This window comes from Vicia villosa, linkage group LG7, assembly GCF_029867415.1.
Source record: "Vicia villosa cultivar HV-30 ecotype Madison, WI linkage group LG7, Vvil1.0, whole genome shotgun sequence".
In the NCBI taxonomy this organism is placed as follows: Eukaryota; Viridiplantae; Streptophyta; class Magnoliopsida; order Fabales; family Fabaceae; genus Vicia; species Vicia villosa.
This window is the reverse complement of record NC_081186.1, coordinates 135,715,520-135,787,608: the sequence shown is the minus strand read 5'-3', so window position 1 is coordinate 135,787,608 and position 72,089 is coordinate 135,715,520. Positions and strand designations below refer to the sequence as shown.

Genomic DNA, 72,089 nt, shown 5'->3' with positions numbered 1-72,089 from the left:
CAGGCAACAAGAAAGGTTACCATAAAAGGTGTGTGGGTGCACAATCACGTGATTAATTCAGAAAATTATCTTGTAAATAGTTATTCTAAATTTAGTTCGAGGTTACACTCCCTAAATTACTAACCACGCAGTAATAATATAATGCAGTGTTAAGTGCCTTCAAGGCCACACAATACAACCAGGAGCAGTTACATAATAAGCCATGGGGAAGGGGAGAAAAAGCAATAAAACAAAACCCCAACAGAGCAAATAGGTTTGACATAAGTAATAATTAAAAAGAAGAAATTAAAACAGAATGAGTTTTAGGGTTACCGAACGTTCGAGCTTTGACCAGTTGGTTAACCCTGAAAATTAATAAAGGCATGGAAAAAAGAGGGTAAGTGTAGGAGGAGTTCATTAACAGGCGAAGGCAAAACCTAATGTATATTTTATAAGGCAAAAATAAATATTTAAATCAATAAAGAAATCAGGACTTAGCTTCTTGATTGGCGTGGCGCATAATCGGAAGAACTTTGAGGGTAGCCCTGAAAATTAGGCACAAAAAAGAGAAAAGTTAGTGCATTACAAATCTACAAACCCTAATTGATTAAAGATCTACAAACCCTAAAAAGTTTACAACCCTAATCCCGAACCTAAAAGGTTTATTTAAGAAAACTTATTGTGACCCAAAAGGTTTATAAGGCTTAAAAATGCGTTAGTGGATAACACCTACCTGAGGATTCTAAGGTTACCTAAGGTTTAAAATCGAGGCTGAGTGATCCTAAAATTAATTAATGGTTATAAACCTAATTAATTTATAAAATAATCTTAATAATTAATTAAATTAAATTATCTAATTACTAACTTAATTATAAAAAAATCAACTAATTACCCTAAATAATTTTCTAAAATCAAACCCCAATTAATAAATATTTGAATAAAATTAACACCTTAATCAAATATTTAACTAAAACTATTTTTATTTAAATAGATTTTGAAAAGAGAGTTGGCTTAAACGAGGGAAAAATAATTTTGACAAAAAAACTTTTAGTATATAAAAAAAAACATTTAAAAAAAACCACTTAGAAATAAATAAAAAGAATTAAATTAGAAATCTTAGCGTAAAATATCTGGTGCGGTTGGCTTCTGAAGGTCCATGGTAGTCCTGCATCCTGAGGCGCGTTGGATGAATCTGGAAATTGATCTGACCGCCAGGTGCTGAGGATGCGTGATACGTGCATAGTCTAGCGTGTACCGGATCTACCTGCAAGTCATAACATACAAATAACCAAAATAATAGCGTGGAGGGTAGGGTTCGAACCCAGGACCTCACGCATATCATAAGAGTGCTCTTACCAACCAAGCAAGTTATGTTTGCTGTCATAAAACCGGGGCACTAACAACATAAACAAACAAACTTCATTAAGAATTTTAAAAAAACGCGCCCATTACTGTTCTTCGTCTTCTTCGCTGATTTTTCAGAAAACCATGACTTTTAGGCCACGGTTTACACGCGTGGTCCTAGCCCTTCAATCTCAAAAACTGCAAAACAATATCAATTAATGCAAACAAATGAACCAGATTGAGTAAACCGATCCCTACGAACACAGTGGTGACATTATTTCAGTCTGATTTTGCCTGTATCAGAAAAGCCTAAAAACAAAACCCTAGCAATCAACAATGGTGGTTTGCGAAATATGTGCGCAAACAATAAAATAACTACACAGAAAGCTTCAAAACTTCACAACAATTGATGATATGCAATCAAAATGCATCCATACATGATGAATCAATGAAAATGACAAAGTTTAAAAACTTGCAAACCGTTGCTTCACGAACGTAATTCTGGGCGTGTGGACAGAAGGTGATGGTCTGGAATCACTTAGAGAACCACGAGGAAGCGATTGGAAGCCTTGAAATCACTTGAATTGCTTGAGGTCTCTGTTTCCTACTCTCTTGAAGGTCACGGTTTCTTGAGCTTTCTTTAGGGTTCCTTGTTGCCAAAAATCCGTCCTTTGCATCAGAACCAATTAGGTACTTATAATAGGTGGATTTAGGTTAACAAATTTGTGAAGAATCCTCCTTGAATCCAAGATTGGGGAATGATTGAAAATATGGTTTAAAAGCTTCCATAATTGGTCAATTTGCATATTTCTTCACCAATCTCAATCTCCATGGATTTGAATTCAATATGTGACTTAAATGGTGATTGGATATACTTAAAATAACTTGCTAAAATCAAATATTTGATTTCTTCTTTGGTTTACATGAATTATATTACTTTTTTAAATGAATAAAATCCATAAATAATCAAATAAAACTCAATAATTCGTGGCAATTGGATTGGGTCTTCTAGATAACTTGAAGAACAAGATTAGGCCTAAAAAGATTGGGTCTCTTTGCAAGAAAATCCATTTTGAGGCCTTTTGCTTCACTTTTTTCCTTCAAAATTGCCCAACTTTGACAAGGCATATCTCCCTCAATTTTTAAGATATGGAGGAGTTCTAGGACTTTTTGGAAACCTCAAGATGTGTAAGTATCAGATATGCCTAAGAGGGGGGGTGAATTAGGTACTTTATAACTTTTTCGGTTTTATGGTGTAAAGTGATTATTTTTCTGGTTTATGGTGATGTTACTAAAAGATGTAAAGTGCAGAAAAATAAATGACACAAGGATATATCCTGGTTCCCCTCACAAACCGAGAGTACTCCAGTCCCCTTACGCAGTAAGAGATTTCAATATAATTGGTATCTTGTACAAGCCTAACCAAACACCAAGAACAATCCTCTTGGACCAAGAACAATCCTCTTGGATTTTTCACTAAGACCACTTATGAGAACAATCCTCTCAAAGTGTCTAACTTGTTTCCAACAATCCTGGATAACAAGAATACAACAAGTATTTGATTTTGTATAAGAGTTTGAATAATAGAACAATGTATCAATCACTTGATTGATCTTCCCTTCCAATGATAATAATTCACAATTCTTTAAAGTAATAGATTGCTCAAAATATTTTCTAGTTTGGATGATATGAAAGTGTGTAGAAAATATCTTGAAAAAGATTGAAGAATAACAATGTGAATTTCTGAAAATTTCTAAGAGTTTTTGATTGGAAGAGGTGAAGAATGAATTTGAAATTTTGAGTATATATAGATGTTCATAACAAGAAAATGTGGGTACCTAAGGATAAGATTATTCCTATTGCAGATATCCTTGACTGCAAAAAGGACAAAGCACAACATGTCATGGTACCTGGAGTCTGGATGCTCACGACACATGACAGGAAGAAGGTCTATGTTCCAAGACCTGGTGCTTAAGTCTGGAGGGGAAGTCAAGTTCGGAGGAGATCAGAAGGGCAAGATAATTGGCTCTGGAACTATAAAGTCTGGTAACTCTCCTTCCATTTCTAATGTACTTCTTGTAGAAGGATTAACACATAACCTCTTATCTATCAGTCAATTGAGTGACAATGGTTATGATATAATCTTTAATCAAGAGTCTTGCAAGGCTGTAAATCAGAAGGATGGCTCAATCCTATTTACAGGCAAGAGGAAGAACAACATTTATAAGACAGATCTGCAAGATCTTATGAGTCAGAAGGTGACTTGTCTTATGTCTGTTTCTGAAGAGCAGTGGGTCTGGCACAGAAGATTAGGTCATGCTAGTTTGAGAAAGATTTCTCAGATTAACAAACTGGATCTGGTCAGAGGACTCCCTAATCTGAAATTCAAATCAGATGCTCTTTGTGAAGCATGTCAGAAGGGCAAGTTCTCCAAACCTGCATTCAAGTCCAAGAATGTTGTTTCTACCTCAAGGCCATTAGAACTCTTGCACATTGATCTGTTTGGCCCAGTCAAAACAGCATCTGTCAGAGGGAAGAAATATGGATTAGTCATCGTAGATGATTATAGCCGCTGGACATGGGTAAAATTCTTGAAACACAAGGATGAGACTCATTCAGTGTTCTTTGATTTCTGCATTCAGATTCAATCTGAAAAAGAGTGTAAAATCATAAAGGTCAGAAGTGATCATGGTGGTGAATTTGAGAACAGATCCTTTGAAGAATTCTTCAAAGAAAATGGTATTGCCCATGATTTCTCTTGTCCTAGAACTCCACAGCAAAATGGGGTTGTAGAACGAAAGAATAGGACTCTGCAAGAAATGGCAAGAACCATGATCAATGAAACCAATATGGCTAAGCATTTCTGGGCAGAAGCAATAAACACTGCATGCTATATTCAGAATAGAATCTCTATCAGACCTATTCTAAATAAGACTCCTTATGAATTGTGGAAGAATAGAAAGCCCAACATTTCATATTTCCATCCTTTTGGATGTGTATGCTTTATTCTGAACACTAAAGATCATCTTGGTAAGTTTGATTCCAAAGCTCAAAAATGTTTCCTTCTTGGATATTCTGAACGCTCAAAAGGCTACAGAGTATACAATACTGAAACATTGATTGTAGAAGAATCAATCAATATCAGGTTTGATGATAAGCTTGGTTCTGAAAAACCAAAGCAGTTTGATAATTTTGCAGATTGTGATATTGATATATCAGAAGTTGTTGAGCCAAGAAGCAACGCATCAGAAGCAGAGCTTCTCAGAAGCAAAGAATCTGAAGATCAAGTATCAGCTTCTCTGGAGGATCTAAGCATTTCTGAAGAACCATCTGTCAGAAGATCATCCAGACTCATCTCTGGTCATTCAGAAGATGTCATTCTTGGAAAGAAGGATGATCCAATCAGAACAAGAGCATTCCTTAAGAACAATGCAGATTGTCAATTAGGTCTTGTATCTTTGATCGAGCCAACTTCTGTTGATCATGCTCTAGAAGATCCAGACTGGATAATTGCTATGCAAGAAGAACTGAATCAGTTTACAAGGAATGATGTTTGGGATCTTGTTCCTAGACCAGATGGATTCAATATAATTGGTACAAAATGGGTCTTCAGAAACAAGCTCAGTGAGAAAGGTGAAGTGGTAAGGAACAAAGCCAGACTGGTGGCTCAGGGTTATAGTCAGCAAGAAGGGATTGATTATACAGAAACCTTTGCACCAGTGGCCAGGTTAGAATCTATTCGTCTATTAATTTCATTTGCCACTCAACATAACATCACTCTTTATCAGATGGATGTTAAGAGTGCCTTCTTAAATGGTTATATAGATGAAGAAGTTTATGTCCATCAACCTCCTGGTTTTGAAGACTCTATGTCTCCTAATCATGTTTTTAAACTTAAGAAATCATTGTATGGATTGAAACAGGCTCCCAGAGCTTGGTATGAACGCTTAAGTTCTTTCCTTCTGGATAATGGTTTCACTAGAGGAAAAGTGGACACTACTCTCTTTTGTAAAACCTTTAAAAGGGATATTTTAATTTGTCAAATATATGTAGATGATATTATTTTTGGAACATCTAATGCTACACTTGGAAAGGAGTTTGCTGAGTCTATGCAGGCTGAGTTTGAAATGAGCATGATGGGAGAACTCAAGTATTTCCTTGGAATACAAATAAATCAAACATCAGAAGGAACGTATGTTCACCAAACCAAGTATGTGAAGGAACTTCTGAAGAAGTTTAATCTTCTAGACTGCAAAGAAGCCAAAACTCCTATGCATCCAACATGCATTCTAGGTAAGGATGAGGTAAGTAAGAAGGTAGATCAGAAGTTATACAGAGGTATGATTGGATCTCTTCTATATTTGACTGCTTCTAGACCTGACATTCTGTTCAGTGTTTGTTTGTGTGCTAGATTCCAATCAGATCCTAGAGAATCTCATTGAACTGCTGTTAAGAGAATTCTAAGGTATCTGAAAGGTACTACTAATGTTGGCTTAGTTTACAGAAAATCTAAAGAATACAACTTAGTAGGATTCTGCGATGCTGACTATGCTGGAGACAGAATTGAAAGAAAAAGTACTTCAGGAAGTTGCCAATTTCTTGGAAGTCATTTGATCTCTTGGTATAGCAAGAAGCAAGCAACTATTGCTCTATCAACAACAGAAGCAGAATATGTCGCTGCTGCTGGTTGTAGTACACAGATGCTCTGGATGAAGAGTCAGTTAGAAGATTATCAGATATTTGAGAGTAACATTCCTATATTCTGTGATAATACTTCTGCTATATGTTTATCTAAGAATCCTATTCTTCATTCAAAAGCTAAACATATTGAGATTAAACATCATTTCATAAGGGACTATGTTCAGAAGGGTGTTATATCTTTAAACTTTGTTGATACAGACCATCAATGGGCTGATATCTTTACAAAACCCCTGGCTGAAGATAGGTTTAAGTTCATTCTGAAGAACATCAGTATGGATTTATGCCCAGAATGAGAAGATGAGAAGTTATTATGTATGAGTATCTTCTGAAATGAAAATGGATTATTTTTTTTATATCAGAAGTTCTGATTGAAATCTTTTAGAAATTATGATTCGGTTATTACTAACGTTTCATTGTCTAAGTTGATTCAGAATCTATTTTAAAGCAAAACAGCTGTTACGTTTTTATCTCGGGATGGTAAACCTGTCGTTACTATTCATGGATAAACGTGCGTGCAGTTGAAGGGACGCCGACCATAGGTAACTGTGCTAGTCACCTCATTTGTCTTTATTATCTCTCCTCACGTCACGTAACATTAAATGCTATTCATCATTCGTTTCATTTTTTTTCTTTAAAAATACTCTTCAAACACTTCTCCTTCCCTCTCATATTCTCTCTATTCACTCTATCTTTTTGCATTCATATCAAATCCTACCTGTTCATTTTCTGAAAATCCATCATGAACTCCTCATCAAGCCCAGGAAATCATGAAAATGATCAAAACAACAAGAGAAAAGCTGTTGAAACATCACCTTCCAAACCCAAAAAGATAAAAATCACCTATGATCCTCTCAAGGTGAATCCATTCGAAGCAATGTTATCTGGAAACTATTCTAGACGTGTGTTTCATCCCCCTGGTGAAAGCCCTCCATCATCTCCATCTTCTTCCTCATCTTGTTTCCTTCTAGACTCAACTTCCTCTTCATCTAACTTTTCCTCTCCCTTAACCCATTCCGAAGAAATCTCTTCATCTTCACCCGCTGAGAATGTTGTCTCTGATAAAGACTGTGGAAGATCTGCATCAGAACCAAGTCTCCCTGACCCCTCGCCTGGAAGCCCAAGAAGCAGTCAATGAGGCGTTTCACTCCTTCATGGCATGCTGGCACAGACTTTGTCTTAGCTAGGGTCTTAGTTTTTGGTCTTTGTAGTTTTCTTTTCCTTGTTGCATCTGCTTGTTAAACATCTTCATGTAATATCTTTTGATTATCAATGAAAAGTTTCTTTGCTTTTACATTCCAGTGTTTTTATTTGTCGTTTTATGCATCTGAATCTTTTGAAATATTCTTTTTGATGTTATGACAAAAAGGGGGAGAAGATAAATGATAAATGATTTGATTAATCTATCAGTTGCTGGGTAAAGCTCCCACACATTTACTAACAAGAACTGCAAGTTCTATAAATGATTTGATTAATCTATCAGTTGCTGGGTAAAGCTCCCACACATTTACTAACAAGAACTGCAAGTTCTATATGGTTTAAGTGTTTTGCAGGTATAAAGAAGTGAAGAAAATCTTCAAAACAAACACAAGAAGCAAAACCATGGAAACTGAAGCAAGCTGAGTGCTGTCAAGCTTCAGAAATCAGAAGCAAGAAAGAAGAATGAATCAGAAGCACTGATAATAGAATTTGATCCATTTTTTGTCTATTTGATCTGACAAAATTCTATTTGCTCTGATACATTATTTTAGCCTATATGGCTCTGATACATATAATGTGTTCAAATATACATTTTATGTTCTAACTCGTTCATGCTGACTTTTGTCGTTTAGTTTTTGTTCTGTAACATTTCAGGATGTAGAGATGCTCTGATGATGCTCTGGTACATTCAACAATGTTCTGATACAAATCTAGCATGAAGTGATGTTGGTAGAAATTCAAGCTCTGAAGCTATCCGAGGGAAGCAGAAATCAGAAGCTGTGAATGTTCTAAAGATCCAGAAAACTCAAGTTCTGAAGCTGTCCTAAATGGAAGCAGAAATCAGAAGCTGTGAATGTTCAGAAGATCAAAGAAATTCAAGTTCTGAAGCTGTCCTGAATGGAAGCAGAAATCAGAAGCTGTGAATGTTCAGAAGATCAAAGAAATTCAAGTTCTGAAGCTGTCCTAGATGGAAGCAGGAATCAGAAGCTGTGAGTGTTCTAGGGATCTAAGGAAATTCTAGTTCTGAAGCTGTCCTATGGAAGCAGAAGTCAGAAGCTATGAATTCCCTAAAGACAGAAGCTTATATGATCGTCTCTACCGAAATAATCAGGGAAGTCTTTTATTAAAGTTCTTCGAGTATTTATTTCAGGGGGAGATTATTTATCTCAGGGGGAGATTGTTAATCTCAGGGGGAGACATATTCATATGCTTATGCTATAGCTGTGTAATTTGTCTTTTGCCGTCTGTTCTTTCTGATCGCAAATTCATATCATTTATATATGTTTTTGTCATCATCAAAAAGGGGGAGATTGTTAGAACAAGATTTGTTCTGATCAATTATCTTAGTTTTGATGATAACAATAATATGAATTTTGCTTAAGATTATATGGTACTCTAATCCAATGCAATTTCCTTTTCAGGAAATATATAAAGAGTACGCATAATTCAGCGCTCAGAAGCTTTGTCTCAAAGGGTTCAGCATGCAACATCAGAACATGGTCTGGCAAGACATCAGAAGATGGTCGAAGCAGAATCAGAACATGGGTCTATGGAAGCATCAGAAGAACTAGAGAACAGAAGCACTGAAGTTCTGATGGTATCACGCTCAGAAGCACTTCAAGGTCAGAAGATCAGAAGATGCTATGCACCAAGCTGTTTGACTCTGATGATATTCAAACGTTGTATTCACAAACATCAGATCAGAAGGAAGTATAAGTGGCAAGCTACGCTGACTGACAAAAGGAACGTTAAAAGCTATTCTAGGCTACGTCAGTAGACACAGCGTGAACAAGGCTCGAGGTAGTTGACAAAAGCGTATAACATTAAATGCGATGCTGTACGGAACACGCAAAGCATTAAATGCATTCAACGGTCATCTTCTCCAACGCCTATAAATATGAAGTTCTGATGAGAAGCAAGGTTAACGATCCTGAACAAAACAACGCTTATTAACTTGCTGAAACTCTGTTCAAATCCAAAAGCTCAGAATCTTCATCTTCATCAAAGCTCACTACATTGCTTTTGTAATATATTAGTGAGATTAAGCTTAAACGATTAAGAGAAATATCACAGTTTGTGATTATCGCTTTTAAGAAGCATTTGTAATACTCTTAGATTGATTACATTAAGTTGTAAGGAACTAGAGTGATCGTGTGGATCAGAATACTCTAGGAAGTCTTAGAAGTGATCTAAGCAGGTTGTAACTAGAGTGATCGTGTGGATCAGTATACTCTAGAAAAGTCTTAGAGGGTATCTAAGCAGTTGTTCCTGGAGTGATCAGTGTGTGATCAGTAGACTCTGGAAGACTTAGTTGCTGACTAAGTGGAGAACCATTGTAATCCGTGCGATTAGTGGATTAAATCCTCAGTTGAGGTAAATCATCTCTGCGGGGGTGGACTGGAGTAGTTTAGTTAACAACGAACCAGGATAAAAATAACTGTGCAATTTATTTTTATCTGTCAAGTTTTTAAAGCTACACTTATTCAAACCCCCCCCCTTTCTAAGTGTTTTTCTATCCTTCAGGGGGTAGGTTATACAAAGGGAAGGTGTTAGCACCCTTTGTATCCATGGTTATCCATGGGCTCTTAAGTTTGCTTAGCTCACTTGTTTTTCGATTACTTTTCAATTGCTTTAGAACGCTCATATGTGGTTTCAAATACCTTTGTAAATTGAATTTGTAATGATCCTTGTGCAGATGTATACAAAAATGTTTGTTTATCTTTCGAAAGATGTTTTGAAAAGAACGTTAACTTTGTAATGATCCGTGTTTGGATGTATACAAAGTATTGTCTTTTTGGAAAGTTTTTGTTTTGAAAAACAACAGTGTATGAGAATTTTGTTTGTTTTGATTTGAGCAAGCAAACTAGGAGGTCTACCCTGAGTTGTAAGGTCTTTATCCTTATTTCCTTTAAAAATCTATCCTTTCACCGGATATAAACAAAAGGTTCGATTTTGTACTCAAAACAGTGGAATTTTGACTTTGATTTTGAAAAGAATGAGAAGGGATTACCTTAAAAGGTGCAAGTGTGATTTGTGTTTGAATTCAGATATTTTATCTTTTGGAGTTAGTGATCTAACGGTTCAATTTTATCTTTGACATACACGCAGTTTATATTTGCTGGAAATTAAAATGCGGAAATGTAAAGTGCGGAAAGTAAATCTACGCTATTACATCGATTGTGCAGGAAATGTAAACTAGCCTATTTACATGAATTTGACATCCTATACATTTATCTAGGAATTTAAATTGCAGGAAAAATAAAAGGCATATTTTTGGATTTTTTATGATTGATTTTAATTATAATTAATGCATGATTAATTAAATTAAAATGAAGAAAAAAAAGATGAAAATATATTTAAACCTAGAAATTAAGTTTAAAATATGTACAAAATATTTGTCAATTAATTTTAAAACAAAACTAATTTTTTTGGAATTTTTGAAATTGATTTGAAATTGATTAAGCTAATTAATACATAATTATACAAATAATTATACAAATAATTAAAACTCAAAGAGAAAATTATTCAAAATATGTACAAAATTAGTTTATAATATATAAACAATATTTTATATAAAGAACAATTTTTTTATGATTTTTGATTGGTTAGAATAATTAAAAAGCAAATATATAAATATATACTAATTAATTATGCAAAATATTGAAATTTTGTAGAAAAATAAAATATTTTTATTTCAGAAAATAATATATTATTTTAGAAGTCTAAAAATATTTTTTGTGTATTTTTTGGATTTTTAAAACTATTTTTAATTAATTTTGCAAAGAAATTAAAATAAAATAAAAAATAAAAGGATACTGATCAGATGTGGAAATTCATGAGGGAACATGGTAAGGATGAGTGTTCTGGAACGTTGGATGAGCTGGCAAGTGGATCAGAAGGTGATTAAAGTGGGGGACCATCGCACGTGGTACACCTGCAAAACACTGAATCCAAGATCAGTTTAAAAAACACGCGCGCGCCCTCCAGCCAATCAGAGGACGCCACGCATCATCTTCTTCCTCAGGATAGGTCTTTTACACCTTTCAATTGCAGGTGGTGTAAAAACTCCAACCTTTTACACCTGTTGAAAATAACGAATGCAAGCAAACATTAATATAAATTTGGCATATAGGCCATGGTTCAATTCGTCTTGTTCATGCGAGTTTGAAGGTACTACTTAGAGTTCATAATTTTGCATGGATCGTAAAACCCCAAATTTAAAGGTTCGAACCCTAAAATGGTGATCCTTCGTATAGGCGTCCAAACTTCAATTAAGTTTCCAGAAACGATTAGGACCTCAAACCAAACACAAATATATGTCTACATCTTGCTAAACATGCATGGATTATGAGATATAAGTTAGTTTTAGTTTGAACAAACCGTGGCCTAGGTAGCTCGATTTATGAGGTTTCAGGACTTGGAAATGATTGAGATATGTTCAGTAATGCTTGAGGAAGGTGTTTAAGTGTTTAGTTTATATTGAAAATGTATTAAACTAAAAATTCGAATTTGAAATTTCTTTGAAAAGTTTAAGTGGTTACAAGCATGGTACAAGCATAAGAATGGCTCTGATTTCTGTCTCTCTTGATTGTGAAGTGTTATAGCCTTTATATAGACTATGTTGTGCTTAGAATTGAAGCCAAGAAGCATCTAGTTGCTTTTGTGGAATTCTTGATTTTTTTATATTAAAAACCTTTGAATTATTGACCAAGTCTTCTTCTCTTCAATGCTCTTGCCTTGCTCTTCAATTCTCTGCAGAAAATCAGAGATTCCTTGGGTGAGTCATGCTTGGATTGTAAGCTACCCATTATCCATTCATTTTCCTTTTAATTTAATCTTAAAATAAGATAAAATTAAGAAAAAAATGGATAAAAAAAGGTGTGGGCCTTGTCTTGGTCGTGGGAGGCCCATAATATTATGGAAATGATGTTTGAATCATGAAAACTTGGCCCCATTTGGAAAAAAAACATTTTTGAGCAATGTTGATTTCATGCATTTTCCCAAAATTTAGCCAACTTCAACAAGGTGTAAATCCCTCAATTTTTGTCATATGAAGGAGATCTTGCACTTTTTGGAAACCTCAAAGAGTCCTCTAACCAATGCCTTTGGTCTCATGTCAAAATGATTTTTGATGCTCCTTGTGTGTCCTTTTGAAAAAAGTGTCTTTTTGTTGAATTTGAAAATGACCTGTAATGTCTTTGGTCATATTTTTCAAATGGTGAATGCAATGACCATGGGATCAATTGCATTTGAAATATAATTGAATTTCCTTCAAAATGAGCTTTGGTTTGAATTTTTTGGATGAAGGATGAGAGAGTTATGACCAGTCAAAGTTGAGTTGACTTTTCAGGCAAAAACCCTAATTTTGAATCTTAGGGTTTTGTTGATTTTTGATCTTTCCTTGATGAATTATGATCATCCAATGATCAAATGATGAATCCTTTGACAAAATATGGACTTTGACAAAAAATTTCATTTTTGACTGTCTGTTGACTTTTTTGGTCAAACGGGTCGTCTGTTGACTGTTTGAGCTGCTGACGGTGCGTCTGAGTGAATTGAAGTTTGAAAATTTGTATGATGGTACTTTGAGATATATGGATGTGCATGAAATCCATTTGAGGTCTCAAAAGCTTGTTTCTCCTGTAAAAACAAGAAAACCCTAGTCAGGGACTGTTTGTGTAGGAGACAGTTAAGCGTACCTGATTTTTGTGCAGTGTTGAGTCTCTGCTAATCGCGTGATATTCAGAAGACTTCTGGAACAAAAATCTTGGAATTTTGAATTGTGAAAGACTGATTTGATTGATGGTACAAAACACTGAGAATTGTACTGCCAGCAGTTTGGCTGTCAACTGACTGTTCAGGTATTGACGTAGCAGTTAGAATGAAAAAATCAACAGTCAAAGTTAATTTTCTTTTGTTGTTTTTGTTTTATGTGAAAAATGAAAGTTTATTTACATGACTTGTTAAAAAAAAACAGACATAATAAATAACTAATATTTACTGTATGCGGGCAAAATTACCGATAATAACCCTGAAAATCATTTAATGCACAGAAAAATGAATATTTGACTGGCAGAAAACACACAAAATATTATCTGAGTAATTAAGCAATATTATGACAAATAGTACAACATTTAATACTGACAGTACAAATATTACATACTATATTGAACAGTACGACGAATAAACGGTACATTTAAGAAATAAGAAATACGGCAAATTTTAAGAATGACGATTGATAACCCATGCTACAAATAGTAACATGTAGATGATTGGGAGCATAAGCATCCCAGGTCCACAGTGTTCCGGGCTATGTAGACAGAAGAAAGACATGATCACCGTAGCAATGGTGATGACCATAAGAAAACACGTTTCCCACCGCTTTGCCATTTTGTCGGGGAAGAAGAAAGGATGGATTATGAAGTAGAAATTTGAGAGATGAATTAGAATTTGATGTGAGATTTTTAAGAGAAAATGAGAGGTATTTATAGAATGGAAAGAAGGATAGAGACGTTGGGGAATGATGTGATTCCGTACAAAAGGAAAATTTGAGTGGAAGTAAGATTTGAAAGAAAGTGTATGATAGTGTTGGGAAAAAGAGAGATGTAGAAAATAAAGTTAGGATTTGATTTTTTTGAAAAGAGATTTGAAAAGATTTTTGAAAATAATGGAATATAGTACAAAAATTAGTGGGAAACAAAAGATAATAATAATAATACTTACTACCAGTACAGTCTGAGTTTCCTGATTCGGCGCCTGCAAAAAGATTTAACTCTGTACCAATTGTGTCAGTACTATTTATCTGTAAATAAATAAATAGCATGTGTGAAGTAATAAACAGTATTTGGCGTTTGCGTAAGAATAAATTCAACTGCAAGCCAAATTACTGTATAAGAAAAATTCTAAAAACTAAGTATTTCATATGTCAGGATATTTGTTGAAATAAAAATCCATGATTATATGAGACTCTTAATTTCCAGATTGGAGTTTTCTTGAAAAAAAGATGCGGGTAAATTTTGGGGTATAACAGTTGCCCCTATTCAATCTTCTTAAACCTGAAGAGATTGTCTGAAATCTTAAGGTAGAAGATGATTGAATATTTAGATGCCCTGAAAATTTGCACTTACCTTGATCATAAGAGATGTTGGAAGTTGCATTTGAATGTCGTCTGCGAAATGTTGTTGGCAGATTGAAACATTACCTGAGATGGGCTTTCAGATGCCACCTGGAAAATGTGTTGAGGGTTTGTTCATCAGAATGAATCCATTGATTATATCTTGATGAAGGATTTGAAAGTCTTTGTGTTGACTGTTTCGGAATCGTCCAAGGTTACCGCTTTAAGTCTAGGAGGATGATTGCTACGGAACTTGTCCAAAGTTTTTTCCGCTTTAGATTTTGATCATTGTGGAACCGTCTGAGGTATCAGCTTTAGATCTTTGATGTTAGTTCGTTCTTGAACCGTCTGAGGTATCGACTTTAGATCTGCAATGTTAGATCGTTCTGGAACCGTCTGAGGTATCAACTTTAGATCTGCAATGTTAGATCGTTCTGGAACCGTCTGAGGTATCAACTTTAGATCTGCAATGTTAGATCGTTCTGGAACCGTCTGAGGTATCAACTTTAGATCTGCAATGTTAGATCGTTCTGGAACCGTCTGAGGTATCAACTTTAGATCTACAATGTTAGATCGTTCTGGAACCGTCTGAGGTATCGACTTAGATCTGTGATGTCTGTTTTTGAGTTGATAAGTGATCAGAATGAATCTTTGGCTTGATTATATCTGAGAGAACCGTTCATGGAATTCAGGTGAACACTGCATGTGATTGAGAACATCTTTGTTGAAGATATCCGTCTACCTGAAAAATCAAGTTAGTGATATGCAATGTTTATGATGTATGTAAATGTGAGATATTCCCGGAGAAATATGCATGTGATGTTGTGTATGAATATGCGCATGATGCATGATGTATGATGTATGATGTCTGATGTATGAATGTATGAATGTATGAATGTATGAATGTGAATATGAATGTGTGATGTATGAATATGATGTCAAGCTTCTATTTGGGAAAATAAATTTCTGCCAGTCATCTGGATATGACTATATTGTGATTGATGATCTTTTGTCTTGTTTGAGTACCCTCGGCTGGGGAAATTCTTTGAGAACCATGGTACTCTGTTGAAGGATCTTTGACTATCACTTGGGAATGAAAGGTAGCTGGAAGTTCTGATTCCCTTTCAAATGGGAATGAGGAAGATGCATAATCCTCCGATGCACTATCTGACCAAGTCCGTGTGCGGGGATCACACCTTCTGAAGATAGCAATCTGGAACAACCCTGCTGGGGGATAAGACTTCTTTTGAAGAGAAAATCTTTTTGAGGAATTTGCTGAGAAATGTTTCTCTTGGGGATTTTCTTCTGATGGGATGATGTCCATATAATTGGGACATTTCCTGAATGCTATTCCTGTTTTTCCTGGTAAACATCAATCATATTCAAATGCACATGTTCATTCAAAATTATCATTGGGACGTTTACGTATTCAAAACAGAAAAAGTGAAAATAGTGATTTTGAGCCTAAGCTGCATTGATTTTTTTGAATAAGAGCCATGATAGGCTGATTCGCACAGGGACACAACAATCCTAGAAGTAGGAAATTGTCAGAAAGCTTTGGAAAATATTTATGAAGATAAATAGCTATGTGAAAATGATCCAGTCAAGTTTCAATTCTGCTATTGCCAATCTGTCTTTGAGCATCTCATCCCTCACTTGTTGGAAGAAAGTGATTGGACTGATCGGTGTCTATGAGGTGTTGAATCTTGATGGTGAGTAGGCAGTTGAACGGTACATAGTTGTATGCTTCATTCCCTAACTTTTGCCTAGGCTGCCCTTTCAGGTTTTCAGCCTACCGGGATAGTATTTGTTTAGTCTCTAATTTTTGCCTGGACCGCCCTTTCGGGTTTTCAATCCACCGAGACGCTCATTTTTTTGCCTAAGTCGCCCTTTCAGGTTTTCAACTTAGCGAGCTGTTTTTTTTTCTTTTTAAGCGAAGTATTTTTTGACTATGTCAGCATTCACAGGGTGTGGGAAATCCTCACCATCCATGGTGGTAAGCAACATGGCTCCGCCGGAGAATATTTTCTTGATTATGAATGGTCCCTCGTAGGTGGGAGTCCATTTGCCTCTGGGATCACCTTGCGGTAAGATGATGCGTTTGACAACCAAGCCACCAGTTTGGTATGTGTAGCAACCTGCCCTAAAAATTTAGAGATTAGAGTCGCCACCTATTCTGAAGGGCGAATAGGAAACCCTACGCAGATACGAGATTCAGGGTAAGTTATTATAATCAGGTTGAGGGAAGGTGTTAGGCACCCTCAACCCTTTCCTAAAGGCTAACATCTCAAAGATAAAGGTTTATGGCAAAAGATAAAGAAAGATGACAGACAGTTAATAGAGTTGAAAGACTAATTATATGAACATGATTAGAGTTTGGAAGAGGGGGACTCGCCTTGTTGCCAAGTGCCTACGTACCTCCTTATGGAGGATCAGAGTCTACGTAGTTCGGGGACAGGGTTGTACGCCTTAGAATTGAATTTGATTAGAGATGTGTTTTTTAGAGGCTTTTTGAATGGCCTATCGTAGTTTGATGATTCTGTAGTTCTGAATGGATTTTAGAAATATTTTAAGGTTCGGGCGTACAACCCGGATTTGGCACAATTAACCGCAATGATCAATAGGTTTGATCACCATAGTTAAGAGATTAGGGGTTTTGCACCATTACCAATTCAAACCGATTGATTCGATTATCACCAATAATGACTTAATGTGTTTTATTATGTTTTGTGAATTTTATTTTGTATTGTTACCCCTCATAATCGATTAATACGATTACAAATAATAACAAATTAAATTTAGAACGAGGGAGGATTAATCATCACAATCAATAAGATAATTGCAACCATTTAATCGAATATAATTTGATTTGTATTTTATTTAAATAGAATTTTTAATTAAAATTATCGTTGACCATAGCGATTAATCGATTTAATCGGCACGAACAACAAATTGACATTTTAATATAAATATCACATAATAATTTATTTATAAAAAATAATTATTATATAATTAACATATATTAAAAGGTATTTTAATTAAAACAAAATAAATAATTAAAATTATATTTAAGTTAATTAGGACTCAGATTCAATATGGCAGCTTTGAGGGTGTATGATATGGACATTAGATCTGGGGCGTGAGATCTACTTGGATGGAGAATCCTATGGTCAGCTATGGAGGATGTATGGTGAGGCCTATGGACATGTGCACGTGGGATCAGGAGTTTGGAAATTTAGAAAAAATATATGTGGGAGATGGGGTTCGAACCCACACCCTCTCCCTTGCCAGCACTCACTCTTACCAACCCAACCAAACGCTTTAGTCGTTTGAAACACGCGTCTGATACATAATATCTGAAAATCCCAGGACACAATTAAAACACGCGCCAGTTTTCAAACGGACCAACAAGATGATGACACGCTGTTGCACCCCAAAATTTGCCCTCTTCATTTGAGCCATAAGTTAATAATGACGTTTATTTCGTCATTCAAGAATTGAAGAAAAATAATAAAGAGTTTTCATGGGTTTAAGAAGATAAGGTGTGAAAAATGGTTTAAACAGTGTAAATACGAGAAAATTCGCAAGTCCTATTTGGAAGGTGATATGAGCTAAGTTCCCGCGTTGCCTCGACTGTTTCGACGATATCTACAACTTTCGTGTTTGGCTTAGAAACCAATTCCATGAGGAAGGTTGTCGAATTTTCAAATTACTGGAGCGTTCGTAGTGAAAAATGGTGCTGAACCGCAGGTTTTCGGACAATAAAAAATTCATATCTCACAATCCGTTCGTCCGATTCACTCGAAAATTTAAGTGGAGCTCCGTGTCATCATTACCGAGATTTCATATGTTCAGACCGAAGGCCAATTATGCACTGGAAATTCCCAGCATTTTGAAGAACACCGTAATCTCTCGGTAAAAAATGTGTTTTCGGGTATGTCGCGCCAAGTTTGAAAATTCATAACTTCTTCGATTTTTATCGTATGAAGTCCATTCCAGTGGCATTCTCTTAGAAATTTCGTTACCTTCGATTCTTCGTCACACGTGCTAAGTCAGATTTCGAGCCGAAGTTTGAGTTTTATCACTTTTTCTGAACGGTACTCGCAAAATTCTGCACAGTCGCACCATATGAACCGATTTTTCTCGTCATTCAAACGCGCATAATTTCCTCACCGTTTGTCGGATTGAGACGATTCTCGCGGCTACGAGTCACAAATTTGGTCATCTTCATAGTGATGTTCGTTTTATTTCCGAATTTCGCACCGATTCACGTTTCCTCGAAAACGAGCAAAAAGAGATACATCGGGGGCATTTTTGACATTTCACCATTTAAACTATATAAACAATTTTCCCTCCTTTTCTCTCATAATTCCACTTTTACCAAAAATCACACAAACAAAAACCAATTCTCACTCACTTCTCTCTAAGATCAAAATACCAAAAAAATATAGAAAAAAGGGAAGAACACTATGAACTTCATAGAATTCCTCAAGAACACGTAAAGAAAAAGTTTCAGATCTCTTTCTGAACTCTCTTTTTCCGATCGCACATCACTTGTCTCCACACGGTGACCGCGGCACATCCCTCCGGCGATTGTCTTCCGACACGACTTCCCCCTCCGGTGCGAATTCACTTTCCGGTGCAGCAAGCTTCCGACGCGGCATCTTCCACTTCGTACTTCCGATCACTTTCTCGTCATTTCGATTACGGTAATTCAATTCTTGGAACTTTGACCTCGCTTTAGAACTTTGATCTTGCTTTTGAAGTAATGTAGTTGTGTCGTGGATAATGCTTAATACTCATTGTTATTAGTAATTAGAAAAGTGAATTTGAATTACTTGCTGTTCATTTTGTGATGGTGCGGAAAGTTGATAGGAGTCATAGTTTGTACGTGAATTGTATCACTTGAATGGATGAGCATTCATGAGTTGATTGTTTGTTCACAAATAAGCATGCTAGGTGCTTGTATTAATGCTTGTATGAACTGTCGGCATTGCAAATTGATCATTACTAATTGATTGATGCTTATTGTCATGTGTTGATGACGTTGTTTCAATTTTGTTGTCCAAATTGCGTGGTGATGTTGAGTGGTAAGTGTGGAGTTGGATGATTGAACCAAGTTGCTGTCATTTCTTGTAGATTATTTGAAATATGATAAACATTGGTTATGTCAGCTTCATGAGACAATATGCTAACTTGTTCATTTTTTTCAATTTGTGCTAAAAATGTGTTTTAGTCATAACTCTCTAACCGTATGGAGTTTTCTGGATTTTTTTTAATGAAAACCGATTTTCTCGAACATTCCAAAGCTCTCCGCGCGTACGGTTTCTCGATTCGGACAAAATTCGGTCCAGTTTCGGGTGGTCTGCCCTGTTACGGGTTTGTGATATTTTACCGAAATTTTGGCCAAACCGATTCGATTTTCATGTTTTCATTTGTTTGATGGTGTCATGTTATTAAATGTGTGTTGTTCTTAATGATGGATGTATTGATATCGTGATTTCGAATAGTTGACTCAAGAAGAAACTTGATCCTAAGCATGGTGTCATTTGTTAAGAGTTTGATGCTACTTGAAAAGAACATGTCTCATGCTAAAATCAACTTGCGGATTGTGTGATGTTTTGCGCTAGACATTGTACATAGATGCTGGAATTTTGGTGTTGTTTTAGTGATTGATAATGTGAATTGTATTGCTCATTTGGTGGACATTTGATGCTGGAAATTTCTATGTTGGTTGGTGGTATTGTTGACATGTAATTTGAGAGAACGATGAATTTCAATTGTGTTGAAATGCTGAAAATTAATCGGTACCATGCTTATGTGAACTGTTGTGCATTTGTCCTGAATGTTAGTAACACTTGATGCTTAATTGTTGAGAACTTTATTTGTTAAGGATTTGATACTTTGTGCTTACTTGAAACTATGCTTGATTCTAATTTCCAACATGTCAATTATATGCTATCTTGTGCAAAGTACCATGAACCATTTTCTTGTGTTTAGATGTGTTTCTAAGTAATTTTTGGGACTGTTTTAGAGCATCTCAATGCAGAATTTTTGGTTGTGTAGTTGTTGGTGCATTTCATCATTTTGTTGACTCATGGGAATGTAGAAACTAAAAGAAATTGTTGTGTATTTGGCTTATGATTTAGTCGTGGATACAAAATGAGAATAGAGCTTGTTTGATTGATTAAGTGATGTTGTTGAGTGTTGATTTTTTCTGTTATGACATGAATGCTATCCTCTTTTTCCCTCATTTTTGCAAATAGACGCGCTACGTCGGCTTTGATTGAAAATGTTACAACTTTAGAACCGCTTATCATTTTTAAGCATGTAATTAGTGTTTCTTGAGTGGAATATGATTTTCGGAACTGTTAGAACGATTTATTTTCGGTTTCGGCCGACTTTTTCCACCGATTCCGCTTCTGCCCCGTCTTGAAAGTCGCGCTTCCGGGACGATTTTGTAAATTCTAATTGCATATTTGACTTCTTTAGCACGTTTTAACCTTGCAATAAAATTTTGGATTAATTCTGACGAGTTTAGTTTTCACTGTTTTTACCCGGTTTTGCCGTTTCGGTGTACCGTTGTGCATGTAAATACTTGTGTTGGCTTCCGTAGTTTTAGTGTACATATTTGATTTGCTTTTGAATACTATCTCATGTTTCTTCTTATTCGCTTTTGTTATGTTTTTACTTTCTATTCCGTTATCCATTTCCGATTCAGCTTATAATTCAATAACGCAATTCCGATTGCGGTGTCTTGTTATCTCTAACGTGTGTGCTAGTATGCAAGGCAACATGGAGGCTCTAGTCGATGTCCGCTCTCGTGTTCCGCTTTATTTGCGGGACACGACATTTATCCTCTCTCTGATTCGCGTTTCTACACGCATCCTTTATCATTATGCTTGTTTGTCTGGATTTCTGTTTCCCTTGCAGGTGTATGATATTCGTTGTGCCCGATGCACACGTTGGCGCGTGATTTACTTTCATCGCGTCGACTCTTGATTGCTCATGCGGATTTTAATCGGAGTGCTGACATGTTTGCTGTTGCTTTTGCTAGCTCGCTCGCGGGATCCTAGTTTACTCGCTCTCTTCGCTTTAGTTTACGGATCATCATCCGTTTGGTATTGATTTCGTTTCATTTTATTTCTCTCGCACTTTATCGCTTTCCCGCATCATCCAATAACATGAGAAGTAGGACTTAGACATGCATCTGGCCAAGTCCTCGAAAGAGGCTCTGTTTTTGTTGGTGTGTTTATATTTGTGCTTTGCGGCAGGGAGTCACGGTGTAATAAGTCCTATATGGCACTCTGTTAAGTCCTCATGGAAGGCATGCGGTCAAGGGTTCGTAATCAACCCCCGCCTAGTCTCATCGAGTCTGTTTGGTATGCGCACGCCTCGCGTTGTTTGCTTCCGAACGTGCAAAAGATCTTGTTATCGAGTATGTCAGGTAAAGGGTTCATGCAGTCGGACCCCCGCCTTTCCTATAGCTCGCGTCGCTCGACGTTGATGCTCGGTGTACGCACGCACCGTTTTCCTTTACGATCCGTGACAGCTTGGTTGCTGAGAGGGGTCCGCCCTCTTGTCTATGGCCCGATCATTTTCACGAGGTCTAATGCTTGGTTGACTTGGGTTGAGCTGCTCCCCTTGGCTATGGCGGGACCGCTTTTCTACCATTCGGTCAGTACCGTTGGTTTTGTTTGCTTCACGAGTGGATGCTCGTTTGTGTGCTCATTGTTTGCTTCCCTTTTCCCTCGTAGGTTGATTAGTTTAGTTTAGACTGATACCCTTTGTATGATAACATTAGGTAGCAAGCTTTCCCCCTTAGCTTAGGTTTCCCTCATGCATTCTTTAAAACACAAACCACACTCTTTGATTTTTTTTTCTAAGGACTTGTTATTTCCGCTCCATTCCCAAGCATAAGTCTCCAAAGGTCGAGCAGCGGAGTGTGAATGTAACTTGTCCACCTAAAAAACACAAAACAAACAAAAATTAGTTAGCCGAGCTACGGTAGCTCTGATTCTGCAAAATAGATACGTAGGCAGCGGGGTAGGGCCCGTGCGAGCACAATCCTTTCTTTTCCCTACATTCTGCATTCATTTTAGTCCAGATTAGAGTAGTTTGCTTACACACCCATAGATTTAGACACAGGCGTGGATACCATCGAGTACGATGGGCGCGAGGGGTGCTAACACCTTCCCCTCGCGTAACCGACTCCCTTACCCTTTTTCTCTGGTCGTGAGACCGTTGTTTTATTTTGTGGTTTGCTGGCATTCCCTTCCTTTTCAGGATAAATATGTTAGTGGCGACTCTGTTAATTTTCGCGGTAGCGACAGCTGGCGACTCTGCTGGGGACGTCTTGACCTGTTGCTGGTCCGGACCTAGCGAGTCGATCCTAGCGCTTGTGTGTTTATCATTGGGTGTTTTTACTGCTTTGCATATTTACCTGTTTGCATTGCATTCTATGTGCGCGTTTACTTTTCTGCATCATATTCTGTACTGGCTGGATATCTGTCTGTTGGGTGGGTGTTTCAAGAGGTAAAAGGCCCAATACCCAGGCTATGTGTGAACCATAGGAACCCTAGGATAGAGTGGGAGCATGGTTTGTCTCGAGGTGTACGTCTCGGGATGGATTATGTGAACACGAGCAGAGTAGTGGTTTCAAATGGAGGTATTATCGTCACCCGCTTACGCGCTGTGATGATGCTTACCTTCGGGCGGACCGTATACTGCGTTTCATGACCTTACCTTGGCCTAGATTTTACCCGTGAGTGGGGCGGGAATCAATGATTATATAACAGGTACATTGTTGGTGACCGCTGTTCTTGTTCGTGGGTTACCGCTGTTCTCGTCCGTGGGTTACCGCTGTTCTCGTTCGAGTGTGCTATTGGTTCCTGTTCGTGGGGTACTATGGTTCTAGTTCGAGTGGTAATCTATGTTCTATGGGTTTTGGTTCTATCGATTGACATTCCGTGTTCCGTGTGGTTTACAATTTGGGGCCTAACCTTTGAACTTGTGCCGTGTGATCTCTCGGCATCCCAGATATATCCAGTATTGTGGTTCCCACCACCTTGCATCATTGCATGTTTACTTTCCAAAAAATGATGTACAAAAAATAACTAGCATACTAGCATACGTGTTCCTTCCATTTCCAAGGAATCGTGTCTTTAAGTCTCGTGCCGAGCTTTTCTATCTCTTGCTTTCTAAAAAAATCAAATGAGGATTCCTTGGAAATCGAATGAACATGGCATTTCACGCATATCATGCATCTCATATATTTCATGCATAACAGGTGTTCAGGATTGAGGATTTCTTATTCAGACTTGATACTCTCACCATACTCAGAGACTTGATTTGTTCTTATTGTGTGTTCAAAGATGAGTCATGAAACAACTTTGTGGGGTGATCAAGAGGAAAGCTCAGTTGAGGTTCTTGTTGAAGACTTGTCTTATGCTCACTTGCTTCCAAGCTTGCTTTATTTGCAATTGGTTAAGCTTTGTACTATGTGGTTGTCTACAAGTTCTCTGCTGGATGATTATGACACTAGGTGTGAGTTCTATCTTGGGGCACCTGGTCGTGATGTTAGTATCTACAAGTCTTTGAAATTGCTTGGGGCTCCCACACGAGGGATAAGCAAGACATTGTCTATCTTGAGCATTGCACCATTTGCATTGCTCGAATCCCTAAAGCATTACAAATTCCGTGTGACTTCGTCGGAATCTTCTGCCAGATAGTAATCAAGAGTGATCTACAAAGGTACCTCTCATTCTCAAAGTTCTGCTTCACATCCTGAGTCACCTCCTCCTCTCTTGGAGTTTCCTTGTCAGTATCCTTTGCTTGTCAACAGACACGGAAAGAGTATAAGAAGCAAGCTGATGTGATCCTAGTGCCATTATGTTCAGTTTCTTCTGTGCTTGATGGAATTTCAGTTGGTTAAGATTCTTGCTTTGGATCTTTCTCACCACAGATAGCTCTCCTGATTTTGATGACTATACTCGGTGTTTTCCATTCTGGGGCACCTGATCATAATGTCAAACCTTACAAGGTGTTGAGGTACAAAGAGTCCAAGACTTGCTCGATGCAGAGATGTTTGAGTTTATTCATAATGGTTTCTACTGGTCAATCCATTTTCATCTGCTGCAAGTAGATTGTTTGTTCTTCCTCGAGGAAGTAACTCTTGAGAATCACTTGCAATTGGTACTACGGAGGCTTCCTTCACAATATCTATTGTGTGTTCCAAGTATTGACTTTGATAGCCAAGCTTCAGAGGTTATTGTTGTTCGCTGATAGTAATACAAAGTTTCTCCATTCATGATGGTGTTTTCTGCTTCAGCAACTATATTTAGGGCTCCCGACCGAAGGATAAGCAAGACTCCGTGTTCTTGAGTTCGCATCATTGGCAGCTCAAATCCCTAAAGCATTCACAAAATCCATTCGCTGTATTTGGGTCTCCCGACCGAGGGATAAGCAAGACGCCTTGTATCTTGAGTTTGTGCACCACTTGCACATACTCAAATCCCTAAAAGCTGAGCACTTGCAACTTCTGTATGACTTTGCCGAAATCTTCTTCCAGGAAGTGATCTTAAATGTTATGGCGTAATGCTTGGTGTGCTTTCTACTCTGGGGCACTTGGTTATCTGATTGAAGATTGTCAGACATTCAAAGATAAGGTTCCAGACCTGATTGAATCAAAGGCCATCACATTCGCACCTAAAGGCCAGAATTGAAGTTCTCCTTTGACTTAGCGAATCTTCTGAAGCAACAAGTCCATACGGAGAGGATCTCCTCAACATTGCCAACTACTGAATCATCATGCATGTTCATGTTTAAGCTTTCTTGCTTTGTTCAATACTGGTTGCATGCAAAACTTGTTTGTTTTTGAATTATAATAATAATGCATTGGATATGTTTGTCTTGGAAAAATCCATTCGCTTTTGCTCTTATATGTTTTCTTTGCTTTTTGTGATACCTAACTCTTGTTAACAAAGCACGATAACTCTGTAGGGAGAATGATGAACATAATACCAAGAATCTCAAATGGTATGCTTTTGAGTAGAACCCTGTTGATGATGTACAGGCATTGTTTCAAATTCCCAAACACTGGAGATATAAGGGAGATAGACCTTCGTCAACCCTTCTGAGCCTTCGAAGTAGGAGTTTCTTTTCTATGCAGAAAAAACCCTTATTTTAACCCTGGGGCAGGGTAGTATTCAGTTAACCTGATCGAGCATTCTAAATTCATCAGGAGCACACATATAAGGATACAACAATGGCTATCTTTTAAAAGGTTGAGGAAAGTCAAATCCACAACGGTTATCCCTCACCTCAGGAGGTTGAGACATCAAATTTATCCCTCACATCAGGAGGTCGAGACCAATCAAAGTCGTTGTGGTTTATCCCTCACATCAGGAGGTCAAAGGATGATAGTACCACAATGGTAATTCCTCATTAATCAAAGACTCAGGCAGTCACTATGCACTTCCAACAATTCAGAGATTCAGGATCACACGACTTGTTCAAAAGAAAAGAATAAATCAAAAAAAGAAGAAAAGCCCGCTAAGTCAACAACTTGAAAACAAGTGACTTAGGCAAAAGTTAGGGCATCCCGCTGGACATCTAAATCAAAATTCAAACGAATTTGTCCAGGCAAAAGTTAGGGAAACGAAAAAAAAGAAAAGCAAAAAAAAGAGAAAAACAAGGATTACAAAATAAAGATCCTCAACAAAGAACAAAGTCGTGTGGTCAGACACCAAAAAAGAAAGGAAAAGTGATTGTCGCGTCCAAAAGACCTCATTGATTCCTCAATCATTTCCAAACTCCTCTTGAAAGATGAATGCTCGTGTCAAGTTAATTGAACTTAGGACTGGAGAACATCACGAAGGGGGTGGGCACCAAATAATTTTGAGCCTAAAAATCTCTTTTTCTAAAAAACCGTGAACCTGGCCACGTTACAACCCTTAAAAGTCCTAACTGAAGCATGGGTTAATTTGAAAGAAAACTATACACGAGAATACGGTAAGCTGACTCCTAAGAGATCCGCTAAGCGCTTGAGTTGGTATCACACCATCTTTCTTTCTTTCATAAAAACTCGATGTTATGACATCCTTTCAAAAAGTTTCTTTAAACTTCAAGACAAACATGCTCTTTGCATTAGAATTATATTTCTCATAATAAACATTCTTTGCATGTGAACAAGTGCTTAACATCAAGAAAGTTTCCATCATGAACTTCAGATGAAAAGTTTATTCCTCCCAAAGGACATGTTGTCTTCAGAATTCTATTGAGCAGAGGTAGAAATATTTCAAAGTCTGATCCCCTCAGGGGCACAAAAGCATTTGATTACTTTGTCGAGCAAGTTTTCACTCAATCTGAGGAAATCAGGTCAAGATTCGAAGAATCTCTCAAAGTGCTAAGCAATCAGGGGCATTCACTCAAGCACAGTCAGACCTACCTACAATACAAGTCAGACTGGGGCATGGTGCCAAAATACTTGATACTGGGGAAAGTCAGTATGATATTTACAGAAGGTCCTTACGAGATTAATCTCTTCAAAGTCCTTACAGGCTAGGGCAAGACACTATGCATTGGCATTTTATCCTCATCAGGAGGTGTTCAGTTTAAAGTTCAGGTGTGAGCTAAACAACTTATGAACTTGAGAACCGTCAAGGTTGTCATCCTCAACAATCAGAATCTGAAAGTCCAATCTTTAGTGGCATCTCTTTGCATTTCAGTGTGATTTTCAAATCCCTTCCGGAGGTTGCAAGCGTTGGTTATTGGTATCCCTCAACCAGAGTCATGTCACGTGGACATCGAGTCCTTGCTTTCCGACCCTCGCGTCGTGAGTTTATCTCCTCTCCGACCCTCGAGTCGTGAGTTTATCTCCTCTCCGACCCTCGAGTCGTGAGTTTACCTCCTTTCCGACCCTCGCGTCGTGAGTTTACCTCCTTTCCGACCCTCGAGTCGTGAGTTTATCTCCTTTCCGACCCTCGCGTCGTGAGTTTATCTCCTCTCCGACCCTCGAGTCGTGAGTTTATCTCCTTTCCGACCCTCGAGTCGTGAGTTTATCTCCTTTCCGACCCTCGCGTCGTGAGTTTATCTCCTCTCCGACCCTCGAGTCGTGAGTTTATCTCCTCTCCGACCCTCGAGTCGTGAGTTTACCTCCTTTCCGACCCTCGCGTCGTGAGTGTACCTCCTTTCCGACCCTCGCGTCGTGAGTTTATCTCCTTTCCGACCCTCGCGTCGTGAGTTTATCTCCTTTCCGACCCTCGCGTCGTGAGTTTACCTCCTTTCCGACCCTCGCGTCGTGAGTTTATCTTTTTTCCGACCCTCGTGTCGTGAGTCTATCTCCTTTCTGACCTTCGTGTCATGGATTTCCAACAATTGCAGATAGTTGTCATATACACTCCAATGTGTCTGTAGGCCCATTACTTGATTAGCATCTTTACAATCAACACGAATATGCAGAACTATGAAAGCCAATGTCTGTTTGGTCCCTTTGAAGTCAACACTTGCTTGACCCATTAATCCCACTTATTGGTGGTGTTCCCTTGAAGGACTAATTCTTGTTTGATGCTCCGGCCGATACTTGTTTGGTGTTCTAATCATTGCTTGCCTATCAGCTCATTGAATCCAGTGCCTGTATGGAAAGTTTCAAAGCCAAGATGGCTGACAATCTATTTGCTCTTGCATTTGCCCATTGTGGGTGAGCATTACCGTTCTCTGCCATGTGAGGAGACCCTGTGAAAGATGTCATGCTATATCCCGGGGCATTTTCATTTGTTTGTCTCGCAGGTACGTCCTTGCAAGCGCTTTGCATCAACATGTTGGCGGACCTAGCCATGAGAGATTCTCACTCCCCAGACGAGTGTTTCCTAACGAGAGATTCTCATTCCCCAGTGGATTACATTCAGATGAGACTTTCTTTGTTCCAAGATTCTCATTTCCTCAGTAAAGCACATCTTGATGCATTCTCCATGCTACAAAAGTCTTGTTCCCGGTGGAATGTCTTCTCCCCAGTTGAATCATGATAGAATGGTATCTGATTCCCAGCAGGCTCTTAATGAGGTCTCTTGCCCGAATTCCTCGTTCTCCCCAGTAGAGGTTTTCTCCCCCCAACAGATTGACTTGTTTTCCCCGAGAGAGTCATCTTATTCCCTAGTGGAGTTGTCTTAACAAAAGGTTCTTACGCTAAGTTACTTATCCCCAGCGGATCTCTCATATCCTTAGCAGATCATTGTGCAGAGGTATTCATCTTCCCCACTGAGTTTTCTTCCCTCAGTAAAGATTCACATGCATCCACAGCAGGATCTGTTCTCATCTAGAACTTCCCCAGCGGAATGCGTCCTACACCAGCAGGTTGTTCACTCCTCCCCAGAGTTATCTCCACGACTTGCTCTTATCTCCTCATCCCCAGAATGTCGAGAATTTTCTTCTCCAGAGAAGTTTCCAGGGTGTCCCCTAAGCAGTTAATTGGGATGTTCTACTCCCCAAGCAGGATTTGATTTCCCAATCAGAGCTCGCGTCCAGATTTGGTCGTCTCCAGCAGATTTCTGATCCATCTTTGCCAGCTCACGGTTTGTGACTTCGGGTCACGTATCTTGTCTTCCTCACAGAGTTCCATATTCTCTCCGGGACTGCTTCAGCAACTCAGTGCTCCTCCGTTGTCTCCCCAAGCGACGTCTAAATCATGCATCATTCACATTACATTCTCTAAGCGTGTAGTGATTCCATTCTTGGAATACTATTCCATAAAACATTCATACATGCATCATGCATAAATCATGTCATACTTGTCTCTTTTTACAGGAAAGTTATCAAGTTTCAAAATGCCTCCCAGAGCGGCTCGCCTAACCATTACAGGCACTTATCTTGGGGTTCGAATTAGAATAAGGGTGGTACATTCCTTCTTTATGCAAGATGGAATCCCCTATTGATCAAGAGCGCAAATTTTCGAGTTCATTCTGGTATTCAATCTTCTTCCACCTTAACGGTTCGAAACTTTCGTTTCTCACTCGTCAAGTTCAAGAAGTTTGAATAGGGGCAGCTGTTGCACCCCAAAATTTGCCCTCTTCATTTGAGCCATAAGTTAATAATGACGTTTATTTCGTCATTCAAGAATTGAAGAAAAATAATAAAGAGTTTTCATGGGTTTAAGAAGATAAGGTGTGAAAAATGGTTTAAACAGTGTAAATACGAGAAAATTCGCAAGTCCTATTTGGAAGGTGATATGAGCTAAGTTCCCGCGTTGCCTCGACTGTTTCGACGATATCTACAACTTTCGTGTTTGGCTTAGAAACCAATTCCATGAGGAAGGTTGTCGAATTTTCAAATTACTGGAGCGTTCGTAGTGAAAAATGGTGCTGAACCGCAGGTTTTCGGACAATAAAAAATTCATATCTCACAATCCGTTCGTCCGATTCACTAGAAAATTTAAGTGGAGCTCCGTGTCATCATTACCGAGATTTCATATGTTCAGACCGAAGGCCAATTATGCACTGGAAATTCCCAGCATTTTGAAGAACACCGTAATCTCTCGGTAAAAAATGTGTTTTCGGGTATGTCGCGCCAAGTTTGAAAATTCATAACTTCTTCGATTTTTATCGTATGAAGTCCATTCCAGTGGCATTCTCTTAGAAATTTCGTTACCTTCGATTCTTCGCCACACGTGCTAAGTCAGATTTCGAGCCGAAGTTTGAGTTTTATCACTTTTTCTGAACGGTACTCGCAAAATTCTACACAGTCGCACCATATGAACCGATTTTTCTCGTCATTCAAACGCGCATAATTTCCTCACCGTTTGTCGGATTGAGACGATTCTCGCGGCTACGAGTCACAAATTTGGTCATCTTCATAGTGATGTTCGTTTTATTTCCGAATTTCGCACCGATTCACGTTTCCTCGAAAACGAGCAAAAAGAGATACATCGGGGGCATTTTTGACATTTCACCATTTAAACTATATAAACAATTTTCCCTCCTTTTCTCTCATAATTCCACTTTTACCAAAAATCACACAAACAAAAACCAATTCTCACTCACTTCTCTCTAAGATCAAAATACCAAAAAAATATAGAAAAAAGGGAAGAACACTATGAACTTCATAGAATTCCTCAAGAACACGTAAAGAAAAAGTTTCAGATCTCTTTCTGAACTCTCTTTTTCCGATCGCACATCACTTGTCTCCACACGGTGACCGCGGCACATCCCTCCGGCGATTGTCTTCCGACACGACTTCCCCCTCCGGTGCGAATTCACTTTCCGGTGCAGCAAGCTTCCGACGCGGCATCTTCCACTTCGTACTTCCGATCACTTTCTCGTCATTTCGATTACGGTAATTCAATTCTTGGAACTTTGACCTCGCTTTAGAACTTTGATCTTGCTTTTGAAGTAATGTAGTTGTGTCGTGGATAATGCTTAATACTCATTGTTATTAGTAATTAGAAAAGTGAATTTGAATTACTTGCTGTTCATTTTGTGATGGTGCGGAAAGTTGATAGGAGTCATAGTTTGTACGTGAATTGTATCACTTGAATGGATGAGCATTCATGAGTTGATTGTTTGTTCACAAATAAGCATGCTAGGTGCTTGTATTAATGCTTGTATGAACTGTCGGCATTGCAAATTGATCATTACTAATTGATTGATGCTTATTGTCATGTGTTGATGACGTTGTTTCAATTTTGTTGTCCAAATTGCGTGGTGATGTTGAGTGGTAAGTGTGGAGTTGGATGATTGAACCAAGTTGCTGTCATTTCTTGTAGATTATTTGAAATATGATAAACATTGGTTATGTCAGCTTCATGAGACAATATGCTAACTTGTTCATTTTTTTCAATTTGTGCTAAAAATGTGTTTTAGTCATAACTCTCTAACCGTATGGAGTTTTCTGGATTTTTTTTAATGAAAACCGATTTTCTCGAACATTCCAAAGCTCTCCACGCGTACGGTTTCTCGATTCGGACAAAATTCGGTCCAGTTTCGGGTGGTCTGCCCTGTTACGGGTTTGTGATATTTTACCGAAATTTTGGCCAAACCGATTCGATTTTCATGTTTTCATTTGTTTGATGGTGTCATGTTATTAAATGTGTGTTGTTCTTAATGATGGATGTATTGATATCGTGATTTCGAATAGTTGACTCAAGAAGAAACTTGATCCTAAGCATGGTGTCATTTGTTAAGAGTTTGATGCTACTTGAAAAGAACACGTCTCATGCTAAAATCAACTTGCGGATTGTGTGATGTTTTGCGCTAGACATTGTACATAGATGCTGGAATTTTGGTGTTGTTTTAGTGATTGATAATGTGAATTGTATTGCTCATTTGGTGGACATTTGATGCTGGAAATTTCTATGTTGGTTGGTGGTATTGTTGACATGTAATTTGAGAGAACGATGAATTTCAATTGTGTTGAAATGCTGAAAATTAATCGGTACCATGCTTATGTGAACTGTTGTGCATTTGTCCTGAATGTTAGTAACACTTGATGCTTAATTGTTGAGAACTTTATTTGTTAAGGATTTGATACTTTGTGCTTACTTGAAACTATGCTTGATTCTAATTTCCAACATGTCAATTATATGCTATCTTGTGCAAAGTACCATGAACCATTTTCTTGTGTTTAGATGTGTTTCTAAGTAATTTTTGGGACTGTTTTAGAGCATCTCAATGCAGAATTTTTGGTTGTGTAGTTGTTGGTGCATTTCATCATTTTGTTGACTCATGGGAATGTAGAAACTAAAAGAAATTGTTGTGTATTTGGCTTATGATTTAGTCGTGGATACAAAATGAGAATAGAGCTTGTTTGATTGATTAAGTGATGTTGTTGAGTGTTGATTTTTTCTGTTATGACATGAATGCTATCCTCTTTTTCCCTCATTTTTGCAAATAGACGCGCTACGTCGGCTTTGATTGAAAATGTTACAACTTTAGAACCGCTTATCATTTTTAAGCATGTAATTAGTGTTTCTTGAGTGGAATATGATTTTCGGAACTGTTAGAACGATTTATTTTCGGTTTCGGCCGACTTTTTCCACCGATTCCGCTTCTGCCCCGTCTTGAAAGTCGCGCTTCCGGGACGATTTTGTAAATTCTAATTGCATATTTGACTTCTTTAGCACGTTTTAACCTTGCAATAAAATTTTGGATTAATTCTGACGAGTTTAGTTTTCACTGTTTTTACCCGGTTTTGCCGTTTCGGTGTACCGTTGTGCATGTAAATACTTGTGTTGGCTTTCGTAGTTTTAGTGTACATATTTGATTTGCTTTTGAATACTATCTCATGTTTCTTCTTATTCGCTTTTGTTATGTTTTTACTTTCTATTCCGTTATCCATTTCCGATTCAGCTTATAATTCAATAACGCAATTCCGATTGCGGTGTCTTGTTATCTCTAACGTGTGTGCTAGTATGCAAGGCAACATGGAGGCTCTAGTCGATGTCCGCTCTCGTGTTCCGCTTTATTTGCGGGACACGACATTTATCCTCTTTCTGATTCGCGTTTCTACACGCATCCTTTATCATTATGCTTGTTTGTCTGGATTTCTGTTTCCCTTGCAGGTGTATGATATTCGTTGTGCCCGATGCACACGTTGGCGCGTGATTTACTTTCATCGCGTCGACTCTTGATTGCTCATGCGGATTTTAATCGGAGTGCTGACATGTTTGCTGTTGCTTTTGCTAGCTCGCTCGCGGGATCCTAGTTTACTCGCTCTCTTCGCTTTAGTTTACGGATCATCATCCGTTTGGTATTGATTTCGTTTCATTTTATTTCTCTCGCACTTTATAGCTTTCCCGCATCATCCAATAACATGAGAAGTAGGACTTAGACATGCATCTGGCCAAGTCCTCGAAAGAGGCTCTGTTTTTGTTGGTGTGTTTATATTTGTGCTTTGCGGCAGGGAGTCACGGTGTAATAAGTCCTATATGGCACTCTGTTAAGTCCTCATGGAAGGCATGCGGTCAAGGGTTCGTAATCAACCCCCGCCTAGTCTCATCGAGTCTGTTTGGTATGCGCACGCCTCGCGTTGTTTGCTTCCGAACGTGCAAAAGATCTTGTTATCGAGTATGTCAGGTAAAGGGTTCATGCAGTCGGACCCCCGCCTTTCCTATAGCTCGCGTCGCTCGACGTTGATGCTCGGTGTACGCACGCACCGTTTTCCTTTACGATCCGTGACGGCTTGGTTGCTGAGAGGGGTCCGCCCTCTTGTCTATGGCCCGATCATTTTCACGAGGTCTAATGCTTGGTTGACTTGGGTTGAGCTGCTCCCCTTGGCTATGGCGGGACCGCTTTTCTACCATTCGGTCAGTACCGTTGGTTTTGTTTGCTTCACGAGTGGATGCTCGTTTGTGTGCTCATTGTTTGCTTCCCTTTTCCCTCGTAGGTTGATTAGTTTAGTTTAGACTGATACCCTTTGTATGATAACATTAGGTAGCAAGCTTTCCCCCTTAGCTTAGGTTTCCCTCATGCATTCTTTAAAACACAAACCACACTCTTTGATTTTTTTTTCTAAGGACTTGTTATTTCCGCTCCATTCCCAAGCATAAGTCTCCAAAGGTCGAGCAGCGGAGTGTGAATGTAACTTGTCCACCTAAAAAACACAAAACAAACAAAAATTAGTTAGCCGAGCTACGGTAGCTCTGATTCTGCAAAACAGATACGTAGGCAGCGGGGTAGGGCCCGTGCGAGCACAATCCTTTCTTTTCCCTACATTCTGCATTCATTTTAGTCCAGATTAGAGTAGTTTGCTTACACACCCATAGATTTAGACACAGGCGTGGATACCATCGAGTACGATGGGCGCGAGGGGTGCTAACACCTTCCCCTCGCGTAACCGACTCCCTTACCCTTTTTCTCTGGTCGTGAGACCGTTGTTTTATTTTGTGGTTTGCTGGCATTCCCTTCCTTTTCAGGATAAATATGTTAGTGGCGACTCTGTTAATTTTCGCGGTAGCGACACACGCCATCATCTTCCTCACAAGACCTGCAATTTTCCTGATAGAATTTGCTACGAAATTGCTACTAATTCGCTTTGTAGCAATTTGAACTTGCGACACAAAAATCACCTACAAGCAATATAAATCCTTCGCGACCATGAGGTTCTCTTCGTCCAGACCCCCTGATTCTAACAGTGCCCTTAATTATCCCTAATTTCATCCAAAACGTAAAACCCCAAATTCACACCTATAAACCCTAGATCGGTCAACAATGGCAAACCATGTCGAAAGTGCCCAGAAATCAAATTAAAGATCCAGAAACATTCATAGTGTTGAAACAAAGCATGACATACCATCAAATTCACCTAAAGATGCATGAATTATGCTAATCAGTTCAAAGTTTGGAACGACATACCTTGGCTCGGAGGAGATTAATCTGGGGGTGCTGAAGCAGAGTAGCGATCCTAATAGCTTTAGAAATCTTCAGGGAACCTTTTGCAATCCTTAGAACTCCTTGAGAAGCCCTAATTCTCCAAAACCGGTTTTGAATTTTTTTGATCACTTTTGTGTTCTTGCAGCTGCGTTTTTGTCCAGAATTTCCACCCCTAATCCACTGCTCTGACTTGTATACTTATAGGAGAACCAAATTAGGTCAAAAGAATGAAGCCCAAAGTCCTTGAATCCAATATTGCAAGTTTGTGGAAATTGATTTTATTTTTTTGAATAATAACTTTCTATTTTGGCCATATTTGTACCAATTCTTTCCTCAATCAATAGTGCACGAAAATTAGATGATATTTGATCATAAATATTGATTGGAAACAATCAAAATGCATCTTTTGCCAAAATATTTGATTTTCTATCTTAATTAAATCATAAAAATGAAATAAAATTCTAAAAAATCAAGTAATATATCCAATTTCGTGGCATATGACTTTGGGTAGCATAAATATCTTGTGGACCAAGTTTAGATCATAAAACCATAGGCCCATTTGCAAAATTTCTCAATTTGAACCTTCTTTTTTCACATTTGGTCCTCCAAAATCACCCCACTTTGATTAAGCATATCTCACTCCATTTTTAAGCTATGAGGGAGTTCTAATACTTTTTGGAAACCTCAAGAGGTCCTCTATAAACCACTTTGGAATATATTTTTCATTTGGAGCTTTTATCTTGATCATATCCCCTTTGGGAAAAAAACTGCTTTTGAAGGATGCTTGAAAATGACCTGTAATCCTTTGCATTGTATCTCTCAAATGAATCATTTCTAACCCTGGCTTGTGAGAGACAAAATTGTAGGGAATCCAATTTCCTTCAAAATAGGCTTTGAGTGGGGAATTTTTGATGTTCCATGTGAAAGTTATGCCCAGTCAAAGTTGGGTTGACTTTCTCCTAAGAAACCCTAATTTGAACCTTTTTGTATTTGTTCATCTCTGAGTTTCTATTAATGGAATCATGATCAATCCTTGATCAAATGATGGTTATACTTCACATACTTGATGTTTGACCAATGATCATAGGTTTGAATCATGCTTTGATTGTAGTTGACCTTCAGGTTTGAATCAGTTGACTGTGGATCTTGGGATTGTTTGAGCAAAGCTTTGGGGTTTGAATCTTGAACTTTGAATCATTGTAAATGGAATATGGAAGGCAAATTTTGGGGTATAACAGCTGCCCCTGTTCAATCTTCTTGAACCTGAAGAGGTAGAAGATGATTGGACACTGAAATGCCCTGAAATTTGCTTGCGTAGGGAACTTGTCTAAAGCGTACGCTTTTCAGACCTGGATCATTTGATTGTATCTGAGGAGAGAGGAAGCAATGTCTTACATAAGACTACCTGAAGAGGTTCCTGAATAGGGTATATCGAAAGTTGATGCGAAGAAGCTTAAGCTTTGAACAATGCTTAGGAAGAATTGTCTTAGAGAAGACTGACTGAGAAGTTCCTTGAAAGAGCGAGATATGTCTTAGAAAAGATTGGATAAATATTTGAAGAATATTACCTAAAGAAGTTGAGATATGTCTTAAACAAGACTACCTAGAAAGGATCATATAAAGAATATGATATGTCTTAAACAGGACTCACCTGGAAAGGCTCTTAGATAGGATACGGGATATATTAAACAAGACTTACCTAGAGAGGTTCCTATAAAGAGAACGATATGTTTTAAACAAAACTTCCTAGAAAGGTTCCTACAAAGGACATGAAACGTTTTAAACAAAACTATCTAAAAAGATTCCTATAAAGGATATGGAACGTTTTAAACAAAACTATCTAAAAAGATTCCTATAAAGGATATGAAACGTTTTAAATAAAACTACCTCGAAAGGTTCCTATAAAGGATATGAAACGTTTTAAACAAAACTACCTAAAAAGATTCCTATAAAGGATATGAAACGTTTTAAACAAAACTATCTAAAAAGATTCCTATAAAGGATATGAAATGTTTTAAACAAAACTACCTATAAAGGTTTAAGATATTCCTTAAACAAGACTGCTTGGGAAGGTTAGGATGATTGTCTTGGACAAGACTACCTGGAGAGGTAAGAAATTCTTAGATTGCTTCTGGATTGCCTTTGAAGAAAGACTTGGAATGAAGTATTAGAATTATATCTGTGCGTGTTAAGATTGAATCGTAGATACGATCGTATTTGCACTGTAATTGGATGATAACATCCTTTTGATTATGAAGTGACCTGAAAAGGCAGCGTTAGCTTTATGCAATGTCATGATGCATGTGTCATGTAATGAGACTCTCAAAATAAATGAGAATTATGCATGTATGCCTATCCCACACTGCGGGATATAAATAGTACCAGTGTGGGAAGATTAATTATGCAACAATGCTCCTAGTGTGACTTCCCGAATATCAGAAATTTGGAGACGCGCCCTTTATCCTGAAGGAAGGACCTTTAGAGAGAACTCGAATCTCACCATGTCTTGCCTGATATGCATTGCCCCAGTGTTTGAATTCTTGAAAGATATGCCCCTGTTTTAGGAAAACCCTCTGGATGTGGTTTCCCCATTCAAGAGTCTTTATCAGGAATGATCGTCTTTGCTTAGACCAATTTTGAGGTCTACTTGATGCTAAGTGTTGATTTGAATGTGACGCAGATGCTTTTCAGAATGAGTCATGCATTTAGGTTGCATCCTGACGGACAATAATTTGCTGAGTACTTAGGATGAGATGATGCCTTCTATAAGACTACCTGAAGAGGTTCTTGGAAAGAAATGGGAGATTGTCTTAAATAAGATCGCGCTTTAAACAAAGCTCAAAGGGATGTGTTTGTGCAGAGGGTCAAAATATTCCTATAGAGGATAGAGACTGTTTTTTTTTGTGGTGTTTTAAGCAAAACTTAGGAAAAGATATCTTGAAGAAGATCACCCTAGAAAGGATGGTGAACTGTCTTAGAGAAGACTTAGTACTTTAAACAAAGTTTGACAAGGTTCTTGAAAGCGTAAGAGAAGTTTGAATATGTCTTAAAAGACTAACTAAAAAAGTTGAGAGATGTCTTACAGAAGACTACCTAGCAAAGGTTCTTGGAAATGAATATGTCTTAGAGAAGACTGTCTGAAAGGGTTTGAAAATAGAAAGGATAAGAAGGTGGGTCTTTAAAAGACTGTCTAAAAAAGGCTCCTAGAAAGGGTAAAAAGTATTTGAAACATGTCTTAAAGAAGACTATATGGACAGATTGAGAAATATCCTATAAAGGTTCCCGGAAAGGATGTGAGACTGGCATTGACACCATCTGATACTGAGTGATCTTTGCAACGTGCCCCCAGGTAATGGGCTTGCCCCATGGGCTATTCAGCGTCTTCGAGAGATTCTATGGATCTTGATTAGATTGCCCCATGTAAATGGGATAATGACGAGTTATGCCATGTGTACACATTAGCCATCCCAGTCATGAGTAAGGGATGTTTCTTCTTTTGACGAGTTTTTAAAGCTACTTCGTCAGTCAGTAGGATTTTTAGCCATTAGCCATGCCCCATGCAACTTCTCCCTGATGTTTAAACATCTGAAACTACATAGACAAGTGTACTTTGTAATGAAATTCATAAGATGCGAGTGCATATGTTTGTCTTGAAAGTTTAAAAACATTTTTTTGAATAAAACGAAGTTTTTTTTTTTTTGTAAGAAGGTGATATCAACTCAAAAGTTATAGTAGACCTTAAGGAGTCGGGATACCTTTGGTAACAGTATGCTTTCGAACTAACCATGCTTCAGTTAGGACTTTTAAGGGTTGTAACCTGGCCTGGTTCACAGTTTTAAGAAACAAGGATAGTGGCTCAAAGTTTATTTGTACCCATCCCCCTCTTCGTGATGTTCTCCAGTCCTATGCTCAGTTGACTATGCGTTTAGTCTCCAAAAGAATTTGGGAATTGTGACATTGGCATTTATGATGGTTCAAAAACCAAAGGTTTATCTGCAAAGGCAGTCATTCTCCTTTTTGTAATTTTTCCTTTTGTCGAAGGTACATAGTAACCTTTTTTCGACTTTGTTATCCCTAACTTTTGCCTGAACTGTTTGTCTTAAAACTGCAGTCAGCGGGATGCCCCAATGTTGCCTAAGTCTCCTTAATAGGTTTTGACTCAGCAGGCTTTTACATTGCTTCCTCTTTTTTTCTTTGCGGATATTGACTGCCAGGCTTAATCATGACGGAGAACCATTGGTGGTTATGTTCAAAGGAACAGTTTGGAATAATTAAGTTAACTGAGCAGCTACCCTACCCCAGGTTATATATTAAGGGTTTTATTTTGTATGAAGAAAACTCCTACTTCTTTGGGCTCAAAGGGGTTGACGAGGGATTAACATCCTTATATCTCCATTATTTTAGGGATTGAACAAATGCCTGTACATCGTCAACACGGTCTGTTCGAAAGCATAGTGTATGAAATTATGGTATCGTTTTCGTCATTCTCCCTCTAAAGGTGCACGACTTTAACGAGAGTTGAATATCACAAAGAAGAAAACCAAGTAAAAACACAGTTTTAAATATAGTGAGAACACTAGGAATGAATCAAGACAAACGTAAGCAATGCATTAATGATTTTTTGAAAAGTACATAGCATATGTCGTAAGACTAATGTTTAAACAAACGGAAAGAAATTGCAAATGAAATCAAAACTAATGGTCTAAGAAATCCTCCTTCTAGCCACTTATGGTGTTAGACTTGCGAGGATCTTCGAACTCAATGAGCCCTTCTTCAATCAAATCTTGGATCTTGTGCTTCAACGGCCCACAATCCTCTGTATCATGACCAGGACTATCTGAATGATAAGCGCACCTAGCATGATGCTTGTACCCGGGAGCGGGGTTAGCTGGAGCTGAGTATGGAGGTAGCAGAGTTACCAAGTTCTGACTGAGCAGACGTTGCAAAGCTTGAGACAGTGGCATGTACAACGGGGTGAATGATCGTTTTGGCTTGGACCTCCAGGTGCGTTGGCCACCCTGGTGCTTTTGCTGATCCCTTTGCTGTGATACTGGGGTCTGATTACCCATGATTGCCCCCACAGTGTTGGATTCCTTCTTTTCGTCATATGACTTCTTTGGATGATAGGAACCTGAGGGTGCCCTTTGTATCTTCCCATTTTTGATTCCATCTTCAATCCTCTCACCAATGACTACCAAGTCCGAGAACCCTGAAGATATGCTTCCGACCATCTTGTCGTAGTATGGTCCTTGCAAGGTGCTCATAAATATGTCCACCAGTTCTTTTTCCATTAGGGGAGGTTGGACTCGAGAAGCCATTTCCCTCCACCTTTGGGCATACTCCTTGAATGATTCATCCTTCTTCTGTGACATGTTTTGTAATTGCATCCGATTGGGTGCCATGTCCAAGTTGTACTTGTACTGCTTCAAGAATGTGTTAGCCAGATCATTCCAGCTTCTGATATAGGATTTCTCCAGTTGCATATACCAGTCAATAGACGCTCCGCTTAAACTTTCTTGGAAGAAGTGTATCATCAGTTTTTGATCATGAGCATAGGCAGCCATTTTTCGCACATACATGCGCAAGTGATTCCTCGGACACGTGAGCCCTTTGTATTTCTCGAAGTCTGGAATCTTGAATTTGTGTGGGATAGTCAAGTCTGAGACTAAGCTCATTTCGAAGGTATCCACGTCGAAGGCATCGTATCCTTCTACCACTTTTAGTCTCTCTTCCAGCGCCTTGATTAGTTCACTATCCTTGGAGTCTTCCCTAGAGTCAGGATTAGACTGTTGCGTCCGAGGTGCTTGGTCTGTATTGTCCACCTCTTGCACTCCGTACTGTAGATCCAGGTACTCTTCATCCCTAGGGACATTGCTAGCAGGAATGCGAACTGTGCGGGTTGCCCCTTTCGTTTGTGGAGTGGGGACAAATCCTTCTTGGGAGGTCTCTCCTTTCTCTTGGAACTGGATAGCTCTCCTGACAGATCGGGCCTGAGATTTGTCCTTAGCTGGGCCAAAGCCTGAAGCAAACCCTAGCAGCGGGTTTTCGTCATTAGGTGTAGATGTTTTGATTGGCTGCATTTTGTGGTAAAACATTCATGTGTATTCTGTTGTCTTGACTAAGGTCATGACATGTGGTGTGTAGTGTTAAAGGTTATGCAGGTTCTGGTTGTATAAGCTAATACATGCTGTGAGTTGGATGTCATGCTCGACGTCATGACATCAGTGTTTGACAGCAGCAGCTGCTACATTTTCTATTCTATTTCTATTATGTTTCCTTATTTATCTCAGTCTTTATTTTGGGAAACTAAAGATTGTGCTGATTGTACATCAGTAATAGAACAAATCATGGGCTGTCTTTTTGGCACCCTGATACGTGAGAAGCTGAGAATTGAAGTGAAGAATACTGTTTGCTGTGATTTATGCAGAACATGGAATGTCACGACATGCTCTGTGACATCAGTATTTGACAGCAGTTACTGTTATATTTAGCTGTCACGCGTCTGCTGAGCTGGAATATAAAGATTCAGTTTTGGTTTTAAAAGATGCAGAATATTCTTTGGAATATTATGCAATCCTATGTGGCAGGTTTAAAGGTCAAGAGAATCAAGATTAGAATATTGGAGAATTATGCAGTTTCCAATTATGAAGATAAATTAGGAAACTTATGATTGAAGACCTTGTTTTTAGCAGAAAGTTTTCTGTGATTTGTAACAGCAAATAATGTTGTGATTGTAAGCCCAAGTCCAGTTGGGAATATGTTATAAATAGGAAACTTTGTAACCTAGTTTTGTAAGCTAGCCGGCGTTTAGAAAGATGTAACTATTAGGGTTAGCCGTGTAGGTGAACCTCCCGGTTTGTGGGAAGGTCACTGATTTGTGCCTCGAAGCCTGTAGGTAAGAGGTTTGTTTTATTCACTCAGAAGTTGTAAAGAAATGAGTGGAGTTGTGTGCTTGGAGGAAGCTTTGAAGCAACTCTAAGATATGTTTATTTGTGTGTTTTGAATGTTGGTAATTAAGCCGTCGATGCAGTGGCTGAGGTGTTGACTGCTAGACATCATTGGTATGATTGGGAGTGGAATGGAGATATTCCATATCTAGGGAGAACCTAGGTAGAGGGGTCATTGGGTAGTGATTAAGTGAGGAGTTGTAAACTGGGAGTTTAGCTCTGAATTGATACTGCTAATAGTGGACTTCATCCCTGGCTTGGTATGCCCCCAGAGTAGGTTGATTGAACCGAACTGGGTGAACAATTCTGTTGTGTTGTTTATGTTTCTGCATTGTTTATTTGTAAGTTCAGTTTGGATGTCATAACATCGTGCCTGACATCAGTGTGTGATTTAATGACTGTGCTAACACAGAATCTCTGTGATTCCAACACTTCCAGACTTCTGGATGTTAGAAGTAATAAATAATTGAGGGATCTGTATGTACTGCCTCAGCTAAACTGATGACAGACCAGATGTCACGACATCGTATATGACATCCGGGTTCTGTCTTACCAGAATTTCAATTGGTATCAGAGCAGGCATCCTGTCTGTTTCTGGATGAGATCCATGGGAGATACTTTCTGGTTGTTGGAGGTAGTTGATTGTTTGAACATTCATGTTCATATTGAATGGTCCCTAGAAGTGGAGGATGGACCTATGTGTGGAAGACTGAACCAAACTGACCATAACAGGTGTATTCTCTTGGCAAGGGAAGATGGTGTTACTGATTTCAAGGATATCCAAATGATTCATGCGGGAGTGAAGAATTTGGGGTGTTTTATTCAGCATATAGCAAGGTACAGAGAAGAAGATTGTCAAAACCTTCATGCGGGAGTGAAGTTAATGATAAGGTATTCTTTGTGCTTATCTGTTTCTTTCTGGTCAGAATATTGGTTAGGTCTTGTTGTGATTGCTTGAAGAAGAAGCAAGCATATTGTTGGATTGTTCAGCTGCAATTCTTGGATGTCATGCTTACAACTGGTTTTGGGAGCAAGCACTGTGTAATCTCTGTTGATATATGGCTATTTTCTGCTGCATAGCATCTGATGCATAATCCTATCTTTGAAAGAAGATCTCTAGGGTTATATGGTTTTCAACAGAATTTGTAGCAGATTGTTTTCAACTTTAGTACAAGTGTCAAAGATACTTGAGATTTTTTTTCTCAAGTCCACTCATAAAGGCATGGTTATTGAGGTTGAAGAGGTTCATATGATCAGTGTTCCTCATGTTCATCTGCAAAGTTGTTTGATAATCCTCAAGATTGTCAAGAATTGTGTGTTCCAAGAAGAAGGAACTGATGGCATACTGGTATGCAGCTACCAGTTGAAGAACAGATGTTCTGGTGCTAAACTTATGTAGTGTGAGTACATTTGTTTGGAACCTACTCCTGATCTGGAAGAGGAGACATCTGCTTTTTGTGTTGATTGGTCAGAATACAATCAATTGAACCTTCCATCCCAAATGTTAGTTTATTTCAGGCATAAGCTTATGGGAGTTGGAAGAAGAGCTCAGTGCAAGTGAAAGGATTCATTCAGGTTTTCTTTTCAAGACCTCTATGAAAATTCAAGATGAGCTTATATCTGGTATGTTCTTTTGATCAAAGGAACCAGATGCGTGAATTGTTTTCTTAACCATAGAACAGTTAGTGGTGAAAACTGAATACTGTGTATCGTGCATAGTGAAATATGGTTTTGAATATTGTGTGATGATTCTAGGGAGTCAGATTACTGTGTGGAATCTGAGGTATTTTCAGGAGTTATGTCATAAGTGAATCTGTTCCAGAAACCTTGTTGAGATATGGCATATATTATCCCTTAATCATGAATGAAGTGTAGCTGTCTGATGCAAAGGTTATTGTTTTAGACCTGAGGTTTATTGAGGATAAATTTTAGTTGTTTTTCGCTGCATGGTATCTCTGTTAACCATGGTTTATGTAAGTATAGTATCCTCAACTGGTGTATGAAGTATGTATAGGTATAACTCATGGAGTTAGTTGCCTCTAGTAGGGATGTTGTATAATGAGACTTTTATGTACAATGCATGGATAAGCTGTGTGGAGTTTCCATGATTGCTTGTTTGAGGGGGAGATTTGGTTAACCTCCCCACGTCTGATTCAGCCTTGTGTTTAGTTGGTTGTTGAACGGTGTCACATGGGTTCTGGTTGTTGTGTGACACATTTGTAAGGAAAGATTCATCTCTCTGTTTCCTAAGGGTGAATCTAACTGGGAAAGGATTTAAGATCAATTGTTATTTGTGCAAAGTACAAGTATTTAATTGATTATACTTGGAAGTTCAAGATAACTGATGTTCTTAAAGATGTTGGAACATCTCTTCTTCAAGACCATGTACAGGAAGGATAGTGCAATTGTTTTAAGATCTATCTCTTTGGTGGCAGCAGAAGCATGTGATCACTGAAAAAGGTTTCCTGGCAAGAAACATGTTCAGCTTTGGAGTGCACAAGAAGAAGAAGACATCATAATCTTGATGGTGGTTACTTGGATCAGTTTATTTCTGATCTAGGTAAGAAAGTGCATTGGCTAATGCACACTGTGAAGTCAAGAACAAGTGGCAGTATTCTTGACATCATGGAAATAGCTTTGCTCAAGGAAGTGGCATCCTTGGTACAGCTAGAGGATTAGTCTCTAACTAGTCCTTCTGATGACTCATGCATCAGAGTGTCTGATGTTGTTGGAAAAGAAGCAGGGATTCATAAAAGTGTGAGCTTGGATGACATAACTGCATAACTGCAGGATGGAGGTTGCGTACTCAAACTTGGTTTCACAATCAGGTCTATGAGAGCATTGAACTCTGGTTCTGTAAAGGGAGGAAGTTCTTTCAAGTGGCAGAAGAAGGAGCTGAATTCAACAGCTAGATGTTAAAACACAATGTGTTGACATTTGGTTCATCTCAGAAGTGGGATCGAAGGATCAAGATAATCAACATATGGCAGCTGATTATTCTTGAGGATAGTCTTAGACAAATTACTTTTGGGCAGAAGAGTAATAAGTTGAAGACAAAAAGGAGGTGTTTTCTATTCACCTCTTGGAGCTTGTGGTAGAAGTTATGAGCTATCTATGAAAGAGTGCATCTTGTAATATAGATCTCCCATTGAGGGTGACTTATTGTATTCTAATCAAGCTGGTGGCGAAGTGGTATCTAAAGATTATCAGATGGTGTTTTTTGTGTGTCGTGGTCATGTCATGCAGAGTAACTTTTAAGGGGGAGCTGTACGTTGCTTTGGCAACATTTATGACCAAACAGGGGGAGAAGAGATTGTCACCCCAGATCATATTGAACAAGTTATTTCTATTCATGGTATGTGATAGTGTAGCTTGTGGAACTTATTCAGCAGGTCTGATGTTTTGATGTGCTTTAGCAATTCTGCATAACTGGTAGTTTGCTAGTTGTTTTTGTGCTGCTGTGATGACAGAATGTTTTAGCCAAAAATTTGCCAAAGGGGGAGATTGTAGATGTTTTGATTGGCTGCATTTTGTGGTAAAACATTCATGTGTATTCTGTTGTCTTGACTAAGGTCATGACATGTGGTGTGTAGTGTTAAAGGTTATGCAGGTTCTGGTTGTATAAGCTAATACATGCTGTGAGTTGGATGTCATGCTCGACGTCATGACATCAGTGTTTGACAGCAGCAGCTGCTACATTTTCTATTCTATTTCTATTATGTTTCCTTATTTATCTCAGTCTTTATTTTGGGAAACTAAAGATTGTGCTGATTGTACATCAGTAATAGAACAAATCATGGGCTGTCTTTTTGGCACCCTGATACGTGAGAAGCTGAGAATTGAAGTGAAGAATACTGTTTGCTGTGATTTATGCAGAACATGGAATGTCACGACATGCTCTGTGACATCAGTATTTGACAGCAGTTACTGTTATATTTAGCTGTCACGCGTCTGCTGAGCTGGAATATAAAGATTCAGTTTTGGTTTTAAAAGATGCAGAATATTCTTTGGAATATTATGCAATCCTATGTGGCAGGTTTAAAGGTCAAGAGAATCAAGATTAGAATATTGGAGAATTATGCAGTTTCCAATTATGAAGATAAATTAGGAAACTTATGATTGAAGACCTTGTTTTTAGCAGAAAGTTTTCTGTGATTTGTAACAGCAAATAATGTTGTGATTGTAAGCCCAAGTCCAGTTGGGAATATGTTATAAATAGGAAACTTTGTAACCTAGTTTTGTAAGCTAGCCGGCGTTTAGAAAGATGTAACTATTAGGGTTAGCCGTGTAGGTGAACCTCCCGGTTTGTGGGAAGGTCACTGATTTGTGCCTCGAAGCCTGTAGGTAAGAGGTTTGTTTTATTCACTCAGAAGTTGTAAAGCAATGAGTGGAGTTGTGTGCTTGGAGGAAGCTTTGAAGCAACTCTAAGATATGTTTATTTGTGTGTTTTGAATGTTGGTAATTAAGCCGTCGATGCAGTGGCTGAGGTGTTGACTGCTAGACATCATTGGTATGATTGGGAGTGGAATGGAGATATTCCATATCTAGGGAGAACCTAGGTAGAGGGGTCATTGGGTGGTGATTAAGTGAGGAGTTGTAAACTGGGAGTTTAGCTCTGAATTGATACTGCTAATAGTGGACTTCATCCCTGGCTTGGTATGCCCCCAGAGTAGGTTGATTGAACCGAACTGGGTGAACAATTCTGTTGTGTTGTTTATGTTTCTGCATTGTTTATTTGTAAGTTCAGTTTGGATGTCATAACATCGTGCCTGACATCAGTGTGTGATTTAATGACTGTGCTAACACAGAATCTCTGTGATTCCAACACTTCCAGACTTCTGGATGTTAGAAGTAATAAATAATTGAGGGATCTGTATGTACTGCCTCAGCTAAACTGATGACAGACCAGATGTCACGACATCGTATATGACATCCGGGTTCTGTCTTACCAGAATTTCATTAGGGATCTCATCCTGAACCAGGGTATCCCCAGACTGAACCTCTTTTGCTTTGTCTTGTTTATCTAGGAGGGCCCTCATGAATTCTAGCATCGGAACCATCCCTCCTTTAACCTCTTCCACGCTAACCTTTAGTTGATCCACTTCCTCACAAAGGGCGGCTTGATTCTGTTCCAGTTGATCCATTGATTTCTTCTGCTGAAACCTTGTTTGATAATATGGGCGGGATGTTAGATTATCCTTCCCAATGGTTCCTTGCTCTTGAGATAGGAGAGAAATCTTCTCTTAATGCCATGAAAATGATGTGCATGCCATGCATGATATGTATGATATCCCTTTTTCTTTCTTTTTTTTTTGAATAAAATATGATGCAAGAATGCCCATGATGTATGATGCATGAAAACACAAAGATGTAGCAACAAACAAAAACCAAAAACAAATCATATAAGGCAAAGATGCAAATCATATCATAATATTTCAAGAAATCCAGGTTCATAGGTTCGACGTAGCGGCTCTTGGGAGCCAACCTTTTTATAGGGGTGTTCTAGAAGGTCTCATGAGGTCGTTCGTAGCCTCCGAGACTTTTTCGTCTCTTCGGATTTTGGAACAACTCATTTTATCCATGAGGTTCGAATTTTTGGGGTAGGTTCCCGGAGAGATCAGCTAAGTATCCAGTCCAGCCCTCCACAAAGTCAAGCTTCGTTTCGGACCTTTCCAAATACCTAACCCACTCCGAGTGGAGTTATCAGTGAGACTCGTAAGGCGATTCATGTCCCCTTTTGGTCTCAAAGTTAACCCCCACACTTAAGATTTAACCGACATAAAAATAGAGCAAATATATAATAATAAAGGCAAATATTTTCAGGCTGATGAAAACATAAAACAAATAAATAATTTAATGTTCATTAAAAGATAAACCTCCCCCCAAACCCTAAATGTGGCAATTTGCCAACCCTAAAGTGCGCCACAAACCCTAAACCACAAACCACGAGCCATAAACCTAAACCCACTCAAGCCTTAGGAGCATAATAATTAACTAAAAGTGTTGTCCCCAGCAGAGTCGCCAACTGTAGCAACCTGCCCTAAAAATTTAGAGATTAGAGTCGCCACCTATTCTGAAGGGCGAATAGGAAACCCTACGCAGATACGAGATTCAGGGTAAGTTATTATAATCAGGTTGAGGGAAGGTGTTAGGCACCCTCAACCCTTTCCTAAAGGCTAACATCTCAAAGATAAAGGTTTATGGCAAAAGATAAAGAAAGATGACAGACAGTTAATAGAGTTGAAAGGCTAATTATATGAACATGATTAGAGTTTGGAAGAGGGGGACTCGCCTTGTTGCCAAGTGCCTACGTACCTCCTTATAGAGGATCAGAGTCTACGTAGTTCGGGGACAGGGTTGTACACCTTAGAATTGAATTTGATTAGAGATGTGTTTTTTAGAGGCTTTTTGAATGGCCTATCGTAGTTTGATGATTCTGTAGTTCTGAATGGATTTTAGAAATATTTTAAGGTTCGGGCGTACAACCCGGATTTGGCACAATTAACCGCAATGATCAATAGGTTTGATCACCATAGTTAAGAGATTAGGGGTTTTGCACCATTACCAATTCAAACCGATTGATTCGATTATCACCAATAATGACTTAATGTGTTTTATTATGTTTTGTGAATTTTATTTTGTATTGTTACCCCTCATAATCGATTAATACGATTACAAATAATAACAAATTAAATTTAGAACGAGGGAGGATTAATCATCACAATCAATAAGATAATTGCAACCATTTAATCGAATATAATTTGATTTGTATTTTATTTAAATAGAATTTTTAATTAAAATTATCGTTGACCATAACGATTAATCGATTTAATCGGCACGAACAACAAATTGACATTTTAATATAAATATCACATAATAATTTATTTATAAAAAATAATTATTATATAATTAACATATATTAAAAGGTATTTTAATTAAAACAAAATAAATAATTAAAATTATATTTAAGTTAATTAGGACTCAGATTCAATATGGCAGCTTTGAGGGTGTATGATATGGACATTAGATCTGGGGCGTGAGATCTACTTGGATGGAGAATCCTATGGTCAGCTATGGAGGATGTATGGTGAGGCCTATGGACATGTGCACGTGGGATCAGGAGTTTGGAAATTTAGAAAAAATATATGTGGGAGATGGGGTTCGAACCCACACCCTCTCCCTTGCCAGCACTCACTCTTACCAACCCAACCAAACGCTTTAGTCGTTTGAAACACGCGTCTGATACATAATATCTGAAAATCCCAGGACACAATGAAAACACGCGCCAGTTTTCAAACGGACCAACAAGATGATGACACGCCATCATCTTCCTCACAAGACCTGCAATTTTCCTGATAGAATTTGCTACGAAATTGCTACTAATTCGCTTTGTAGCAATTTGAACCTGCGACACAAAAATCACCTGCAAGCAATATAAATCCTTCGCGACCATGAGGTTCTCTTCGTCCAGACCCCCTGATTCTAACAGTGCCCTTAATTATCCCTAATTTCATCCAAAACGTAAAACCCCAAATTCACACCTATAAACCCTAGATCGGTCAACAATGGCAAACCATGTCGAAAGTGCCCAGAAATCAAATTAGAGATACAGAAACATTCATAGTGTTGAAACAAAGCATGACATACCATCAAATTCACCTAAAGATGCATGAATTATGCTAATCGGTTCAAAGTTTGGAACGACATACCTTGGCTCATAGGAGATTAATCTGGGGGTGCTGAAGCAGAGTAGCGATCCTAATAGCTTTAGAAATCTTCAGGGAACCTTTTGCAATCCTTAGAACTCCTTGAGAAGCCCTAATTCTCCAAAACCGGTTTTGAATTTTTTTGATCACTTTTGTGTTCTTGCAGCTGCGTTTTTGTCCAGAATTTCCACCCCTAATCCACTGCTCTGACTTGTATACTTATAGGAGAACCAAATTAGGTCAAAAGAATGAAGCCCAAAGTCCTTGAATCCAATATTGCAAGTTTGTGGAAATTGATTTTATTTTTTTGAATAATAACTTTCTATTTTGGCCATATTTGTACCAATTCTTTCCTCAATCAATAGTGCACGAAAATGAGATGATATTTGATCATAAATATTGATTGGAAAAAATCAAAATGCATCTTTTGCCAAAATATTTGATTTTCTATCTTAATTAAATCATAAAAATGAAATAAAATTCTAAAAAATCAAGTAATATATCCAATTTCGTGGCATATGACTTTGGGTAGCATAAATATCTTGTGGACCAAGTTTAGATCATAAAACCATAGGCCCATTTGCAAAATTTCTCAATTTGAACCTTCTTTTTTCACATTTGGTCCTCCAAAATCACCCCACTTTGATTAAGCATATCTCACTCCATTTTTAAGCTATGAGGGAGTTCTAATACTTTTTGGAAACCTCAAGAGGTCCTCTATAAACCACTTTGGAATATATTTTTCATTTGGAGCTTTTATCTTGATCATATCCCCTTTGGGAAAAAACTGCTTTTGAAGGATGCTTGAAAATGACCTGTAATCCTTTGCATTGTATCTCTCAAATGAATCATTTCTAGCCCTGGCTTGTGAGAGACAAAATTGTAGGGAATCCAATTTCCTTCAAAATAGGCTTTGAGTGGGGAATTTTTGATGTTCCATGTGAAAGTTATGCCCAGTCAAAGTTGGGTTGACTTTCTCCTAAGAAACCCTAATTTGAACCTTTTTGTATTTGTTCATCTCTGAGTTTCTATTAATGGAATAATGATCAATCCTTGATCAAATGATGGTTATACTTCACATACTTGATGTTTGACCAATGATCATAGGTTTGAATCATGCTTTGATTGTAGTTGACCTTCAGGTTTGAATCAGTTGACTGTGGATCTTGGGATTGTTTGAGCAAAGCTTTGGGGTTTGAATCTTGAACTTTGAATCATTGTAAATGGAATATGGAAGGCAAATTTTGGGGTATAACAGTATGCTTGACTTTTGACTTTTTTGTTGAAGGCTTTGATCATACGCTTTTGGTATAGCTGACCATGACAAATAGCTGCGAGCCTTTTCTCATCAATCAAGTTTATCTGGTCCAACCGTGTTTGAATCCAATCGTCTTCGTCTAGATTGGCTTCTTTCATAATCCTTAGGGAAGGAATCTGAATTTCAATTGGAAGAACTGCCTCCATACCATAGACTAAGGAAAATGGAGTTACCCCTGTTGAAGTACGCGCAGATGTGCGATAACCATGAAGAGCAAAAGGTAACATCTCATGCCAGTCTTTGTAGGTTACTGTCATTTTTTGTATGATTTTCTTGATGTTCTTGTTGGCAGCTTCCACCGCGCCGTTCATCTTTGGTCGATATGGAGAAGAATTATGATGTTTGATCTTGAACTGTGTGCAAAGTTTAGTAATCATTCTGTTGTTTAGATTTGTGCCATTGTCCGTGATAATCCGTTCAGGGATGCCGTATCGACAAATGAGATTGTATTTGATGAACCAGGCCACCACATTCTTGGTAACCGAAGCAAATGAAGCTGCTTCTACCCACTTTGTGAAGTAGTCAATAGCGACCAGGATAAAGCGATGTCCGTTGGAGGCAGTAGGTTTGATTTCTCCAATCATATCAATACCCCACATTGCAAAAGGCCAAGGAGCCGTCAGGACGCTTAATGGAACTGGAGGTACATGTACTTTGTCAGCGTATATCTGGCATTTGTGACATGTTCGGGAGTGATGATGGCAGTCTGTTTCCATGGTAGACCAGTAATAACCTGCTCTCAGGATTTTTTTAGCCATTGTATGTCCACTGGAATGAGTACCGAAGGCACCATTGTGTATTTCTTCCATGATCTGTTCTGCTTCCTCCTTGTTTACACATCGAAGTAAAGTCGAGTCATGGTTGCGTTTGTATAAGGTTCCATTGCTTAGAAAGAATTTGGCAGCAAATCTCCTTAGAAACTTTCTGTCGTTAATGGATGCCCCTTCAGGGTACTCCTGAGCTTCGAGATATCTTTTTACTTCATGGAACCATGGTTTTTCTTTTGTTCCCTCGGTATTGATCTCATTGCAATAGGATGGTTCATCTTGCCTGTAAATGGTGATCATAGGCGCCTCGTTGTCCCACCTGACTTTGAACATGGATGACATGGTGGCTAAAGCATCAGCTAGTTGATTTTCCTCGCGTGGGATGTGTTCGAAAGTGATCTCTTCGAAGTAAGGAATCAAACTCAGCACATATTCTTTGTTAGGAATTAGATTTGGGTGCTTCGTGTCCCATTCCCCTTTGACTTGGTAGATTACCAAGGCCGAGTCTCCGTAGACTTCCAGGAATTTGATTCTTAGATCGATTGCAGCTTTAAGACCCAGAATACATGCTTCGTATTCGGCTATATTGTTAGTGCAATTGAAGCATAATCTGGCAGTGAATGGTGTATAACCTCCTGCGGGGGAAATGATCACAGCTCCGATGCCATTACCAAGTGCATTAGAAGCTCCGTCAAAAACCATAGTCCACCGGGATCCTGGCTCGGGTCCTTCTTCTGGTCCTGGTTGTTTGTAGCCATTGACTAGCATAATGTTTTCGTCTGGGAAGTCAAAGTTCAATGCTTGATAATCATCTACTGCTTGATGAGCCAGATGATCAGCTACCACACTTCCTTTGATTGCTTTTTGTGAAGTGTATTGAATGTCATATTCTTTTAAGATCATTTGCCATCTCACTATTCTTCCAGAGAGAGCAGGTTTTTTGAACACGTACTTGATGGGATCCATCTTGGAGATTAGGAAAGTGGTGTGATTTAGCATGTACTGTCTTAGTCGGCGAGCCGCCCAAGCTAAGGCACAACAAGTTTTTTCGAGTAGTGAGTATCTTGTTTCACAATCGGCAAACTTTTTGCTAAGATAGTAGATTGCGTGCTCCTTTCGGCCGGATTCGTCATGTTGTCCTAGTACACACCCCATTGAGTCTTCTAACACAGTTAGGTACATTATCAGAGGTCTGCCTTCCAAAGGTGGCAACAAGATTGGAGGTTTTTGGAGATATTCTTTGATTTTGTCAAAGGCTAACTGGCATTTGTCATTCCACCTTTCCACTTGATCTTTCTTCAACAGTTTGAAGATCGGCACACAAGTAGTAGTCATGTGGGCAATAAATCGGGCGATGTAATTTAGACGTCCCAAGAATCCTCTGACTTGTTTCTCGGTACGAGGTATAGGCATTTCTTGAATGGCTTTAACCTTGGCGGGATCAACCTCAATACCTTTGCTGCTGACGATGAAACCTAAGAGTTTGCCGGATCTTACTCCAAAGGTACACTTATTTGGGTTCAGTCGTAACTTGTATTTCTTGAGTCTGTCAAACAACTTGTGTAAATGACCCAGATGTTCTTCCTCGGTGTTGGATTTTGCAATCATGTCATCGACATACACCTCTATTTCTTGATGAATCATATCATGAAATAGCGCTACCATTGCACGTTGATAGGTTGCTCCTGCGTTTTTCAGACCAAAGGGCATTACTTTGTAACAAAAGGTTCCCCAGGGTGTTGTGAAGGTTGTTTTTTCCATGTCTTCGGGTGCCATCTTGATTTGATTGTACCCTGAGAATCCGTCCATAAAGGAGAATACCTTGCATTGTGCGGTATTGTCAACCAGTACATCGATATGTGGTAAAGGGAAATCATCTTTGGGGCTTGCCCGGTTCAGATCTCTGTAGTCCACGCACATTCTGACTTTCCCGTCTTTTTTAGGTACAGGCACGATGTTAGCTATCCAAGGAGGATAACTTACAACTTTTAGGAATCCGGCATTGAACTGTTTTTCAACCTCGTCTTTGATCTTTTTTGACATATCAGGCCTGCTCCTTCGTAGTTTCTGTTTGACTGGAGTGCTACCTTCTTTGATTGGCAGGCGATGAACTACAATGTCCGTGTCAAGGCCTGGCATATCCTCATAGGACCAAGCGAATATCTCGACGTAGTCTCGCAGCATTTGAATCAGTCTTTGCTTGATGCTGTGTTCTAAATCAGCCCCTATTTTGACTTCTTTCTTTTCTTCGTTGCTGCCCAAGTTGATGACCTCAATTGGCTCCTCGTGAGGCTGTATGGCCTTGTCTTCTTGTTCTAGCAGCCTTGCAAGTTCTCTTGGCACTTCACAATCTTCCTCACTTTCGTCCTCAGTTTGGTAGATCGGACTTTCAAAGTCATGACGGGCAATAGCAGAATCGTTGTTGACTGGATCCAGAGTGTATGTGAATCTGCATGTTAGTTATGTGAGTGTGTGTGAAGAAAAAACATAGCTATTTGAAAGCGAAGAAAGAAAAAAAAAGGATCACAAAATTTAAATATGCAAGCGTCCCATGATTTTATTGAATGCACATGATCATGATATGATAAGCCCTTATAGAAGGACCAGTGTGCTAAGGCACACGGCTTTCAAGCTCATGGTTCGATTGTTCAGGAACCATTTTTATCTTTGCACAATATACACAAAGAGAACAGGAAATGGCATTTACTCCTGGTCAAAGGAGATCACATCCTCAGCTTTCCAGTTGTTCAATCCACTGTTGTGAGCAGGGAGTATCCAGCTGTTCCAGTTGCAGTTGTCTTCTTCATCTTCCACAGCATTGATTTCATTAGTGGGAAAATGAGCCGGTGATCCTTCGGGATAAGGGATATACTCTGCTGGATACGAGAACCCAGGCTGAGATATCTCTGTTGGCTGAGCGAGATGCTCGATAAGGCCGTCCCATGCAGTCGGGATGATGTTTTGAATAGAGACTTGTGCATCCTGATGAGGAGAGTATGCTGACAGAAAGCAACCCTCGTTATTTGGTATTTCCCTGGCTTTTTCAAGAGCGAAATTGTCATCGTACTGTTCATCCCATCCAGTTGGGACAATGTCCTCCATAGCAATTTGTGAGCTCGGAGGAGCGGAGTATTTCACCATATAGTCATATTTGCCGCTGGGTTCTCCTAGCGTGTCCCATACTTCTTTGGGTGGATTTTGATATTGCTCAGTGACGGGACTTGTGAAACTTTCGTCATTTCCAATTTGATCACCCCATCCAGTCGGGGTAATGTCTTCCATAGCAATATAAGAATTCTGAGGTGTGGTATACTGATAATTATACCCGCCATTTGGTTCTCCCACAGCATCCCACATTCCCATGGAAATGGGTGGAATCTCATCTGGATATGGCTGAATGATATGGTTCAAGAACACTCCTTCATCTTCAATAGCGTTTACTTCTTGGCTGACGAAGTGTGACATTAATCCTCCAGATAGAGGACCCTGATCATTCTTTTGATCTTCACTATCATAGCCCAGTCCTAGCTTGTCAGACTTGTAGGGTATATCGGGAAGCTGTCCCCATACTGTGCAATCACCCTGTTCAATCATGGCTTTGGCATCTTTGAGAGAAGCCATAGTTGTAGTTGGAGTAGCAGGAATATGCTTGGTGGTAGATACATCTGGGGAGACCACCTCAAATGATTGGCATGGAGTTTCGATGAATTCGTCCTCCAACTCAACATATTTGGAATTGCTTAGGTGACTAACCACATATTCCTCTTCGCCATAGACTGTGACAATCTTTCCTTTTACTGGATATTTTAACTTCTGATGCAGGGTAGAAGTTACAGCGTTTGCCCCATGTATCCAAGGGCGTCCAAGTAAACAGGAGTAGGCTGGGTGAATTTCCATTACGTAAAAGATAGAATCGAAGATTTGAGAACCCACTCTGATTGGGAGATTCACTTTTCCGTATACCGTTCTTGTTGACCCGTCAAAGGCTCTTACCACAACATCACTTGGTTGTAACACAATTCCTTCGAAGTCAAGCTTTTCTAGTACTGTTTTCGATAACACGTTCAAAGAAGAACCGTTATCTACTAGCACATGAGATAGAGTGGTGCCATTACATTCAATAGAGATATGTAGGGCTTTGTTGTGATTTTTTCCAGCAGGGGTCAGATCCACATCAGAGAAACCGAGACCATTGCTCATGGTTAGATTGGCAACACAATTCTCGAATTGGTCGACTGAGATCTCTTGAGGCACATGCGCAGCTTTAAGGAACTTCATCAGAGCTTTGGCATGGGCTTCTGAATATTTTAGCAGGGATAGCATTGAGATTTTTGAAGCGGTGTGCCCCAGTTGCTCAACAATATTGTAATCACTCTTGCAGATGATTTTCAATATTTCCTCCATTTCTTGCTTTGATGGATCCTCAGCAGTGATCTCAACCGGGGTTTGAACTTGTTCAACTTGTGGCTCTTTGCCTCGAGCGCTGTTATCTTGATTAGGAACTGGGACTCGGACTGGACCAGCAGCAACATTTGGAGAAATTTCTGGTGAAAAGATTCTTCCACTTCTCGTGATCTTGCTGGTACCCACAATATTACCCACAGTTGGAGTAGTTAACTTTGCGGCCTCTTCAGTCGAGGTACCCTGCTTAACTCCATGAACGTAAACATTAGTGTCGTATCCCCATGGGACAGCTTTGTCTGAGGAGTATGGAAATGGAGTTGGACTAGCAATGACTACTAATGCCACTTTGAGTGTAGCAGAAATTTTGAATGGAGCCTTGGCAGAGATTTTGAATGGTAAGCTGGAGATCACTGAGGCATCCTCTATTCTCATCCTGTTTGCAAAGACTTCGCATAGCACGTCCATAGAAGGGAGCCTCTCAAACATAATGATACGGCGATCCATCCATTTTTGAATTCCCATTCTTAGATTTTCACAACCATTGGGCAGGCAGGAGCAGTAAAAGCAGTCGGGGTCACACCCTGGAAAGTAACCAGCTCGGATTAGCTTTCCTTTGACTTCACAGAGTGGAGTTGATAATTCATTCACATCATAGATGTAAACAGTGTCTAGGATAGCGTTGACAGTTTTGTCATGCTTTGGCATAGGTGCAGTGATGACATTTGGAGTTTCTGGAGGATCGAACTCAATTTCCCCAGCATCTATCATATCTTGTATTTTATTTTTCAGGGCCCAGCAGTGATCTGCGTCATGTCCTGGACAGTTTGAGTGATAGGCACATGTCGCATCAGGGCGATAATTCGGAGAGGAAGTGTTGACATTCTTTGGAGGACCTTTTAATGTGATCAGATCTGCTTTTAGCAAGTGCTGCAATGCCTGAGAGATTGGCATGTTGATTCTGGTGAAATTTCTTCGTGGTGCATCTGGTCGATGCGTATATTTTAGCTGTTGATCTTTTTGAGGCGCAGATGCGGAGATCAGAACTGCCCCTACAGATTGATGCTGCTCACTTTTGCGACTTTTCTGAATTTGTGTTGCATTGACCTCATTTCTCCCGCTGATGGGCCTTTTTGTAGTACCAGAGGAGGAACCTATTTGAATTTTTCCATTTTGAATGCCACTTTCGACACGTTCTCCGGTCAGTATCAGGTCAGTGAAACCTGATGATGAGCTTCCCAGCAAATGGCTATAGAAAGGGCCAGTTAAAGTGCCCATGAACATGTCGACTAGTTCGCGATCAGATAAGGGTGGTTGAACCCTTCCAGCCATATCTCTTCACTTTTGTGCATATCCTTTGAAACTTTCTTTTGGTCCCATAGACATGCCCCTTAGTTGAGTACGGGTTGGCGCAAGATCAACATTGTATTGGTACTGTTTGTAAAAGGCAGCAGCTAATTCTTCCCAAGTATAAACCTTAGTATTTTCCAGCTGGTAGTACCACTCGAGTTGTGTACCCGACAAACTTTCTTGGAAGAAGTGAATCCACAATTTGTTATCTGTTGTATGAGGTTGTATCTTCCTCACATAGGATCTCAGGTGTAGTTTCGGGCAGGAAACTCCATCATATTTTGCAAAGACAGGAACTTTGAATTTTGGAGGGATAACAACATCCCAGATGAGCCCCAAATCATTGAAATCTAAGCCAGGTACTTTTTGTATCTCCATAGCTTTCATACGGTCTTCCAGCTTTTGGTATTTGTCATCATCCGGTTCGTCCCCAGAATGATCATCTTCTTCATTTGAAGAGAGAGAGGGTTTAGCAGAACCCTGGTTGCTTTGATTGTCTTCTTGTTTACCATCACCGACTGTTTCAGGGATCGGTGGCTTTTTGAACTTTTTGACTGGGATTTTGATCTTCCTTTTTAGGTGACTCACGCCTACAGATCCTTTGGGCTTCTTTTTCTTCTTGATTATCAGGGCTTTCAGTTCTTGTTGCCCCTTTGCCAGTTCCAGAATTGCCACTTGAACTTGGGCATTCTGTGCTTCGAGATTCTTGATGCTTGTCTCAGATTCCATCTCTTCTGACTGAAATAAACAGCGAGGAGATGAGAAATCCGTCATGAGAACCTGCTATGCAATGCGTATGACTGGATGCAATGTATATGAATGAAATGTATATGCAATGTATATGAATGCAATGTATGCAATGCATGAAATGAAATGTGCGTGCAATGTTTCAAGGATCTTAGAGTTTAGATTTGTTAAAGAAGAAACAAACGTTAGTTAATCAATTTATTCTTTTTTTTCTTTGCCTCATTTGGGCTTACAAGACAGAAATAAAATAAATGATTCTTCAGGTCTCCCTTGGACGCTTTCTCTTTGCCCCCAGGAATGTGTTGATCTGCCGTTCTTCTTGAAGCTGTCCGGTGAGCTCCAATATCCTTCTCTCATAGTCCTGACAGTGTGCTTTGAAGGTGTCTCTTTCCTCTTTGAGTTGAACCCAAGATTTTTGCAACTCTTCTAGGTCAGTTGGCATATCCGGGTGCAGAATAACTTGAGGTTCGTATCCTTCGACCTCTGGTTCAATAGTCACAGGTAGTGTTAGACGCTGGCCTTAGGATCTAGAGGGGGGGTGAATAGATCGTTCACAGTTTTACGGAGTTAAATGACTTTTCAGCGGAAGTGATTCTGAATCGACTTGCGTCTATTCCAAACCACTATCGAAACGATTGTATATGTGTTTAAAAAACCAGTCAAAAACTTGAGGTAAGTGATAAGAGTATACGTTGCAGAATCAAAGCGTTGCTCTTATTTAAAATCAGATTAACTTCTTGTATGATGGACAATGTTTGCAATGCAGTAAGAGTGATAGAAACAAATATACAAACACTTGGTGATAATGATCAAATTGATGGTGATTCAATATGTGATGGATTGTGATATTTATATAGGTTCTTAATTCACAATCTTAACACTCGAATCGTTGATCAATTTGCTATTATAACCAAATATGAACAGAATGTAAATGAAAAATTAAAAGCGACAAGAACACGATATTTGTTTAGGCAGTTCGTTGATCGTCCTCGCTACGACTACGTCTGCCCCCAATTCCAAATTGAAATTGGGTAATCTTTCATTAATGTTGAAAGTAGTATATACAAAGAAGATAACAAAGCGATAAACGATAAACCAATTATGTCGATCCTTTGAATCTTCTTCCCCCTTAATCTTGAACAAGATCAAGGTTATCCAAGAGCTTCACTTTGATTCCCTTCTGCAGTGTCTTGATTCCTTGAACTCCCCGTTCCTCAATCGTTACACTCAGCCGAATCCTCAATGAACGCCTCTTGATAAAAACCCCCAAGAACCACCCGTCGTGGAGGACAAAACCCGCAGATTTTATTCACCAACAAACCCCACAAACCTTCACCCACTAGGAATCTTCAATTCCGTTCCATGGACGTTATCGAACTCATCACTAACCCGCAACGCAAGAATGATTATGTGTAATTGTGTTGGAGATGATGAAGAACGAAGATGAGAAGCGTTTGTGTATCTTTCAGTCGTTGGTGTTGCCTTGAATAATTGAACCTTTGATAATATATATGATAGCTTAATAGTTGGAGATGAGAGAAACAAGATTTTTGGCATTCTTGATCAGTTAGGTCGACCTCTTGTAGAGCTTAGGTCGACCTAGCAGTGCTTGCAGAATTTTGCTCCCAGTTAGGTCGACCTGTTAAAGGAGTAGGTCGACCAGAATCCCCTTCAGATGCGTTCTGGGAACAATTTCTTAGGTTAGGTCGACCTAGTTGTTGTGTAGGTCGACCTAGCAGACTGATATGTAGATTTCTTCATTTTAGGTCGACCTGGGTTGACAGTAGGTCGACCTAACTGCTGATTTTCTGCACTCTTCTTGTTCTGCTTGTGTTGAGTCGACCTATATGCATAGTAGATCAACCTGTACTATCATGAGTGATCAATGCTTGCTTTTCTTTGAGCTTTCTGCTTCCGCCTTGTTGTTTGAATGCTTATTTGAGTTTGCCATGAATCAAAAACATCTTTGAGTGTAATCTTGTATTCACATACTCCCCCTTTTTGATGATGGCAAACCAATAGTCAAAACTTTGGTAGTAAGTGATAAAGACTCAACAAGGCTCCCCCGTACATCCAACATCTATCTCTCAACCAAGCAATCTCTTCACAAAACTCCCCCGTACACTCTCCCTCGTACACTCAGCATCTATTGCATCTATCTCCCCCTTTGACAACATCAAAAAGAGGAACAAAGAAACAGAATAGGAGAGTAACAAGAGAAATATAAAGAAAATATCGGCATTCATAGTAATAGATAACATGTAGATAGTGAACCAATAATAGCCAAACATGTTTTAAAGAAACACCACAACATACATAGTAGTCCAAGAGATTTATAGAAAACAACACAAAAAGTACTACATCATATAGAATTTTAACATAATGCTTAATGAAATGAAATGCAATGAAATGATGATATGATGAAGAATCCATCCTAACGCCTGCCCCTTCTTCCTCTTCCTCTTTGAAATGTGTGAGGTCGATCTTCTTCAACTTGTTCCAACAGATCCAGCACAGACATGTTAAGAGTGTTGAAGCTTTGACTTATGTTTGCATGACGATGCAATGCCGTTTCCACAAACTGATTCTGTCTTAGAGTAGAGTTGGAGGCAAAAGTCTCAAAATCGCTTTTGTGGTCTTGAACCAAACTATATAGCGATTGATATTGACGTTGTTGTTCATCATACCTATCTTGTTGAAGCTGCTGCATGGTTTGGAACTGAAGCTGCTGTGTTTCAAAGTTCTGCTGTTGTTGAAGTTGCATAGCTTCAAGCATAGATACTATGTTGGATTGATCAGGAGGAGGTGGAGCAGTGTATCCCCAAGGAATTTCTTCCTCTTGAGGTGGTACATATTGCCAATTTGAATCCATGTCATTGGCTGCATCTTCCATGTTGTGATCCTCATCATTGGCAATCTCATGATCATTGCCTTCTTCTTCATTCTCAGGAATATGACCAAATTCCGTAGGATCATCGTAATTGTAGATGACTTTTCCCGATCCTTTTTGAATGAGATAATAGGTTTTCCTAATTGGATCCCAATGATATCCCATGAGGGTTAAGGTTGTTTGAGAGAAATCTTGATTCTGTTTCAAGTGAATGTACGGCAATCCATCAAGATTCATGCCAAAGTGGTTCACAATAGTTTGAATAATCGAACCATAACATAAAGCCGTAGTCTTCTGCTTTACTTCCTCAAACTTAGCAGTTAGAAAGTGTGGCCAATGCACACGAGTTCTGTTTTGAATCAGATACATTAACACCACTTCGTTACGTTCAATCCTTGAAAATCCCCCTGCTCGTGGTCGGATTACCCTTGAGATGATCCAGTTGAGAAGCCTAGGATCTCTTCTTAGATGCCCAGCTGTGATTGATTCATTTTGCTTGTCAAGAACAGCAGGATCTTTGAGAATGGATTTCATATAGGCGACATGATCATAATTTGCCGGAATGTCACCGTCTTCAATGCGAACTTCATCTCCCAAAAGTGTAAGGCCGAATATACTTATCCATGCCCGTTTGTCGACAATATGGGATCTTGACCCCATTTTAAATCTGAAATTACAGCCCTCCTCTCTTGTGAAACCAGCATAGAATGCCCTAATGGTATTCTCACAATACGGTGTAGCACATTCCAAAAGTGTATGAATATTTTGATGTTGAACCAAATCGACCACATTTGGAATATGCATGTGCTTGGCAACATGTTGATTATAGATATATTGTTTGACAACCTTCCTTTTCATTTGCCACTTCTCAAAATTATCTTTGCAATCCGGATGAACAAGAGTTAAAGGACTTACCGGTTGAGAAGATGAACTTGATGCAATTTCTTTTCCCTTTCTTGATTTTGGAGGCATGTTGTTGAAGATTTGAGAGAGAGAGATGATTTTGACACTTATTGAACTTTGAGGAAATAGGGTTAGCCGTACCAAATGTGATGAGAATGAGAGGGATTGAAAAAATGGAATGTTTTGAATGAATGAGAGTGGGCCGGGTCGACCTAACAGACCCAAATCTGGAAAAATGACAGCAGTAGGTCGACCTAAAGTGAGGCTGGGTCGACCTAATAGAAGTAACAAAAAAAATGACCAATTTAGGTCGACCTAAATTATGAGTAGGTCGACGCAACTGGACCTTTTTAGTTTCTGTAAAGAAAATCCTTCTGTAGGTCGACTCAAATACAGAGTAGGTCGACCTAAGTTCCCTTAAATGATGAAAATGCCTTAGAAATGTTTCTATATGATGTATTTTCGCTTTGTCATTTGCTTGAATGCCCAAACATGATATGTTATGAGTGAAAATGATGAACACATATACATATGTAATTGAGAAGAGTAGATAAGAACACATGAAGTCACTATAAGCATGTTAATTGATATCATATTATAGTATCAATAAGATTTTTGGAAGTGAACAATATGCATGTTACCGCTTTCTCAATATGTAGGTGTTTTGTCATCATTGTGTAGAGTCCTCTTGTTAGTGTGCCATACTCCTAGATTTGATGATGAATTGTTTTGATGGAATGTTTCACAGCTTGATTTTTGCGAAAAACTCATCTAGTATCGATTACTTGATGTTCTCCCGGATGCGGGACATGGTCCCAAACAATATTCTGCTAAGAATAGGTTTAAAATCTCTTTGCAATGCAACTTGCCAATTGCACATCAAGTAATGCGTCCTTTGTGTTTTTCGGGTTAACTGTATTTGTGATGTATCTTATACATTTGTGATGGCCAGGTCACCTACATTTCCTCTGCCAAGTATGGTTCTTCAATCTGTCTTTATAGATGACATACCAAGAGTGGTATGTCTTCCTTTATGTGTCTTGAGCACCAGCTGTCAAGGAACCACCACCTTTCGGCGATGTCAAGACACTTTTCCTGCAAAATTAATTTAGAGTGGAAGGTCCCCAATCTTCATTGGGTCCTGGATGGTGAGTACAGACATTGTTGCATTTAGGCAACCATTGAAATACTCCTTTAGGAACTAAAATTCTCCTAAATTTGCATTTTTCAATGGTATGTCCTTTTTTGCAACAATAATGACAGGTAATATGATGAGAATATGGAGTTTTGCTAGTTGATATTTTTGGTACAAAAGTGTATTTACTATATAAAGGAGTATACGATCTTTTGAACTTATTTGGATCAACGGCAAAAGTCACTTTTGGTTGTAGAGCCTTGTCTAACTTGGCTTTTAGATCTCTTACTTCTTTTTGCCAAATGTGACATGTCTCACAACCAAACCATGATGTAGGATCTATTTCAACTTTATCCTTTTGAATGTCTAGCATAGATTGTTTTAAAGCTTCCATATCCTTTTCGGTTTTCTCAACTTTTGATTCAAGATATGAAAATATTTTCTTATTTGAGGCCAAAAGTTTGAGAGCTTTAATTGCATCTCTATGTAATTCTTCAAAAGCAAGTTTTAGTTGAGAATGAGATACCTTATCTACGAGTTCAGGTTTAAGATGACTTACAGCTTTCTTTTTCTTGTGTTGATGAGCCATGAAACATAGGTTTGCTGATTCTTCTTCATCGCTTGATGAGCTTTCACTAGATGAATCACTTTCCCATGCTATGTAGGCTCTTTTAGATTTGTTGTGACCTTTGCTTTGGTTCTTCTCCTTTTCTTTCTTAAGGTATGGACAATCCGGTTTGTAGTGACCGGCTTTCCCACAATTGAAGCAAAGGCCTTTGATTTTTCCTTTGTTGTCGTCATCTTGTTTGAACATGTTTGATTGCTTCCTATAGTTGATCAAGCCTTTGTCAGAATGTTTTGCTCCATTTTTCTTTAGATATTTGTTGTATCTTCGCACAAACAGTCCCATTTCCTCATCATCGGAGTCTTCGTCATCACTTGTGTCACTATCCTTTGGCTCTCGTTTTGAGGTCTTGGAGCTCGAAGCTTTTAGAGCTATTGACTTCATCTCTACCTCTTTCTCCATGTTCTTTTCTTTCTTTGTCCTTTTCTCATGCATGTCAAGGCATTTAAGGTGTTGTTCATGTTCCTCTAGTTTACCAAATAGAGTTGTGATGTCTAAAGTGTTTAGATCATTTGCTTCCTTTATTGCTGTAACTTTGGGTTGCCATTCCCTGTTCAAACATCTTAAGATTTTGTTAGTAGCAACTGCATTGGAAACAGGTCTATCAAGAGAATTTAACCGATTTTTCAGATGAACGAATCTCTTCTGCATGTTTTCGATGGATTCACCATCTTCCATGTGGAAGAGTTCAAACTCTTGAGTTAACGTATTGATCCTAGCTAGTTTGACATCATCCGTTCCCTCGTGGGCAACTTGCAATGTGTCCCACATAGCTTTAGCTGATCTACAATGGGAAACGCGATAGTATTCATCAACTCCTAGAGCTGAGATTAGAATGTTTCTCGCTTTCCAATCGTATGCATATCTCTTTTCATCTTCAGCATCCCAAGTATTTTCTGGTTTTGGAACAACTGCACCAGCTGCATTTGTCATGGTGATCTGAAAGGGACCATTGGCAATAGCTGTCCAGATGTTCCTATCAATTGCATTGATGTGGACACACATACAATCCTTCCAATAGCCATAGTTTTCACCGTTGAAAACTGGAGCTCTATTGTGAGCCCCTTTAGGTCCGGAAGCCATCTTTCCAATAAGTGTTTCACGTAGCACGGAATAAACCAGAGCTCTTGATGCCACTTGTTAGACGCTGGCCTTAGGATCTAGAGGGGGGTGAATAGATCGTTCACAGTTTTACGGAGTTAAATGACTTTTCAGCGGAAGTGATTCTGAATCGACTTGTGTCTATTCCGAACCACTATCGAAACGATTGTATATGTGTTTAAAAAACCAGTCAAAAACTTGAGGTAAGTGATAAGAGTATACGTTGCAGAATCAAAGCGTTGCTCTTATTTAAAATCAGATTAACTTCTTGTATGATGGACAATGTTTGCAATGCAGTAAGAGTGATAGAAACAAATATACAAACACTTGGTGATAATGATCAAATTGATGGTGATTCAATATGTGATGGATTGTGATATTTATATAGGTTCTTAATTCACAATCTTAACACTCCAATCGTTGATCAATTTGCTATTATAACCAAATATGAACAGAATGTAAATGAAAAAGTAAAAGCGACAAGAACACGATATTTGTTTAGGCAGTTCGTCGATCGTCCTCGCTACGACTACGTCTGCCCCCAATTCCAAATTGAAATTGGGTAATCTTTCATTAATGTTGAAAGTAGTATATACAAAGAAGATAACAAAGCGATAAACGATAAACCAATTATGTCGATCCTTTGAATCTTCTTCCCCCTTAATCTTGAACAAGATCAAGGTTATCCAAGAGCTTCACTTTGATTCCCTTCTGCAGTGTCTTGATTCCTTGAACTCCCCGTTCCTCAATCGTTACACTCAGCTGAATCCTCAATGAACGCCTCTTGATAAAAACCCCCAAGAACCACCCGTCGTGGAGGACAAAACCCGCAGATTTTATTCACCAACAAACCCCACAAACCTTCACCCACTAGGAATCTTCAATTCCGTTCCATGGACGTTATCGAACTCATCACTAACCCGCAACGCAAGAATGATTATGTGTAATTGTGTTGGAGATGATGAAGAACGAAGATGAGAAGCGTTTGTGTATCTTTCAGTCGTTGGTGTTGCCTTGAATAATTGAACCTTTGATAATATATATGATAGCTTAATAGTTGGAGATGAGAGAAACAAGATTTTTGGCATTCTTGATCAGTTAGGTCGACCTCTTGTAGAGCTTAGGTCGACCTAGCAGTGCTTGCAGAATTTTGCTCCCAGTTAGGTCGACCTGTTAAAGGAGTAGGTCGACCAGAATCCCCTTCAGATGCGTTCTGGGAACAATTTCTTAGGTTAGGTCGACCTAGTTGTTGTGTAGGTCGACCTAGCAGACTGATATGTAGATTTCTTCATTTTAGGTCGACCTGGGTTGACAGTAGGTCGACCTAACTGCTGATTTTCTGCATTCTTCTTGTTCTGCTTGTGTTGAGTCGACCTATATGCATAGTAGATCAACCTGTACTATCATGAGTGATCAATGCTTGCTTTTCTTTGAGTTTTCTGCTTCCGCCTTGTTGTTTGAATGCTTATTTGAGTTTGCCATGAATCAAAAACATCTTTGAGTGTAATCTTGTATTCACATACTCCCCCTTTTTGATGATGGCAAACCAATAGTCAAAACTTTGGTAGTAAGTGATAAAGACTCAACAAGGCTCCCCCGTACATCCAACATCTATCTCTCAACCAAGCAATCTCTTCACAAAACTCCCCCGTACACTCTCCCTCGTACACTCAGCATCTATTGCATCTATCTCCCCCTTTGACAACATCAAAAAGAGGAACAAAGAAACAGAATAGGAGAGTAACAAGAGAAATATAAAGAAAATATCGGCATTCATAGTAATAGATAACATGTAGATAGTGAACCAATAATAGCCAAACATGTTTTAAAGAAACACCACAACATACATAGTAGTCCAAGAGATTTATAGAAAACAACACAAAAAGTACTACATCATATAGAATTTTAACATAATGCTTAATGAAATGAAATGCAATGAAATGATGATATGATGAAGAATCCATCCTAACGCCTGCCCCTTCTTCCTCTTCCTCTTTGAAATGTGTGAGGTCGATCTTCTTCAACTTGTTCCAACAGATCCAGCACAGACATGTTAAGAGTGTTGAAGCTTTGACTTATGTTTGCATGACGATGCAATGCCGTTTCCTCAAACTGATTCTGTCTTAGAGTAGAGTTGGAGGCAAAAGTCTCAAAATCGCTTTTGTGGTCTTGAACCAAACTATATAGCGATTGATATTGACGTTGTTGTTCATCATACCTATCTTGTTGAAGCTGCTGCATGGTTTGGAACTGAAGCTGCTGTGTTTCAAAGTTCTGCTGTTGTTGAAGTTGCATAGCTTCAAGCATAGATACTATGTTGGATTGATCAGGAGGAGGTGGAGCAGTGTATCCCCAAGGAATTTCTTCCTCTTGAGGTGGTACATATTGCCAATTTGAATCCATGTCATTGGCTGCATCTTCCATGTTGTGATCCTCATCATTGGCAATCTCATGATCATTGCCTTCTTCTTCATTCTCAGGAATATGACCAAATTCCGTAGGATCATCGTAATTGTAGATGACTTTTCCCGATCCTTTTTGAATGAGATAATAGGTTTTCCTAATTGGATCCCAATGATATCCCATGAGGGTTAAGGTTGTTTGAGAGAAATCTTGATTCTGTTTCAAGTGAATGTACGGCAATCCATCAAGATTCATGCCAAAGTGGTTCACAATAGTTTGAATAATCGAACCATAACATAAAGCCGTAGTCTTCTGCTTTACTTCCTCAAACTTAGCAGTTAGAAAGTGTGGCCAATGCACACGAGTTCTGTTTTGAATCAGATACATTAACACCACTTCGTTACGTTCAATCCTTGAAAATCCCCCTGCTCGTGGTCGGATTACCCTTGAGATGATCCAGTTGAGAAGCCTAGGATCTCTTCTTAGATGCCCAGCTGTGATTGATTCATTTTGCTTGTCAAGAACAGCAGGATCTTTGAGAATGGATTTCATATAGGCGACATGATCATAATTTGCCGGAATGTCACCGTCTTCAATGCGAACTTCATCTCCCAAAAGTGTAAGGCCGAATATACTTATCCATGCCCGTTTGTCGACAATATGGGATCTTGACCCCATTTTAAATCTGAAATTACAGCCCTCCTCTCTTGTGAAACCAGCATAGAATGCCCTAATGGTATTCTCACAATACGGTGTAGCACATTCCAAAAGTGTATGAATATTTTGATGTTGAACCAAATCGACCACATTTGGAATATGCATGTGCTTGGCAACATGTTGATTATAGATATATTGTTTGACAACCTTCCTTTTCATTTGCCACTTCTCAAAATTATCTTTGCAATCCGGATGAACAAGAGTTAAAGGACTTACCGGTTGAGAAGATGAACTTGATGCAATTTCTTTTCCCTTTCTTGATTTTGGAGGCATGTTGTTGAAGATTTGAGAGAGAGAGATGATTTTGACACTTATTGAACTTTGAGGAAATAGGGTTAGCCGTACCAAATGTGATGAGAATGAGAGGGATTGAAAAAATGGAATGTTTTGAATGAATGAGAGTGGGCCGGGTCGACCTAACAGACCCAAATCTGGAAAAATGACAGCAGTAGGTCGACCTAAAGTGAGGCTGGGTCGACCTAATAGAAGTAACAAAAAAAATGACCAATTTAGGTCGACCTAAATTATGAGTAGGTCGACGCAACTGGACCTTTTTAGTTTCTGTAAAGAAAATCCTTCTGTAGGTCGACTCAAATACAGAGTAGGTCGACCTAAGTTCCCTTAAATGATGAAAATGCCTTAGAAATGTTTCTATATGATGTATTTTCGCTTTGTCATTTGCTTGAATGCCCAAACATGATATGTTATGAGTGAAAATGATGAACACATATACATATGTAATTGAGAAGAGTAGATAAGAACACATGAAGTCACTATAAGCATGTTAATTGATATCATATTATAGTATCAATAAGATTTTTGGAAGTGAACAATATGCATGTTACCGCTTTCTCAATATGTAGGTGTTTTGTCATCATTGTGTAGAGTCCTCTTGTTAGTGTGCCATACTCCTAGATTTGATGATGAATTGTTTTGATGGAATGTTTCACAGCTTGATTTTTGCGAAAAACTCATCTAGTATCGATTACTTGATGTTCTCCCGGATGCGGGACATGGTCCCAAACAATATTCTGCTAAGAATAGGTTTAAAATCTCTTTGCAATGCAACTTGCCAATTGCACATCAAGTAATGCGTCCTTTGTGTTTTTCGGGTTAACTGTATTTGTGATGTATCTTATACATTTGTGATGGCCAGGTCACCTACATTTCCTCTGCCAAGTATGGTTCTTCAATCTGTCTTTATAGATGACATACCAAGAGTGGTATGTCTTCCTTTATGTGTCTTGAGCACCAGCTGTCAAGGAACCACCACCTTTCGGCGATGTCAAGACACTTTTCCTGCAAAATTAATTTAGAGTGGAAGGTCCCCAATCTTCATTGGGTCCTGGATGGTGAGTACAGACATTGTTGCATTTAGGCAACCATTGAAATACTCCTTTAGGAACTAAAATTCTCCTAAATTTGCATTTTTCAATGGTATGTCCTTTTTTGCAACAATAATGACAGGTAATATGATGAGAATATGGAGTTTTGCTAGTTGATATTTTTGGTACAAAAGTGTATTTACTATATAAAGGAGTATACGATCTTTTGAACTTATTTGGATCAACGGCAAAAGTCACTTTTGGTTGTAGAGCCTTGTCTAACTTGGCTTTTAGATCTCTTACTTCTTTTTGCCAAATGTGACATGTCTCACAACCAAACCATGATGTAGGATCTATTTCAACTTTATCCTTTTGAATGTCTAGCATAGATTGTTTTAAAGCTTCCATATCCTTTTCGATTTTCTCAACTTTTGATTCAAGATATGAAAATATTTTCTTATTTGAGGCCAAAAGTTTGAGAGCTTTAATTGCATCTCTATGTAATTCTTCAAAAGCAAGTTTTAGTTGAGAATGAGATACCTTATCTACGAGTTCAGGTTTAAGATGACTTACAGCTTTCTTTTTCTTGTGTTGATGAGCCATGAAACATAGGTTTGCTGATTCTTCTTCATCGCTTGATGAGCTTTCACTAGATGAATCACTTTCCCATGCTATGTAGGCTCTTTTAGATTTGTTGTGACCTTTGCTTTGGTTCTTCTCCTTTTCTTTCTTAAGGTATGGACAATCCGGTTTGTAGTGACCGGCTTTCCCACAATTGAAGCAAAGGCCTTTGATTTTTCCTTTGTTGTCGTCATCTTGTTTGAACATGTTTGATTGCTTCCTATAGTTGATCAAGCCTTTGTCAGAATGTTTTGCTCCATTTTTCTTTAGATATTTGTTGTATCTTCGCACAAACAGTCCCATTTCCTCATCATCGGAGTCTTCGTCATCACTTGTGTCACTATCCTTTGGCTCTCGTTTTGAGGTCTTGGAGCTCGAAGCTTTTAGAGCTATTGACTTCATCTCTACCTCTTTCTCCATGTTCTTTTCTTTCTTTGTCCTTTTCTCATGCATGTCAAGGCATTTAAGGTGTTGTTCATGTTCCTCTAGTTTACCAAATAGAGTTGTGATGTCTAAAGTGTTTAGATCATTTGCTTCCTTTATTGCTGTAACTTTGGGTTGCCATTCCCTGTTCAAACATCTTAAGATTTTGTTAGTAGCAACTGCATTGGAAACAGGTCTATCAAGAGAATTTAACCGATTTTTCAGATGAACGAATCTCTTCTGCATGTTTTCGATGGATTCACCATCTTCCATGTGGAAGAGTTCAAACTCTTGAGTTAACGTATTGATCCTAGCTAGTTTGACATCATCCGTTCCCTCGTGGGCAACTTGCAATGTGTCCCACATAGCTTTAGCTGATCTACAATGGGAAACGCGATAGTATTCATCAACTCCTATAGCTGAGATTAGAATGTTTCTCGCTTTCCAATCGTATGCATATCTCTTTTCATCTTCAGCATCCCAAGTATTTTCTGGTTTTGGAACAACTGCACCAGCTGCATTTGTCATGGTGATCTGAAAGGGACCATTGGCAATAGCTGTCCAGATGTTCCTATCAATTGCATTGATGTGGACACACATACAATCCTTCCAATAGCCATAGTTTTCACCGTTGAAAACTGGAGCTCTATTGTGAGCCCCTTTAGGTCCGGAAGCCATCTTTCCAATAAGTGTTTCACGTAGCACGGAATAAACCAGAGCTCTTGATGCCACTTGTTAGACGCTGGCCTTAGGATCTAGAGGGGGGTGAATAGATCGTTCACAGTTTTACGGAGTTAAATGACTTTTCAGCGGAAGTGATTCTGAATCGACTTGCGTCTATTCCGAACCACTATCGAAACGATTGTATATGTGTTTAAAAAACCAGTCAAAAACTTGAGGTAAGTGATAAGAGTATACGTTGCAGAATCAAAGTGTTGCTCTTATTTAAAATCAGATTAACTTCTTGTATGATGGACAATGTTTGCAATGCAGTAAGAGTGATAGAAACAAATATACAAACACTTGGTGATAATGATCAAATTGATGGTGATTCAATATGTGATGGATTGTGATATTTATATAGGTTCTTAATTCACAATCTTAACACTCGAATCGTTGATCAATTTGCTATTATAACCAAATATGAACAGAATGTAAATGAAAAAGTAAAAGCGACAAGAACACGATATTTGTTTAGGCAGTTCGTCGATCGTCCTCGCTACGACTACGTCTGCCCCCAATTCCAAATTGAAATTGGGTAATCTTTCATTAATGTTGAAAGTAGTATATACAAAGAAGATAACAAAGCGATAAACGATAAACCAATTATGTCGATCCTTTGAATCTTCTTCCCCCTTAATCTTGAACAAGATCAAGGTTATCCAAGAGCTTCACTTTGATTCCCTTCTGCAGTGTCTTGATTCCTTGAACTCCCCGTTCCTCAATCGTTACACTCAGCCGAATCCTCAATGAACGCCTCTTGATAAAAACCCCCAAGAACCACCCGTCGTGGAGGACAAAACCCGCAGATTTTATTCACCAACAAACCCCACAAACCTTCACCCACTAGGAATCTTCAATTCCGTTCCATGGACGTTATCGAACTCATCACTAACCCGCAACGCAAGAATGATTATGTGTAATTGTGTTGGAGATGATGAAGAACGAAGATGAGAAGCGTTTGTGTATCTTTCAGTCGTTGGTGTTGCCTTGAATAATTGAACCTTTGATAATATATATGATAGCTTAATAGTTGGAGATGAGAGAAACAAGATTTTTGGCATTCTTGATCAGTTAGGTCGACCTCTTGTAGAGCTTAGGTCGACCTAGCAGTGCTTGCAGAATTTTGCTCCCAGTTAGGTCGACCTGTTAAAGGAGTAGGTCGACCAGAATCCCCTTCAGATGCGTTCTGGGAACAATTTCTTAGGTTAGGTCGACCTAGTTGTTGTGTAGGTCGACCTAGCAGACTGATATGTAGATTTCTTCATTTTAGGTCGACCTGGGTTGACAGTAGG

The 72,089-nt window shown here is 38.8% G+C and overlaps 1 long non-coding RNA gene across 1 annotated transcript; it reads left to right on the top strand.

The window, feature by feature from the left end:
• The first annotated feature begins 18,465 nt into the window (after positions 1–18,465).
• LOC131616836 (uncharacterized) lies at positions 18,466–59,842 on the top strand. Its single transcript, XR_009288262.1, has 3 exons — positions 18,466–19,044; positions 21,393–30,661; positions 33,010–59,842. It is a non-coding gene; the product is annotated as an uncharacterized LOC131616836 (long non-coding RNA).
• The last annotated feature ends 12,247 nt before the right edge of the window (positions 59,843–72,089 follow it).